This window comes from Odocoileus virginianus, chromosome 32 (assembly GCF_023699985.2).
Source record: "Odocoileus virginianus isolate 20LAN1187 ecotype Illinois chromosome 32, Ovbor_1.2, whole genome shotgun sequence".
Lineage (NCBI taxonomy): Eukaryota > Metazoa > Chordata > Mammalia > Artiodactyla > Cervidae > Odocoileus > Odocoileus virginianus.
In genome coordinates, this window is record NC_069705.1 from 2,088,816 (window position 1) to 2,158,790 (window position 69,975).

A 69,975-nucleotide genomic window follows, 5' to 3' on the forward strand; every position below is an offset into this window, starting at 1 on the left:
GCAAGGGTTTGTTATTTTTCCTCTGAGAATCATTTTTATCTAAATAGCTACCTAGAAAATAATAAGTATGTTGCTCTGAAAACTTTTCTGTACCCTCCAAGCTCCTTCCTCCTGCCCCCCAACATTGCTGAATAAATTTTGGAAGAAATTCAATCAGATTTTCAGTGAGAGTTGATGCCTATTTCCCCATGATTTCAAATGAGAGTCATGATAAAGTGTCACAATTTGAAACTCTGGTTATTTAATTTCATGGGCTTTAGAACATGTTCAAGATTGTTATTAACAAATGAAAACAATTTTCCTACGGTTATATCTGCTGTCTGCTTTATACCAATAAACACATCATATTATGAAAGTTACACATGGAACTATGTAGAGACGTGCTCTTTGGGGCTCAGGGGCCGCCAAGGGATTAAAACTGAGGCCAAGTAGAGAAAACTCCAGGGTTCCCCATCCCTATGTCATTCAGAGCAGCTCCGACTTATCAGTTTGCTATGTCAGCTTTCATTTGTCTGAAAGATTTCACTGCTTAAAAGAAAAAAGACCGCTGTTATAAAAGAAGTTTAGAGTTGGAAAAGATCTTTGAGATAAGTTAGTCCAGTCCTCCCATTTTACAGATCAGGACATTGACAGCCAAGGAGTTTATCTAGGTGACTTGCCAAGGTCAGGCCCTCTGCTTGTGCCTATTTATGACCCTGTGACCACTTGCCGTTCCTGACCAGTCCTTTCAGACCAGAGCTGGACCCACTACCCTTCCCTGGCCATTGCTTACCGAATCTTCTTGTTCCTATGGCCATGTTTTTTGTCTTCTGATTTTAGTCTATCTTGTGGAGATTAAGTCAAAGCTGTCTTGTGGAGCTTTCCTGTTTTCTAGGCCTTCCCAAAGGCCTTCGATTCCACACTTGATTTAAAATATCCAGTCTATCCATTAACTGTAGCCGCTCTATTCACTCCCAGTGGCTGTGGACAGGCTGTTAGTTGCCTATCCACTATCCAGTCTCTTATCTTCCTTGTAAACAGAATCCCCTTTTGGGGATGAAGGTAGTAATGTGCCCAGAAGAAAACATTCCCAGGACTAGGGGGCCAAGGGGAAAGATATGTTAGGAGTTTAGGATTAACAGAAACACATTTGTTGTTCAGACACTCAGTCATGTCCAACTCCTTGCAATCTCATGGACTGCAACATGCCCGGCTTCCCTGTCCTTCACTGTCTTCCAGAGTTTGCTCAAATTCATGTCCACTGAGTCAGTGATACTATTTAACCATCTCAACCTCTGCCGCCTTCTCCTTTTGCCTTCAGTCTTTTCCAGCATCAGCTCTTTCGCATCAGGTGACCAAAGTATTGGAGCTTCAGCATCAGTCCTTCCAGTGAATATTCAAGGTTGATTTCCTTTAAGATTGACTGTTTGGATCTCTTTATAGTCCAAGGGACTCTCAAGAGTCTTCCCCAGCACCACAATTCAAAAGCATCAATTCTTGGCAATGTTCAGTCTTTTTTATGGTCCAACTCTCACATCTGTACATGACTACTGGAAAAACCATAGCTGTGTGGATCCTTGCTGGCAAAGTGATGTCTCTGCTTTCCAAAACACTGTCGAGGTTTGCCATAGCTTACCTTGCAGGGAGCAAGTGTTTATAATTTCACGGCTGCAGTCACCATCCACAGTGATATTGGAGCCCAGGAAAATAAAATCTGTCACTGCTTCCACTTTTTACCCTTCTATTTGCCATGAAGTGATGGGACTGGATGGCATGATCTTGGTTTTTTTGAATGTTGAATTTTAAGCCAGGTTTTTAAGCTTTTTAAAGCCAGATACACACTACTATATATTAAATAGATAAGAAAACGAGACCTACTGTATAGCACAGGGAATTATATTCAATATCTTATAATAACCTATAATGAAAAAGAATCTGAAAAAGAATGTATACATGTAAATATAATTTAATCAGTTTACTCAGGAAACACTGCAAAATCAACTATACTTCAATTTTTAAAAATCACAAAAAACTAAAACACACACGTGAATTAAAAAAAAACAAGCACAACAGAACACTCCCAGGACTTCCTTTAAAAAAAAATATTTATTTGGCTGTACCAGGTCTTAGTTGTGGTGTGTGAGATCTAGTTCCCTGACTGGGGATTGAACCCTGCATTGGGAGCATGGAGTCTTAGCCACTGGACCATCAGGAAAGTCCCTCCCTGGACTTCTTTTAGCTTACTTCTGAGCAGTAGCCCACATGTGGGACTTCAGGAAAAGCTCAGTAAAGGAAATTAACTCCAGTGGCTCATGCCACTTGTTCTTTGTCTTTCCTTCTTTCTGCCTGGAGTATAGTTTGATGGCTGGATCCACAGCAACAATGTTGTGAACATGAAGGTGAAAGCTCAGCCCTAGTGGAATTCGACAAGCTAAGAGAAGCCTGAGTCTTGATGTGGAGTTGCCATTCTAGCCCTGGATCTTGAACCTCTTGTCTTCCCATAATGAGAGAAAAATAAACCCCAATCTTGTTTTAGTATTATTTGAGTGTTCGGTTATATGAAGTTGAACATAATCTCACTGGCTCCCATTTAGAATGAGAACAAAGTAGAAATTCAGTTTTATTGAATGATCCTTAACACTTACTTTTTGCTCATATAGTACTTACTTATACCATCACAGCATAATAATATTGATAATTCATTCACTTACTCATGTAATGAAACAATCTCCCTCCCCACCTCCCCCCCCCTCACCAACACTCCACCCACAGGTACTGTATGTGCATGTCTTTTGAACAGATGTTACATCCATGTGCTGTAAGACCTCAAAGTTCAAGTGCTGCCTTGACATCTTTGAGCATCATCAGACCCAAAGGCCTTGCCAGATTTGCTGCCACCAGAAGCAAATCTGCTGGCAGCAAATCTGCTGCCAGCAGGAGAGGCCGGTTCATGAAGGCCACATGCTCACGGCTTATTGGCTCCCGAAGGCCCTACATCCAAATACCATTCCACTGGGCATTAGGGTTTTACACATGAATTTCGAGGGGATGCAAATGTCTAGCCTGTAGCAAGGTGGTAAAGGCATTTGGATTGAAAGCCTCTGGGAGGCATTGATGAAGAAGGTAATGGCAACCCACTCCAGTATTCTTCCCTAGTGAATCCTGTGGACAGAGGAGCCTGGTGGGCTGCCGTCTATGGGGTCACAGAGTTAGACACAACTGAAGGGACTTAGCAGCAGCAGCAGCAGGGAAGCATTGAAGGGATCTGAGATGCAAGTAATTATTTGCAGTTTGAAGATCTCACTTTTGCTGCTACATAAAAACATGGATTAAAGAGATGAGTGTGGAACAGTCTGGAGGGGGTTTAGAGTCATCCAGTCCATGGCGGCCTGGACGAGGGTGGAGAGAAAATGGATTCCTGATATACTTTAGAGATAGAATCTTTGTGGCTTGCTTCTGGTCCAATGAGGATGAGGGTAATGGAAGAATTAAGGGGAATTCGTGTATATTGGTTTGAGTAGTTGAATGGACACTGATGTCATTTACTAAGATGATGAAAACAGGAGGTGAAGTAGAGCTGCAGGAAGGAACAGATATGGGAGGGAAACTCCAGAGTTCCTTTTTGCCCTAGTAAGATGTCTGTGAGGCCAGCCCCTAAGTGGAGAAGTCAAGTGGGCAATGGGATATGTGTGTCTGAAAGTCTGTCTGTACCTACAGTCAAGCAAGCATATGTCATTCAGGACTTCCCTGGTGGTCCAGTGGTTGAGAATCCACCTCCTAATGCGGGGACATGGGTTGGATCCCTGATCTGGGAAGATTCCACATGCCAAGGGGCAACTAAGCCTGTGAGCCACAACTACTGACCCCAAGCCCTAGAACCCATGCTCTTCAACAAGAGAAGCCACTCCAACGAGAAGCCCATGTGTGCGTGCTGGATCGCTGCAGTTGTGTCCGACTCTTTGTGACCCTATGGACTGTAGCCTGCTGGGCTCCTCTGTCCACGAGATTCTCCAGGCAAGAATGCTGGTCACTGCAACTAGTGAGTAGCACCGCCCCCCACCCCGCCCCAACTCGTTGCACCTTGAGAAAGCCCAGGTGCAGCAGCAAAGACCCAGGGCAGCCAAAAATTTAAAAAAAAAAAAAAAAAAAATTTAAGAGTGCATCATTCAGAGACTTCCCTGGTGGTCCAGTGGTTGAGATTTTGCTTCCCAGGGCAGGGGTTGCAGGTTCAATCCCCGGTCGGGAAGATAAGATCCCACATGCCTCGTGGCCAAAAAACCAAAACATAAAACAGCAACAATACTGTAATAAATTTCAATAAAGACTTAAAAAGTGGTCCACATCAATAAAAGGAAAATAAATCTCAAAAAAAAAAGTGTATCATTCAAAGTTGACTTACACTTACAACATCATCTAGACCAAGGGTAGGCAGAGAGCAGAGGAAGGGCTCTAACAAGCCATAGGATGCCCAGGCCCCAGAGGTGTGACTGTGGCCTCACGGATGGGTGTTCTGGGGGTAGTTATGTAGGGAAGGCATTTTCTGGTGCCACGATTCCTTGCCCCTGGGGAGGGGAATGAGTGGGCCTGCCTGGGGCTGCTGCGAGAGGGATGCTGCTTGCTGTCTTCTTGACACGCAGGGTTTGGGTTTCAGGAACGGGAGAGGGCTTTGCTGGGGCTTCTGAATACGAGGAGTGACAGAGAGCCTCTGCCCCCTGCAAGAGGTGCACATCTTGAGACACCCTGATGACATCACAAGATGTGATGTGGCCTGTTACTCTCTCTGCCCATTTCCCCTTATCCTTCCCAAGTCTTAATTTTTATTTATTTAGCTGCACCGGGTCTTAGCTGTGACAGTGGGATCTTTTTATTTTAGTTGCAGCATGTGAGATCTTCAGTTGCGGCATTCGAACTCTTAGTTGGGGCAAGCGGGATCTACTTCCCTGCCCAGGGATCAAACCTGGGCCCCCTGCACTGGGAGCACAGAATCTTAGCCACTGGACCACCAGGCAAGTCCCTATTATCCCCAAGTCTTTAAGTGAGCTTTCTCTGTGTCCACCTGGTCTCAGCTCTGCTGTGGGAAATTAAACAAAAACCAGTGTCTACCCTGAGGAGCCAGGGACACGGAGCCTCCCAAGCGCAGCATGGTGGGGACAACAGCCAGCAGTCGGAGCTCCTTAAGGCAGAAATGGGCCTTTTGTTCCAGAGCAGGGGTGTCCGGCTCAAGCTCTCCTCTCCACAAGACGGGCTCCTTCCACAGCCAGCCTTAAAGAAGCTGGTTTTGATTCGTTCTTTTTTTAAAGGGAGCTGGTCTTTTCTTTGGAGTATTTGCCCATACTTGATTGTAAGGTCCAAGAAACCATCCTTTAATTGTCTTTGCACCCTTAGTGTCTAGGCGGTAGTAGACCCTCCATAACTTTGGGGGTCTTAGGTGAATGCATGTACATAAAGCATTGAGATATATACCTTGTGGTTCTCAAAGAGTCTACAGTTCAGTGATGGGGAAAAGATTCATACCCGATGCACAGCTGAGTGTCACAAGCCTTGTAGGTTACAGGTCAGAGCTGTGAAACGCTATTTGATCACAGAGGTGTCACGTGTGGACGGGAGGAGGAAGAGATGAGTGCCAGGGCACGTACAAACGTCTTTTTCTGTAAACAAGGCCTTTGAGATCTTAAAAATTAGTTAACTAATCACTCCCAGAGAGCCCTGACAGCTGGGACTGACTTTTTTCAACTTCACTTTATTGTTATTAAAAAATTTATTGGAGTATAATTGATTTACAATGTTCTGTTCATTTCAGGTATACAACAAAGTGAGTCCATTCTTTTTTCCAAAAAATCATTTATCTATTTGGCTGCATCAGGGCTTAGTTGCAGCATGCAGGCTCAGTTCCCCAACCAGGGATCAAACTCACATCCTCTGCATTTCGAGGCAGACTCCTGACTACTGGACCACCAGGGAAGTCCCTGAATCCATTTTTTTCAGTCTTTTCCCCACATGGGTCATTACAGAGTGCTGAGTAGATTTCCCTGTGTTGCACAGTAAGTTCTTATCCGTTATCTGGGCTTATCTGAGAGCTCAGTTGGTACAGAATCCATCTGCAGTGCAAGAGACCCTGGTTCACTTCCTGGTTCGGAAAGATCCCTTGGAGAAGGGAAAGGCTACCCACTCCAGTATTCTGGTCTGGAGAATTCCATGGACTGTATAGTCCATGGAGTCGCAGAGTCGGACATCAATGAGTGACCTTCACTATCAATTATCTATTTTATATACAGTAGTATGTGTATGTTAGGATATGGTTCACAAGATGGCAGAGTTGTACTTGCCCTGACACTTGTCTCTTCCTCCTACCATCCACACGTGCCACCACCAATATGCCAGCAAATTTGGAAAACTCATCAGTGGCCACAGGACTGGAAAAGGTCAGTTTTCATTCCAGTCCCAAAGAAAGGCAATGCCAAAGAATGTTCAAACTACCGCCTGATTGCACTCATCTCACACACTAGCAAAATAATGCTCAAAATTCTTCAAGTGAGGCTTCAACAGTATGTGAACCAAGAAATCCCAGATGTTCAAGCTGGATTTAGAAAAGGCAGAGGAACCAGAGTTCAAATTGCCAACATCTGTTGGATCATCGAAAAAGCAAGAGAGTTCCAGAAAAACATCTATTTCTGCTTTATTGACTACGCGAAAGCCTTTGACTATATGGATCACAACAAACTATGGAAAATCCTTAAAGAGATGGGAACACCAGACCACCTTATCTGTCTCCTGAGAAATCTGTATGCAGGTCAAGAAGCAATAGTTAGAACTGACATGGAAAAACAGACTGGTTCCAAATTGGGAAAGGCTGTATACTGTCACTCTGCTTATCTAACTTTTATGTGGAGTACATAATGAGAAACACTGGGCTGGATGAAGCACATGCTGGAATCATGATTTCCAGGAGAAATATCAGTAACCTCAGATAGGCAGATGACACTACCCTTATAGCAGAAAAGTGAAAATCTCTCAGTTGTGTCTGATTCTTTGCGACCCCATGGACTATACAGTCCATGGAATTCTCCAGGCCAGAATACTGGAGTGGGTAGCCTTTCCCTTCTCCAGGGGATCTTCCCAACCCAGGGATCAGATACAGGTCTCCCGCACTGCAGGTGGATTCTTTACCAGCTGAGCCACAGGGGAAGCCCAAGAATACTGGAGTGGGATCTTCCCAACCCAGGAATTAAACTGCATTGCAAGCGGATTCTTTACCAACTGAGCTACCAGGGAAACTCTTATGGCATAAAGCAAAGAGTAAGTGCCTCTTGATGCAAATGAAAGAGGAGAGTGAAAAAGCTGGCCTCAAGCTCAACATTCAAAAAACAAAGATCATGGCATCCGGTCCCATCACTTCAAGGCAAATAGATGGGGGAAACAATGAAAACAGTGACAGACTTTATTTTCTTGGGCTCCAAAATCACTGCAGATGGTTACTGCAGCCATGAAATTCAAAGACTCTTGCTCCTTGGAAGAAAATCTATGTCCAACCTAGACATCATATTAAAAAGCAGGGACAAGCTCTTTGCCGCATCTACTGCGAGACGGAAGACCATTCTCAGCAATCAGACTGTTGACATCCCAGAAAATGTCGACATTACCTTGAAGGGATGGACAGTTATCGTGAAGGGCCCCAGAGGCACCCTGCAGAGGGACTTCAATCACATCAATGTAGACCTCAGTCTCCTTGGAAAGAAAAAGAAGAGGCTCCGTGTTGACAAATGGCAGGGAAACAGAAAGGAACTGGCCACTGTTAGCACAATCTGTAGTCACATACAGAACATGATCAAGGGTGTTACACTGGGCTTCCATTACAAGATGAGGTCGGTGTATGCCCACTTCCCCATCAACGTTGTTATTCAAGAGAATGGTTCTCTTGTGGAAATCCGAAATTTTGGGGGTGAAAAATACATATGCAGGGTTCGAATGAGGCCAGGGGTTGCCTGTTCAGTATCTCAAGCCCAGAAACATGAGTTGATTCTTGAAGGAAATGACATTGAACTTGTGTCAAATTCAGCTGTTTTGATTCAGCAAGCCACCACAGTTAATAACAAGGATATCAGAAAATTTTTGGATGGTATCTATGTTTCTGAAAAAGGAACAGTTCAGCAGGCTGATGAATAAGATCTCAGTGATCCTGCTGCAGAAACAAGATAGCAGATGGTTCTATGGACTCAGTTGTGATATTTTAAAGAGACAATAAAAACTCTTGATTTGAAAAAAAAATAAAATAAAAAGCAGAGACAATACTTTGCTGACAAAGGTTCATCTAGTCAAAGCTATGGTTTTTCCAGTAGTCATGTATGGATGTGAGAGTTGGACCATAAAGAAAGCTAAGCATTGAAGAGTTGATGCTTTTGAACTGCAGTGTTGGAGAAGACTCTTGAGAGTCCCTTGGACTGCAAGGAGATCAAACCAGTCCATCCTAAAGAAAATCAGTCCTGAATATGCTTTGGAAGAACTGATACTGAAGCTCCAAACTCCAATACTTTGGCCACCTGATGCAAAGAACTGACTCATTGGGAAAAACCCTGATGCTGGGAAAGACTGAAGGCAGGAGGAGAAGGGGACAACAGAGGGTGAGAGATGGTTGTATGGCATCACTGACTCAATGGACATGAATGTGAGCAAGCTACAGGAGCTGGTGATGGACAGGGAATCCTGGCATCCTGCAGTCCATGGGGTTGCAAAGACTCGGACATGACTGAGCGACTGAACTGAAGTGATCTGTATGTCATTCCCAGTCACCTAATTTATCGCTTCCACTCACATTCTGCCTTTGGAAACCGTAAGTTTGATTTCAAGATCTGTGAGTCTATTTCTGTTTTCTAAATAAATTCATTTGTATCTTTTAAAATTATATTCCACATATAAGTGATATCACCTGATATTTGTCTTTGACTTACTCCATTTAGTACAATAATCTCTAGATCCATTCCTGTTGCTGCAAACAGCATTATTTCATTCTTTTTAATGGCCGAGTAATATTCCATTGTATATATGTGCGACATCTTTATTCATCTGTTGATGGACATTTAGGTTGCTTCCATATCTTAGCCATTGTAAACTGTGCTGCAATGAACATTAGGGTGCATGTATCTTTTTGAATTATGCTTTTTCTCTGAGTATAGGATTGCTGGATCATACGGTAGTTCTATATTTAGTTTTTTTAAGGAACCTACATACTGTTCTCCATAATGGTTGTATCTCCATAATGGTTGTATCAATTTACATTCTCACCAACAGTGTAGGAGGGTTGGCATTGGTTTTTATGGTATTCATAGAAAATTTCTCAGCAGTGAGAGCCGTTAAACACTAGAATGGTTAATCAGTGGCAGCTTTAGAAAATCTTTTCCTGGAGATTTTTTTTTAAAATCATGAAATAGATTCACTATTTGCCTAGGATTTCCTGTGGTCTCTCTTAAAACCATTGGAATGTATTATGCAAGCATCCGAAGTCTGCGTTGTTTGATTTGACTCAACAAATATTTAGTGTTGGCTTATTTGTGACCCTGGGCATCACTATGACTGAATTCACACCAACTGTTCCTGCCCTCAGGGTGCCTTTCTTGCAAGGATTCCCCATCTCAACTAATGACACTTCCATCAGCATGGCTGCCCAGATCAGAAACCTATGAATCATCTTTGATGCCTACTGTCCACTACTCACTCCCAGTTAGTTTCAACCAGGATCTCTGTCCTTCTAGCTGTCACTGGGATTTGCTCACTTCTCCACCTCCCCACCACGGCTGCAGTCACAAATATCTCTCCTGTGGATTCCTGCAGTGTCTAAGTGACCTCCCTCCCCCAAGCTCGGCCTTGCCTAAATTCATCTGTAAGCACGGTATCTCTGAAATGAAAGTCGAAGGCCTTTCACTCTCCCACCTAACCCCCCACAGTGGGCTCTCCGGCTCCTGAGAGAGACAGGAGGCGGGCACCTTGAGGCACATGGCCTAGACCTCCCTGTGCGTTTGAATCCCAGCTCTGCAACTCATCTCCTTACATGACTTTCAGCAAGTCACTTACACGCTCCCTGAAGCTTTCTCAGCTGTAGAAAGGGGATCAGAGCCATGATTCATCTTAGGGTAGTTGGGAGGATCAGAGGAACCTGGGTCTTCCTCTCCTCCATGAGCCCTTAACTTCGGAGTCCCCTGACTCTGGGCCTCTCCTCTCTCTGTGCTCACTCCGAGTCATCTCAATGGTCCCATGACCGACTATCCACATCCTGACAACTCCAAATTTATGTCTCCAGCTCAGACCTCTCTCCCAGACCTGAAACTCATTTATTCTTTCCAACATCTCCACTTGGATGGCTACTAAAGGTGCAATGTTTTAAAACTTAACAATTATGACACGCAAACTATTCTCTACAGAATAGGTAGATAACAAGGTCCTACTATATGGAACAGGGAACTATACTCAATATTCTGTGATGAACCATAATGGAAACGACTGTGAAAATGAATGTCTATATATGTATGTTGCGAAGTTGCTTCAGTCGCATCTGACTCTGTACGACCCCATGGACTGCAGTCGCCAGGCTCCTCTGTCTATGTGATTCTCCAGGCAAGAATACTGGAGTGGGTTGCCATTTCCTTCTCCAAGCTATATATGTATAACTGAATCATTTTGCTGTCCAGAGGGGATTTACACAACACTGTAAATCAACTGTACTTCAATAAACTAAATAAAAGCAAACAATTATTATAAAACTCACAACCACTTGGCTCTTACTTACCCACTAATCTCATTTAAGAAAAAAAAAAATCTGCACTTTATCCCATTCCAAGTCAGCTAGTTAACTCTCTTGTGTCTAGAGCTTTCCACATGTACTCTTCTCTGCTCTTCCACCTCGATGGAATCCGTCAGTATTTATTTTTCAAGTGTTAGTTTAGATGGACTTCCCTGGCTCTAAGTCGACTCCTCCACCAGCAATGCCTGCTCCCACGTGCTCCTTGCTCATCACACCGTGTTTTTTTTTTTTCATTTGTTTAAATCTTTCATTTGTTTTTCAATATCTATTTATTTGGCTGTATTGGATCTTAGTTGCAGCACATGACATCATCACACTGGCTCTTTAGTTGTGGTTTACAGGCTCAGGAGCATGCGTCATTAGTTGCTTCTTGAGGGCTTAATTGCTCTGTGGCATGTGGGATCCTTGTTCTCAGGGATCAAACCCGCGTCCCCTGCATTGCATGGCAGATTCTTAACCACTGGACCAGCAGGGAAGTCCCACAGCCTTTTGTAATTGCTTCTCTTTTGTTTTTCCAGCTAGGCTCTCTGACAAGAGACTTGGCCTGTGATGTTACTCATTGCACCATCCCAGGCATGGGGCTTGGTACAAGGGAGGCTCTTAGTAAACATTAGTTCAGTGAAAGAGTAAAATACACCTGCAGCGGTGACAGCATCTCTGCACATTAAACACACACACTGCTTAACAACTGTGTGTAACGGCTTCCTAGCTAGTAACCATTGCTAACACTTTTCTAATTTAATCCCCACAACAACCTACGTAAGTAGGTGCTATTACTGTCTTTATTTGAGAAGTAAGGAAGTTGAAGTTTGGAGAAGTTAAGCTACCTTCTCAAGGACATAGCTGATAAGTGTTGGAGCAGGATTCAAATCCAGGCAGTCTGGCAGCAGATCCCAAACCTAATAGGATTCCGTATCATGCAGCCATTCTGAGTTGGGATTGTCTCTCCTGTTTAGCTCAAAATTAGCCAAATATCTGCCCTTAGCAAGTATGGCAAAGAACAACCCACGTCACCTTCAATAAATATTTATCATCGTCCCGCGTCAGAAGCTGCCACTCAAAGTGGAGACCAAAGCACAGGCAGGGAACGGCCTCCTCGTTCAGGTCACAACCGTCATCACCACAGCTGACCATCTTATTGAATATATCCAATGTTCAGGCGCCACCGCAAACCCTTTCCACATCCCATCCCGCGTAACAAGTAAGTTTTCGTTTAACAGATCTTGAATCTTTTGACTTCTATCGCATGTTTTTCTGGGTAAGCCAAACTTAAATCGTCAGCGATCCAGTGCAATTTGGAGAAATAACTGCCCAACCCTCTCATTTTCAGATCTGGGAACTGGGACTCTGAAAGGTGAAGGGCCTTGCCCAAGGTCGAGCAGGTGGCGGTCCAACTAGGGCTGGAAGAGGCCTTTTGGATTCAGCTCCAGAGCTCTGGACTCGGCGCTGCACAACCAACCACATTTCCTCTACTCAAGGTACGTAAGTGAAACGGCACCGCGTCTCTTTTTAAACGCACTTGTTTAACGGACAGCAGTTACTGCTAGGTAGAGAGCAGTTACTGCAGCTCACGGCTCATCATCTATGATATGCTGTTCCGTACATCGTGCCCTGGAAGTCACACTTTCTCCGCATCCTTTTCCTGGCGTATCCCTCGGTTACGCAGGTGGCTTCGCAGCGCGCCGGGGCCTTTTGTGACTGGGTGATCAAGAGGAGCCAGGAGGGCGGCAGGCGGTTCGCGACAGCCAATCAGGACTCAGAGACCCGGAGCTGCACCAATCAGAGGTAACCGGGGCCTGAGCCAGGGCGAATCGGGAGCTCGAGCCCGAGAACAGGGCGCGCGGCGGCCCGCGGTCAATCAGAGCGGAGGACGAGGCCCAATCGGCGGCCTCCGGACCTGGGTAGCGGGCGTGGGGAGGCGGGGCCTGTCCGCGCGGCCGCAAGGTGGGCTCCGCGAAGAGCGAGCGGGGTAAGGAGCGCGGACCGCCCGGGCCGGGGTGGGGCTGGGCGCGCGGCGGGGGCGTGGGGTCACGGGATGCGGCCGGAGCGACCCTCGGAGCTGTATGATGCCGCGGGGAGAGGCGAGGGGCCGAGTCCCGGGCTGGGGAGGTGGCCACTCTGGCCGGAGGGGTCGGAGGAGGAACCCTGTTGCCATGACGACGCAGGTGCGCGGACTGGCGACCCTTCTCAATCTCGGATCGTGCAGCCGGTGGACACCCGGCTCCAAGCGGCCTCCATCCTCCCAAGCGAAAATAACCCGCTTTGGCCAGCCGCCTCTGCGCCCCCACAGCCTGGCTTTCCGCCGCCCCCTCCCTCTCGCCGGCTGGTCGCGGGCAGAGGGATTAAGCTCGCCCTGCGGGGCTCTTGGTTAACAGCAGGCCTTTGCCGTTTGACCACCTGGACCAGCTGGGGTCCAGCGCGGCCGCCTTGTTCCGGGGACTGGCATTAGAGATGCCGCCGCCTGAGGGACCTGGGGGATCCCCTAGAGGGATTTTTTTTTTATTTTAAAGGCATCTAATATAGAACCGTGTGCATAACAAGGACTTAAGAGAATGGGGTCTGACCGAGTAAATAAAGACCACAGTGACAGCTCCATTCCGTGGATCAGAGCTGTCCAGTAGAAACAGGCAGTGACCCACATACTATGTAATGTTACATGTTCTACTAACCACATTAGAATGTTATATCTTGTATTTATCCAGTATATCTAAAGCATCAATATTAAATAAATCAATAAGTTAATATTAATAATTGATTTAATTAATTGATGTTAAATTATTGGTAAACAGCCTTGAATTTAAAAAATTTTTTATTTTGTATTGGGTGTAGCTAGTTAACAGTGTTGTGACAGTTTCACATGTTTCCATTCTCCCCCAAACTCCCTTCCCAACCAGGCTGCCACATAACATTGAGCAGAGTTCCATGTACTGTACAGTAGGTCCTTGTTACCCGTTTTAAATATAGCAGTGTGTACATGTCCATCCCAAACTCCCTGTTCTTCCCCCTACCTGTTCCCGCCGGCAACCCTAAGTTTATTGTCTCAGTGAGTCAGTCTTTAAACACAATGCTTTTCCATAGAAAGCCTTCAAAATCTGCTGCATGTCTTCTATTCACATCTCAGTTTGGACCAGCCACATTTCAAATGCTCAATGGCCCCGTTTGGCCAGTGGCTACCAAATATGATGATGCAAACGTAACCATTTCTTATATGTGAGTTGTCGCCACATACAGGGCACCTCCGTGTTCTTTGAAGCCTTTTTGTATACAAGAAGACAACGTTGTGCAAGGAGGCAGCAGAAACATGAGGCAAGGTCTCTTTTTCTCCAGGAGCTCCCAGTTCGCTTGAGAAAGTAGACACTCAAAAATTAAGTCGATTTTTAAATGAATATGATTCAGACAGTATTAAAGATAACTGTACAGTATATAATCAACTGACAAATGAGATGGCTGTTAATTACCCTTGGGCATCCTAGGGAGGGACACTTCTGGCTCCTGCAGTGGTGGAAGATTGAATCTAGTCTTAAAAGATGGGCAGGAAAGCTTGGGCTGCTGGACCGATGCGGAGGGGGCTTTGGTTGACTGCAACTGACCATACCTTCTCTTATTTTTCAGAGCTGAGCATTTGCAGAGGCTTTCAGACTGGAAAAGACTCTCCTCGCTCACTGACGGCCTCCACCATGATTCACAGTCTTTTCTTGATCAACTCCTCTGGAGATATTTTCCTGGAGAAACACTGGAAGAGTGTGGTCAGCCGTTCTGTTTGCGATTACTTTTTCGAGGCACAAGAGCGAGCGACAGAGGCTGAAAATGTCCCTCCGGTTATCCCCACCCCGCATCACTATCTCTTAAGTGTTTACCGTCACAAGATCTTTTTCGTGGCTGTGATCCAGACGGAGGTGCCGCCTCTGTTTGTCATTGAGTTCCTCCACAGGGTAGTGGACACGTTTCAGGTGCGTGAATGTGAGGAGGTTCATCCATGGACCTTATAAAGTGTCTTTGTAGTTTTGTTTCCATGGTTTTCAGCCTCAGTTAAGGAGCTAAAAGGGCTTCCTTGATAGCTCAGTTGGTAAAGAATCTGCCTGTAACACAGGAGACCCCGGTTTGATTCCTGGGTCGGGAAGATCCCCTGGAGAAGGGATAGGCTACCCACTCCAGTATTCTTGGGCTTCCATTGTGGCTCAGCTGGTAAAGAATCCACCTGCAATGCGGGAGACCTGGCTTTGATCCCTGGGTCAGGAAGATCCCCTGGAGAAGGCAGAGGCTCCCCACTCCAGTATTCTTGGGCTTCCCTTGTGGCTCAGCTGGTAAAGAATCCACCTGCAATGCGGGAGACCTGGGTTTGATCCCTGGGTCGGGAAGATCCCCTAGAGAAGGGAGAGGCTCCCCACTCCAGTATTCTGGCCTGGAGAATTCCATGGACCATATAGTCCATGGGGTCGCAAAGAGTCGGCATGACTGAGCAACCTTCACTTTGACTTTAAGGAACTAAAAAAGAAATCACAGCTCTGACATTGCTCACTTCCTCTCCCATCTTATAAGATTCTTGTTTCTGTTTATTGAATGGGTTGTATCTTGAATGACAGACTGTACAGTTTTGAACCTGTGGCCTGAGAAAGTCACTCTACTTAGTATGATTGTATGAACTTATTTCAGTTCTAGAGACTGGAATTGTCCTACGTTTTGTTCACAAAGCTAAGGAGTTTCAATTTTTTTTTAAGGCTTTTGTCAGGTTGGTTTATTTACCCCCCTTGGTTCTTGTATCATCATAACAAAGATTTGGAATGGTGGGTTAATTATAGCTCAAGCAGGCAGGATTTCTCACCTCTTGTCTTGTCATAGCAAGGATTTGAAACAACAGACTAGTTTCAGCTCAGTGACAGCTCAAGAAGACAGAACTTTTATTAAACCGACAGCAGAGATAGTCTGCTCCCAAGATGTGGGAACAGACCAACCCCAAAGGAGAGGCTCAATTTTTTTATTTTTATGGAAAACTTGATGTTAACCACTGTGAACAGCATTGCTTTGAGTTGCATCAAAAACTGATGCCTGTGGAAAGATATTTTTAAACTAGAAGAACCTAAATAATGCTTGTTTCATTCTCGCTGGCAGGGGTAATTTGGGAACCCACCCTTCAGCTTGAGTTTGTGCTCACCCACAGCATATGAGTACTAAAGATGGGCCTCGTCGCAAGCTTAGCACTTCTGTAAAATTTAAGGGATATATTTTCCAAGACGCAGTTTTCCCTTGGAGAGTTTTTCCTTCAGGAATAGATTTGGAGATCTTGGGGGCACTGGGGGGCTGGTCGTGCCAGGATGTCAGCACCTGTTACAGGACAGGATTTCAGGCAGCCTAGACTCTGGATTCAGACAGTGGCATCCTCTCCCTAAAAGAATTGCTCAACCTCTCATGGTTGTGGTTATTTGCATAACTCAATGATACATGAGAATCAAGGGTCCTCTGGTTTAACTTTCGTGTCATGTGAAGTCCGGAATTAGTCACATGAATACAGACATTGTGGTATTGGAGAGGAGAAGGAGGATCCAGACCTTCTGACAAACATTAAAAAGCAAATCAAAGAGTCCTTTCATTTGCGCTTATAAATATGTGATCACATGTTTGGAACAGCTTTCATCCAAAGAATGAGCATATATTTAATTCCCGCCCCTGCCAGTCTTTCTGGTAGTATTCTTCTGGGATTCCAGTAGCATATTAGTTCCTTCACACGGTGAGAACCTGAGAATTATAAACCCCAGTACGTGGAAGAAGCAGACAAGCCCAGAAGTTATGATCTTCAGCTGCTCAAGCAGGGCCTTGTTAGGATTTCCACACAGGATATTTCACCCCGTTAACGGTCGCTCCATATCTCTATAGAGATGTTATGTAACTTGTTGCAAGAGAGGAAGTGAAGAAAGTTGTTTAATCTACTTGGAACCACAGAGGAATCGGGGTAAACAGTGAAGTGGCTGCTTTAGAAGGCTGGGACTTCACAGCTTGCCAGTTTGGAAGGATTTGTTAGAAGTCCTTAAATGGACGCAACCTGATTTGAATGTCTTATGTGATGTGTGTTCTCTGGCTTCTGTTCTTTCTCTGGCGCTGGGCTGTGACCGAGGAGCCCCCGCCGTGGAAGTGCACACGTGTTGCTGTAGCACTGTCCCCTTCCAGCTGCTGATTGATGAAATCACATTCTCCCTGATTTAGAAAATCAAGGGAGGTGTTTTTAAAAATTTATTTTATTGACGTATAGTTGATTTGCAGCATGTTAATTTCTGCTGTATAGCAAAGTGAATTCAGTTTTATATATGTGTGTGTGTGTGTGTGCGTGTGTGTATGCACATTTTTTCATAGTTTTCCACTATGGTTTATCACAAGATATTGAATATATTAATAGTTCCCTGGGCTATACAGTAGGACCGTGTTGTTTATCCATTCTCTATGTAGTAGTTTGTATCTGCTGATCCCAACCCCCAAATCCACCTCTCTCACAGCTCACCTCCCCTCTAGTCTGTTCTCTATGTCTGTGAATCTGTTTTTGTTTTATAGATAAGTTCATTTGTGTTGTATTTAAGATTCCACATATAAGTGATGGTTTAGTCACTAATAAGTTGTGTCCGACTCTTGCAACCCCATGGACTGTAACCTACCAGGCTCCTCTGTCCATGGGATTCTCCAGGCAAGAACACTGGGGTGGGTTGCCATTTCCTTCTCCAGTATAAGTGACATCATGTGATATTTGTCTTTCTCTGTCTGACTTATTTCACTTAGTATGATAAGGTCTGGGTCTATCCATGTGGCTGCAAATGGCCTTATTCAGTTCTTTTTTCTATGGCTCAGTGGTATTCCATTGTATAGATGTACCACATCTTTATCCAGTCACCTGTTGATGGATACTTAGGTTGCTTCCATGTGGCGACCGTTGTGAATAGTGCTACTATAAACATAGGGGTGCATGTGTCTTTTTTGAATTACAGTTCTGTTTGGGTATATGCCCAGGCATGGGATTGCTGGATCATATGGTAGTTCTAGTTTTACTTTTTAAGGTCCTGCCATTCTGTTCTCTGTAGTGGCTGTACCAATTTTACATTCTCACTGACAATTTTAGAGGATTCCATTTTCTCAAGTGAGGAGTTTTATTTTTCAAAATGAAATCACTCATGAGAAGGACATGTGTAGCTTTTTTCCCCCCTTCAATCTTCATTTTTTAAAGAAAAAAATATTTTTGTTGTAGAAACACATTGCTGACTCCTAAGTGCTCTTGGTTATTGGAATGTGTCTGATAGTTGACATCATTCTGATGTAATTTAGGTCACCTCTGGAGTCTGTGTTCAGTTTTGGATGTCATCATTTGAGGAGACTATTAGAAAATTAGGACAAATTCAAAGAAATGGCAAGAAAGTGAAACAGTCTAGAAACCTTATGGTAGCATGAACAGGAGCAGGACCAGACGGGGAGTCTGGCCCTGAGAAGAAAAACTGAAGGCAAATGTCCTGGCCCTCTGATCACTGAGGGGCTGTTACGTAAACTTGTTCTGTAAGGCACATCTAGGAAGCAGGGTTCAGTTTAGCCAAAGAAAGGACTTTCTAAGGATCAGCACTGCCCATGAACAGAATGGACATGCTTAAAAAGGGTGCATTTCCCATCAGAGGATGAATTCTTAGAGGACTGTCTGACCGTCTGAGAGGCCCAGCAGCAGAAGCACTGACCTTGTCGAGAAGGGCACGCCGAGTGCCTACAGGCCTTCCTCTCTGCATCATTTCATCAGGTGCACCACAGTTTATATGGTGCTTTATAGTTTACAAAGCACTTTCACACATGTTCTCATTTAATCCATCATGCTTCGTTGTTAGAACCCTGTGCGTCCACGCATGGTATTATCCAGATTATACTACTAGAGATCTCAAGTCCTAATTAGTTAGCATGAATTAATCTAGTAGGTGACAATTAAGACTATTACCCAGGCCTTCTGATTTGGAATTCAGTGCTTTTCCCACAACCCAGACAATTTAGTGTCTAAGTTTAGCCTTTCTTAATAAAGGGACAAAGTGTTATTAGAATCCTAGCATCTTAGAAAAAGGGTGATCCAAAGAGATTTTCTGGTGTGCTAGCTCACACCCCTCATTTCATTTCTCTCTCAGTTCTTACTTGCTCCATGAATGTTGAGCACAACATTAAGAGTTAATAGCACAACAGTAAGAGTTAAAAAATTTTGGGGCCCAGTGAACACTGTATCAGGTATTATCATTTCACATGGTTCTTTCAAATTCATGTTCAAAACCACGTAATAGTCTAGACTCAGTTTTGTATTCTTCATATTAGTTAAAGAAACTAACCCAAAGGGATTAAATGACTCACTTTAGTATATGAAAGAAGTTATTAGTGATACTTGTGTTATAATCCAGTCTAGTTTTCTTTCCACCAAACTGGGCTGCCTAAGAGAACCAGGGTTATGCTTCATCCCCTTATTGTGGAAGAAGGTCCCAGAAACGCTGCGTAAACACACGTGGACAGGACTCGATAATCTCTGAGTGCGTTCCTTCACCCATCGCAGTCTCTGAGTGATAAATGTATCCATGTACTGTGTTTGCATCAGGATTATTTTGGAGTCTGTTCAGAACCAGTGATAAAAGACAACGTGGTCGTGGTTTATGAGGTGCTGGAAGAGATGCTTGACAATGGCTTTCCATTGGCTACTGAGTCCAACATCCTCAAAGAGCTGATAAAGCCGCCCACTATCCTTCGGACCGTTGTCAACACCATCACAGGTACTAGAGGGGCCCCACGGGTGGTGGCCGCCATCCTGGGTGTGGCTTGGTCCTGGGTTGTGCCCGTTTCGAGTGCTTGTTTTGGGGGATCTCAAATGTCCAGGTGCTTTTCATTTTGTTCTTTGTAGTCTTTAGTATAACCTGAAATAAAATTTTTTTGTGTGTGTAGAAAATATTCTGATTTCAATGACACAATAAACTCTTCTCCTTTTAAAAGGAATTTCCCCTGGGCTCCCCTTATGGTCCAGTGGTTTAAAATGTGCCTTGCAATGCAAGGGACACCGGTTAGACCCCTGGGCTGGGAAGATTCCACATGCCCCGGAACAACTAAGACCATGCCCCAGAACTGCTGAGCCTGCGTGCCCTAGAGCCTGTGCTCTGCAGCAAGAAGCCATTGCAATGAGAAGCCCATGCACTGCAGGGAAGACCCAGCACAGCCAAAAAATAAAATAACCGAATCTTTAATAATAATAATCTTGTTTCTTCCTGATTACAGAAGAAGCACATGATTATTGTAGAAGGTCAGAAATACAGAAAAGCACAAAGAACATGAAATAAGCTCATAAACATTTTTAACATACAGTGTATATATATCTTTTTATCTTCTTTGGTGAGATGGATAATGTATGGACAGGTGGAATTTTTTAAAATGAGTTATAATGCTGTTTTTACCCATGAAATTTTTATATCAATGTGTAGATTAATGTCCCTACTGAAAGCCAATGCATTATTTAAGCTGCAAGCTATTGGGCAATTTGAGAGACCAAGTTCAGGTTACTTTCAAAACCAAAATGATATGATATCTGTTTCTCGGGTAACTTTTTAACCTGTATTCTGCCTGAGCAGACACACCAACTGGGGACAGGCTTTTTAAATGGACTAGGTTACCAAGATAGAAGTTGGGAAAACTATAATCACTATTTTGGAAAAATTCTTCAAGCAAGCATGTAAATAGTGGATGAATAGAAACTTTTAGGGATATGTTCTCTGGTTATTAGGTAATTGGTTACATCTAATTACAATATTGTCTCAGGAAGCACCAACGTGGGCGACCAGCTTCCCACTGGGCAGCTGTCCGTGGTACCTTGGCGACGAACGGGGGTGAAATACACCAACAATGAGGCCTATTTTGATGTGATTGAAGAGATTGATGCCATCATTGACAAATCAGGTTGGTGCTTTCAGCCAGTTTACAGAACTGTGAAAATAGAGGCCCCTTTCAGACAGTGCTCACTAGTTATCAGAATTATCCCCCATTTAAGGTCATTCATTTAACTTAGTGTCTGCTTTGTCAAGCATTGTGTATTAGGACTGGACTGAAATATCATGATGTAGATGATGTGATCATACATGTAGAAACTCTAAAGACTCCAGCCTAACACTGTGAGAACTAATAAATGTAATACAGTTGCAGGATACAAAATCAACATATAAAAATCAGTGATGTTTCTATACACAGACAATGAACTATCTGAAAAGGGAACTGAGAAAACAATCCCATTTACAATAGCAACAAAAGGAATAAAATACTTAGGAATAAACTTAACCAAAGATACTTATACCCTGAAAATTACAAAGTGTTGATGGAGGAAATTAAGAACAGATAAATGGAAAGATGATATATTTTCATGGATTGGGAGAATTAGTATTGTTAAAATGTTTGAAATATGCAAAGACATCCTCATCAAAATCCCAAATGCTGTCCACACCAGTATCTCAATGGCATTCTTTATAGAAATAGAAAAAAACAAAACTCATATGGAACCACAAAGACCTCAACTAGCCAAAGCGGTCTTGAGCAAGAAAGAAGCTGGAGATGTCACAATTCTAGATTTCACAATATATTATAACATTTGGTAATCAAAACTGTAAGGTGGACTTCCCTAGTGGTCCAGCAGTTAAGAATCCACCTGCCAGTGCAGGGGACATGGGTTCGATCCTCAGTCCCGGAAGGTCCCACCTGCTGAGGGGCAACTAAGCCCTCAGGCCAAAACTGCTGAGCCCATGTGCTGCAACTACTGAAGCCTGCACGCCTGGAGCCTGCGCTCCACAACAAGAGAAGCTGTGTGATGAGAAGCCCATGCATCGTGACTGGAGAGTAGCCCCTGCTCGCCACAGCTGGAGACAAGTCTGCATGCAGCAGTGAAGACCCAGTGCAGCCAAAACTAACAAACAAATATGAAAAACAACTTATGGTGAGGTCATAAAAATAGACATATACACCAGTGAAGCAGAATAGAAGGCTCCGCAATAAATCTGTCAACGGGTCTTCAACAGGCGTGCCAAGAACACGCGATGGGGAAAGGCTAGTCTCTGCAGGGGCTGGTGTTGGGAAAACTGGATGTTCACATGTAGAAGAATAAAATCACCCTTAATCTCACGCCACACACAAAAGTCAACTCACAGCATATTAAGGGCCTAAATGTAAGACCTGGAACCATAAACCTACTAGTAGAAAACATAGGAACAGACCTTCTTGACGCTGGTCTGGGCAATAGTTTTTTTTTTTTTTTTTTCAAGATATGGTCCCAAAAGCAAAGGCTTCAAAAGGAAAAATAGACCAATAGGATTGTATCAAAATAAAATCCTCCATACAAGAAAGGAACCAGTCAGAGGAGAAAGACAGCTTACGGATGAGAGGAAATATACGCAAACCATATGTCAGGTAAGAGGTTAATATCCAAAATACACGAGGAACTTATACAATTCAATAGCAAAAAAAAAACCAGATAATCTGACTAAAAAAGTGGGCAAAGGATCTGAAAGCAGCACTAGTGGTAAAGAACCCGGCTGCCAATGCAGGAGACTTAAGAGACATGGGTTCAATCCCTGGGTCAGGAAGATCCCCTGGAGAAGGACGTGGCAACCCACTCCAGTGTTCTTGCCTGGAGAATCCCATGGACAGAGGAGCCTGGTGGGCTACAGTCCATGGGGTCGCAAAGAGCCAGATGACTGAAGCGACTTAGCACGCAAAGGATCCGAAGAGACATACTTCAGAAAAGCCATACGAATGGCCAGCAGGTAAATGAAAAGGTGCTCAGTGTCACCAGTCATCGGGGAAAAGCAAGTCAGAACCACTTCATATCAAAAAGACAAAAGACACAGCAAGTGTCAGCAATGATGTGGAGAAAGGGGAACCCTGTGCACTTGCTGGGAGAAATGTAAATTGGTGCAGCCACTGTGGAAGCTGTAAGGTAAGGGAGGTGGAGAAGCCGAGGTTCAGAAAAAGAACAAGACCAGCACTTTACAGGAACAGATCACCTTTAATGAGGTGAGAAGGGGCAGCAGTCAGATTAGCAATCTGTCGCGCTAATCCAAGAAAAGAGTAAGTATATATAGGCATGTATGTAGAAAGTTACCGTCTCAAGGGGGCCTGTTCTTCTCCAAGGTTGTTCAGAGTAGTTATGTCTTAAACGACTGGGGCAAGGAATTTTGGAGATCAGCCAGAGGCTGGACCAGCTGGGAGCTGGGCGTAAGGTCCATTTTTTCCTTTGGGTGAGAATTCTTTTATTTTGAGAGTTCTATTCTTTTGCATAGAATGGTGGGGAGGACCTGGAGGGGAGTTTTAACTCCAGGCTATTTTGAGCCATGTAACTTTCCTTCAGAAAGAGTATGGAGGTGCCTGAAAAAACTGAAACTCCCTAATAATCCAGCAGTCCCACTCCTGGGTCTAGATCCAAAGGAAATGAAATTAGTATCTCGGAGAGATGTGTGCACCCCCCGTGTTCACAGCGCATTGTTGGCAGTAGCCAAGACTCGGAAACAAAGTGTCTGTTGATGGCTGATGGATGAAGATGTGAGGCAGATATCCTCACACACAGGAATATCACTCGGCCATGTGAAGAAGTAAATCCTGCCATCTGTGAAAACACAAGTGAACCTGGGGGATGTGATGCTGGGTGAAGGAAGCTGAATGCAGAAAGACAAACGTGGCGTGATCTCATGTAGAAAAACCTGCGGACCAGTGGCCGGGCTCACTTTATATGTGGAATCTTCAACAGTCAGGTCCATAGAAGCAGACAGTAGAAGGTGGCTAGACCTGGGTTCAATCCCTGGGTTGGGAAGATCCCCTGGAGAAGGGAAAGGCTACCCACTCCAGTATTCTGGCCTGGAGAATTCCATGGACAGAGGAGCCTGGTGGGCTACAGTCCATGGGGTCGCAGAGTCGGACACGAGTGAGCAACTTCCACTTCACCAGGAGTGGGGAGGATGGGAATGGGGAGAGGTTGGTGAAAGGTGCCAAGCTTCAGTTCTGCATGATGAAGAAGTTCTGGAGATTTAGTGCACAGCATGGTGACTACCGCCATGTACTTTCTTTTCCATGTTATTGAGTGTAACTGACAAAATTGTAAGGCATTCGGAATGTTCATTATGCTGATTTGATTTACACATACATTGTGAAAGGATTACCCCCCCAGCTAGTTAAATTATCACAATTTATTTATTTATTAAATTATCTGTCACCTCACAAGTATATTGTCTACTTGAAATTTACTCAAAGGGAAAGTTTTAAGGGCTGTCACCACAAAAACCCAATGAACTGTGTGAGGTGATGGACGTGTTAGCTTCATCATGGTGATCACTTCACAGGGTGTATGTGTATTAACACATCAAGTCATTCACCTTAACTGTGTACAGTTTTTTATATTTGTTGACTGTACCTCAACAGCGCTGAAAAAAAGCCATAGAAAAGCATGATGCAGACCCGTGCTGGGCTCACATTTTCAGTGGTTTTACCCTCTCAAGTGGAAAGGTAACAAACTGATCTCTTGTTGATGAGATTTCCTTTTGGAAGTATTTGACTCTCAGTTGTCGGGGCAGAACTGAAGTTTAATCACAAAATTCAGAGAGTCGTCTTCTTTTCTGTCCATTCAGAGAGGTTAACACAACTACAAGTCCTTAGAGTGTGGAAATTTACAGAAAGTTCTCTTCACATGAGCAAACTCATTTATCCAGCAAGTGCTTACGGAGAATCCATGATGCTGTAGCTGAGCACCAGGTGGTGGGCATGTGATGGTGACTAAGACGGAGCCTGTGGCTGCAGGAAGCTTCTGAAAGTCTAGTGAGGGGGCGAGAAAGGGAAAAAGAGAGGTCCCCTCCCACCCTTACCTAGTATAAAGCTCACGAATGCTTCATCAGTAGATTGAGTAGGAGTTAGTACAGGCTGCATGGATCTGGGAGCAAAGCAGGTGCAAACACTTTTAAGAAGAGTGAAATATTGTTGGGAAATTAAGTATCTCAGGATGACTGGACTGAGACACATAAAGAAAGAAAAGTAACTGATGAGGCTTTAAAACCAAGTAGGCACAGCAGCTTTTCATATTATCCTCTAACTGGAAAGGCCCCCAAATGTCCATCAGTAATAGAAAAGATGAACAAATTTCAGTGTGATTATACCAGGAGAAGAAGAGCAAGAAAACCAGAAAATAGGAGGGGTTAAGAGAAAGGAACACTTAAAAGAAAGAAGTGGTTGCAGGGGCTGCAGTAGAGAGAGCCTGTGAACTGAAGACCAAAGTGTCAGTTCCATTTGGCATCAGAGCTCCTTGGGGGCCCGTGAAGTGAATATACTGTCCATGGAATTCTCCAGGCCAGAATACCGGAGTGGGTAGCCTTTCCCTTCTCCAGGGGATCTTCCCAACCCAGGGATCGAACCCAGACCTCCTGCATTGCAGGCGGACTCCTTACCAGCTAAGCCACAAGGGAAGCCCTTGGTTCCTGCAGGGAGAGCAGTTTCTGATGTGAATTCAGTGTTCTGAACCATTGGTCAGGATAGCAGTGTTGTGTTTGATTCTGGCACTAGACTGAAGGCTCCTCCGGGCTAACAGTCTCACCAGTCTTTATCCCCGCTGCTTCATCAGAGTGCCCTGTATTTGCTGCGCAGTGGATAAAGGTCTGCGAGGACAGATGGATTGGGTAGATGATTCGGATGGATGGATGGACAGAAGGAAGAATGGGGGAGGGGGAGGAAGGAAGGAAGGAAATGGGATGGGAGGGGAAGAGAGAGCTAAGGAGGGAGGGAGAAGTTAAGTTAGTTGGGAAGGACACAGAGGGTCTCACTTTCTTCCTGTCTCATCCCGTCTCAGGGTCTACCATCACTGCCGAGATCCAGGGGGTGATCGACGCCTGCGTCAAGCTGACCGGAATGCCCGACCTGACCCTTTCCTTCATGGTAAAATCCTGGGCCGGAGAACTAGTCCCTGGGAAATTAGATGCTTCTGGAAAGACAGAGCGGCAGGAGAGGAGGGAACCGGAAGGGATGGTCAGGGCCAGCAGCAAAGCTCACGGGCGGCCTTGGATTGCCCTGAGTAACAGCAGAATGTGTGCATGTGTTTTCGTGAAAGCAGCGCCTAAGTTACTTTCCTGAAAGACGCGTGGTTCTAATTCCCACCTGTGGCTGTTGCTTGGTGTTGCCCAGAACCCCAGGCTGCTGGACGACGTCAGCTTCCACCCCTGCGTCCGCTTCAAGCGCTGGGAGTCGGAGCGCATCCTCTCTTTCATCCCCCCGGACGGCAACTTCCGCCTGCTCTCCTACCACGTCAGCGCGCAGAAGTAAGCGGCTCACGTACCTGAGGGTGGAGTGCGTGCATGCGTGCGTGTGTGCGTGCGTGTGTGCGTGCGTGCGTGGTTTGGAAACAGTATCCACAGCGATGGAGATCTCAGGCTCTGGAGTTACCTGGGCTCCAGGTAACTAATAAGGTAACGTCAGGTGAGTTGTTTTTCCTTTCCATGTCTGTTCCCTTATCTAGGAAAGCTGAAGTAATGAAAGTAACACGTAATGAAGTAAGGGGCTTCCGTGGTGGCTCAATGGAAAAGAATCTACCTGCCAATGCAGGAGACGCAGGTTCAATCCCTGGGTCCGGAAGACCCCCTGGAGAAGGAAATGGCCACCCACTCCAGCATTCTTGCCTGGGAAATCCCATGGACAGAGAAGCCTGGCGGGCTACAGCCCACGGGGTCACAAAAGAGTCGGACACGACTGACTAAACATCAACAGTAAAGTAATAAGTAACTTGAAAATAGTAAAGGTGCCTTGTTATGAGGGTTACATAAGAAACTCTAAATAGTGGCTTCCGCACAAAATAAGTGCTCATTACGTTTGCTGCTGTTTGTTTTGTTATTACTGTGTGCCTAAACAGGAATGTTTTTTTCCTCAGATTGGAATCTGAGAACACCCGTATTTCAATCCCTTTCACTGGCCCAAAAAGCAGTGAATGGTACTGTGAAGAACCATACGATTCAGTCATTTGGGGTCGTGAGCATTCTCTTTACTGTGGGCTCTTGAGTCCTTTTGGGGGAAGGCGTAGAGCAGATGTGTAGACTGAAGAGAGCTTTGGACCTCTCAGCCACTGAGGCCTTCCTGTGGGATTCGGAATAAATAATTTGGGGAAACGTCTGAGTGCTTGAGAGCAAAGGCTCTGGAATCAGACTGCCCGTACTTAAGCCCCACCTGCAGTACTGATGATACGTGACCTTGGCAAGTTACTGAATAGTTAACCTCGGTTAAGTATAAGGACATCAGTATTAATGACATCAGGACAGAAGCAATGCCTGCCTCATACTCACAGTGAGGATTAAATGAGTCATCAAGGGAAAACCTGTAGGGTCGTGCTGGCCCCAGGAAGTAGTACTTCACAGACGCCAAGGATGGTTGCAAGTTTAGTATCACCCTGTAGTTTCTCTGTTCTGACAGAGATGCCGACCCCATCCCTTAGGGGTTTTTGTAAGGATCAAGTCAAGTTAAAAGCGCTGTCATGAATTTGTAAAAGCCCCATGAGGTATGAATGTTAGTCTCCCAAGTGCAAGTAATTATCAGTCACATGCAAAACGTTAAAACAGGGAAATGTGATTTCTGTTTGCCGTGCCTTTTTCTCAGAGTCTTTGGTTTTGTTGCTATCATTCTAAGAGTCATTAGATGGGTTAGTTGACTCACTAGTCGACATCTTGGATTCACAGAAAGAAAACGATCCAAGGCGTCCAGAGGGTTTTTCTCTGCATGCTCTGTAAGACTAGGGAGGAGGTGAGGGAGAAAAAGCTGCTGGCAGAGCAGGAAAGGGAAAAGTGGCGTCTTTCCAAACGTTGACGATGTGGGCTTTTCGTCTCCTCTCTTTTCCAGCCTGGTGGCGATTCCAGTGTACGTTAAACATAACATCAGCTTCCGGGACAGTAGCTCGCTCGGCCGCTTTGAAATAACCGTGGGGCCTAAGCAGACCATGGGGAAGACCATAGAGGGGGTGACCGTCGCCAGCCAGATGCCCAGAGGCGTCCTGAACATGAGCCTCACGCCGTCTCAGGGGACACACACGTTTGACCCAGTCACCAAGGTAGGAGAATACGCAGGGGGCTCAAGTTGCCCATGTTCAAAACAGCAAGAGCTCTGCAGTACCCCTTTCTGGCTTGTGGAAAGGCGAGCTTGACCAAAGGGACGTGGTTGAGGGCACTGAGATAATTCACAGTAACAAGTAGCATTCTCTTCTGGGAAACCCCCAGGAGGTCATAAGAACACAGTGAAACAGGTCTCTGAGCTCAGGCATCTCAGATGCAGTTTCCACCATAACTTCCTTCTTTTTTCTCTCTTTGGAGATGCTATCTTGGGATGTAGGAAAAATAAATCCCCAGAAGCTCCCAAGTTTGAAGGGAACCATGAGTCTCCAGGCCGGAGCTTCCAAACCGGATGAGAACCCCACGATCAACCTGCAGTTTAAGATCCAGCAGCTGGCCATTTCTGGTGAGTGACGCCCAGCTCAGGGATGGGGAGGTGGGGGCCCAAGGCGGCGATGTCACAAAGCCCCCTGGCCACTCCCTGTCCAGAGAGTTGGGTTTCATTAGCTGATATGTGATCTTTAGTCAGGTCTTTCCCAGCACGTTCCTGGAGGAAGTCTGTGACCCTCCATCAGTATTGGAGATGGAAGTGCTTATGAGCCGTTGAGTCACCCTGGGGGCGCTGGTTGGGGGGGGGGGGGGTCCCAGGGTCTTCAGTACGGGGATGTATCTGCATTCTCAGCTGGTGAGTGAAAAGAATTCCCCTCCTTTCTGCAAATTTCAGAAGATTTCACGTGTGCTGTGATCATTTGGAATGCTCGGCTGACCTGAGTTATCAACTATAGTTTACACCCCACTACCCAGGGTGATATCAAGACTTAAGTTACCTCTCTGCAGGTGTCTACTACGTGCCAGGCACTAGTTTAAGCTCTTTTCATCTATTTTCTTATTTAATTCTTAGACTGACCCTTGCAGATGGTTAGGAGATGACTTCAGCTTTATATGAAGTTTACTAATGGACCATGTCTAGTTTAAGTGATTAGAATTCATTTAAAGGATAAGCTCTTTTCATCTTAAAATGCTTAATAAACTTTAAAGCTCTGAGTAGTATAAAATGTTCTTTTCTTAGTCCAGTGAGACTGTTTAAAAGGCACTGAAGAATTAATTCATCACTTTTCATCATTAGTTTATTCATTCAGTTATACCTTTATTTGATTATGAATTTCTTTTGTGTGTGTAATAAAGTTTTATTAAAGTATAAAGGGGATAGAGAAAGCTTCTGACATAGGCATCAGAAGTGGGCAAAAAAGTACCCCCTTTGCTAGTGTTAGCAATGGAGTTATATACTCTCCAATGAATCCAAAGAATGTCTGGAGGTTGTAAAGACCTCATCAGACCTACTCCCATAATTTACATTTTAAGATAACAGAGTTGGCCAGAAGGTTTAATCCAAAGATTGTCCTCAGGCAGGATACATCCTTGTAAAGACCAGACCTACTCCCATAATTTATGTTTTAAAATAACAGAATTAGCCAGAGGGTTTAATCCAAAGACTGTCCTCAGGCAGGATACATTATTGTTATATAATCCTAAGGAATGTAGAGGAAAAAAAGTAAAAAAGTTTGTCCTTTCTTTCTCCTTGAATATCCCAGACCTCTCTCTCCTTGGGGACCCCTAGACTTCTTATCAACCTGCCTAGAAAATGGCTCTCTCATTCCCCCCTTTTCTTTTAGGAGAATTATGTTGCCTAGGGAAAAGGGGTGTCGTTCTCATTCCATAACTTCTTCCGAGCTGACAGGGGCGTTGTCCCTGAATTCGTGAGGCAACATATTCTCCTAATCCTCATAGTGAGGATGTCTGATCCAGGGGCCCCAAGTAATAGTTGGAGGAGGCTGTGGCACTCATAGGAGCTTGGTCAACCATTTGTAACTTAAAAGCTTTTAGACTTTTAGAAAACCCCATTATACAGTTACAGATGTAAGGCAAAATAGTCATTAAACCAAGTTAAAATCAAAATGAAAAGTCACATTATGCCCATAGTTACATCAGTCCATCTTAGTGTTCTTTAGATGTCATCAGTTTAAGAAGAGGCATCACATGTGATTGTTGAAGGTATTTGCAGACTTGGAGAAAGTCCTTTCCTTGAAGTGGAGATGTCCACCATGGGACGCCTTTCACTGATGAAGAGGGGAGTGCTCCACAGACCCAGCAGTTAGACCGATTGTGGAATGCAGCATAGGAGTGAGCCCAGGACAGGAAGGCATTGTCTTGAGGATCAAACATCAGACTCAGGATTTCTGGAGTCAGCAGAAGTAGGCTCTCATAGATTATCAGACCCGTCTGAAACATATTTTGCTTCTAAAACCTGTTCAGCAGTCTCCACAGGATAACGCTTTCCATCCCGAACAAAAGAACTGCCATCTGCAAATATTTCCATGTCGGGATTGCCTAATGGGGTATCCATTAGATCCTCCCGAGCTGCATAGTTTAAAGTTAGGAATTGGGAACAATCGTGATCAGGTGTTTCATTTTCCTTCTCAGGAAGGAAAGTAGCAGGATTTAAATTTCCACAAACTTTAAGCTTAGTTACTGGTCCTTCTAACAACAGTGACTGATATTTAAGAAGCCTACTGTCTGTCATCCAAATATTAACCTTAGAATTCAAGATTCCACTCACATCATGAGAAGTCAGTACAGTAAGGTTTCATCCACTATTTTTAAAGCTTCAGGTGCTAATAAAGCCGTGGCTCCAATTACTGTTAGGCAGTGGGGCCACCCACGTGCAATTACATCTAATTCTTTGCTTAGATAAGCAATAGGTTGCTGGTGAGGCCCTCGGGGTTGTGTCAAAACTCCCAAGGCCCTACCTTTTCTTTCAGTGACAAACAAGTTAAATTCTGACCCTGTGGGCAAACTCAAAGCCGGAGCTTGCAGGAGAGCAGTCTGAAGAACCTTAAAAGCCTTTTGAGTATCTGGAGACCAAACCAGTTTGTCAGTTTGGGCATGCTGAGTTTCAGCTATAAGTTTATATAAAGGCCGGGCAAGTTCCCCATAGCCCAGACACTAGCCTGTGATTCCCAAAAATCCCCTCAATTGTCTTAAAGTCATAGATAGGGGATGGTTTAGTGTAGGTTTAATTCTCTCAGGGCCTATGGCCCTAGTCCCTTCTGATATGATTAGGCCCAGATATCTAACAGATTGTTGACAAAGCTGAGCCTTTTCTCTTGATGCCTTGTAACCACAGCCTGCCAGAAAGTTTAAGAAATCTTCTGAGGCTCGTGAAAAAGCTTCCTCTGTCTCAGCACAGAGCAAAATATCATCTACTATGAATTTCTTAATTTTGTTATTATGAATTTACATGTTCAACTCCATAACTTTGAGAAAAATCTGGAGTGGTCTTATTTTTCCTTACCTTCATCTCAGCCTGCATATAACTTTCTGCCCTTTCTACCACAGGGACAGATCTTTTCATTGGCCAGCTTTTTATTGGAGCAGGTTTTTATTTTCAGCCTATGTTCCAGGGGTGAAGAATCTGTCGGCTGTGTTTATGTGACATAATTAAGTGTAGGTTCCCAGGTGGAGGAATGGTAAAGAATCAGCATGCAATACAGGAGATGCAGGAGACTCGGGTTCAATCCCTGGGTTGGAAAGATCTCTTGGACAAGGAAATGGAAACCCACTCCAGTATTCTTGCCTGGAGAATCCCATGGACAGAGGAGCCTGGTGGGCTATTGTCCAAAGGATCCATAGCATCCCAAAGAGTTGGACACAACTGAACGACTGAACACACACACTTTTTCCAGCCCTCGGAGCTCTTTGAGTTGACGTGAATTAACCAGTTATGCAACCTGCTTCTTTGGAATAATGCTCACCTTCCTTCCTTGCAGGCCTCAAAGTGAATCGTCTGGATATGTATGGAGAGAAGTACAAACCCTTCAAGGGCATAAAGTACATGACCAAAGCTGGAAAGTTTCAAGTTCGAACCTGAAGCGAGAATTTCGCAAAGCGGACCGTCATGAACACTTTTTCATTTCTTAACCTGTCTAGAAGTAAAACCCATCAGCCTGTCTCGTAGGTCCATGTCCACTCTGGACCCACCGGTTCCCGTTTTCCTTAGCCGTCCGTGCTGTGGAGCGAATCCAGGGAGACAGGGTCGCCGGGGGGGCTGGGGCAGGACCCACCCACCAGCATCTCCAACCCAGTTCTCAGAGCAGAGGCATGGGTCGCAGGGGGAGGTACCTGATGGTGTGTTGAACTGTTTGTAACTTTGTAATGGGGTTACCCCAGGAAAACACCAGCGTTTGTTACTTGTTTGGCTGTAATTTTCTTCAGCCAAGGGAAGACTTCTTTGTTTTTGTTTTTTAAGCTGGGGGAAAAAAGAATTAGAGCGCGCACTTGGAAGGAAACGAATGTTAGTGGAGGAAGGCATGGAGAAGGCATGGAGTGTGTGCACCCCCATTAAAGTGAAGAGAGAGGGGCACCCATCTCCACCCCAGGAGGGGCTGGGAGGAACGGAGTGGAGTGAGTTTCCTTCTGAGCCCTCTGTTTGTATACAAGCATAAAGATCTGTACTTCTAGAAGTGAACTGGAAGCTTCTCTAATTGGAGCCCGCCGCGGCCACGGAAGTCCCAGCGGAGGGAGACTTTTCCCTCAGAGGCTAGGACGCCTGCCCGCTGCACCGGCCGCCCTCTCCCGTGAGAGGGCTCCCTGCCCACTCCCTGGGGTGGGGGGTGGTCTCAGATACCTCTTTCCTTGACCTCCTGCAAATAGCTCCACTCCTTCACAGAATTGCCGCTCCCAGAGGAGAGTCTCAGAGAAGCCAGCCCCGTTGGCCCCAGGGCGGCCCCACGAGCCGCCCCCAAGGCCCAGCGGCTCCTTGTCCACGTCCATTCGGGGGCTCCCTGGGGGCTGGAGCCTGACCCTCCCATCGACACGCTTTCCCGCGGTCACTCTCAGCCAGACGCTGACCGGAGCGGCCAGTCCTGGGGGCTGACCAGTAAGGACATTTACTCAGTCTCTTCTGTTCTGTACCCCCACTGCATAATCTATTAGCAATGTATATTTAGCAATATATATCGCCATGTTTGTTTTTAAGACCCCCCCACCCCAGATCCCTTCAGTCACTGAATAAAACCGATGTTGTAGGAAGAGGGTCACGTTGGGTCTGTGCAGCCCGGTCCAGGAAACACGGCAGCTGAAGGTGGTCCGCAGGCCTCCCCAGCGGGAAACTTTCCGTCTAGTTCAGTATGCCCATCACCCATTCAAATGTTCATAGATCAGACAGGTATTTAAAATTATAGTTTATGATGCGATACTGTCTTCTGCCCTGTGCATGGAGAGAAATGAAGACCTTGTGCTCTCCAAACCCTACAATTTTTCTCTAATGCCCTGTTTTCCAAGTACTTAGGTAGTGTGTTTTTCTTCTATAGTTTTCTCTTCCTCCTTCCTGGATTTGTTTTTGCTGCAGAATAATGCTGCTTTGTGGTTTTGCTCTGGGGTCTGTTGTGCTGTGTCTCATAGCCCATCGCTCCAAAATTCGTCCTGGATCCCAGATCCCATTCCTACACCTGCCATGGCAGGGAAATGCCTCTGCCTGTAGGTTCCAGAACAACGGAACTACTACTCCTGACGGCTCTGGAGGATTTCAGGGTTTCCTTGGTCACAGGAGACAACCCTTCTTGGTTCCTGAATACCCTTAGGTTTATAAGTCTGGCTGTCTTATTCTCTCCAGGGCAGCTCATCCTAATTTCAAGGGAAGAATTTAAGGAGAAGTAAAGTGCTGGGGAAGTGGGGCCCTCAGACCATAGCAGGGGACCCCCCCCCAAGCTGCAGACCCTTGGACACCCCCTCACCCTGGTGGTATGTTAGCATAGCTGGTGCCGGGTGCCCCCAGTGAGCCGCTCGGTTCCACGTGTGTTTAACGTGCAGAAGCATCTTCTCTGTTTAAATCTTAATAAAGTTGAGTGTTGCCAGTCCTGAGTGTCCTGAGTGTCTTATTACTAGGAGCATGGGTGATGCTCTGCACACATGCCCAGCAGAAGCAGGAAGAAAGACATGAATTCAGGGGATCTCACTGCATCCACACTTTCCAACCAGCAGACCCGAAGCTGTATATAGAGTTTGGGTATGTCGTCTTGCAGGTCGTGAGAACAAAGGTCCAGATCAACCCAGTTACGTTCCCCAGGGTACAAAGGACAAAACCACTGAAGCTGCTGGTGTCTGTTCCAGCGCTTTCCCTGTCCTGGCCTCCCGTGCTTCTTAGGTTGATTAATTCAGACGTGAAGCAGGGTGCAGGGGTCCTGGTTATCCTAATTGCAGTGATGACTTTCTGGAGTCTCCTGGGGTGTGTAGACGAGGGTCCTGCTCCCATATCTGACCTGTCTCTCGTGGCCAGGGGAGACTAAGACGACGCCTTCTTTCTGCCTTCCAACCACAGGTGTTGTCAGGGTGTCCTGCTATCCCATCCTATCTGTTTCAGCAACACCTCTCTCTGCCTTGGGTCTGGCTGTTTCCTTAGCCTCACGGTGTGACCAGGCATGTTTTCTAACACTTGTACTTTCCTCTGTGGCCAGTAGGTGGTGACTCAGTGCCAGCAATGGCATTATTATTATTATTTGTTTAATTGTTAGGAAAAAAAATTTTTTTGAAGGAAATTGAAACTCTTAAACTTTGCCTGAAGATCCCAAGTTTGTGAGTCTTTGACATTCAAGGTTAGATGTGGAACCAAAGTTTATGATCCTCTTTCAACAACCTGACCTAAGATGGGAGCTCCAGGGGGAATGGTAGTTTCAATCGTTTGAGGTTCTCTAGGTCTTTACCCATTAAAGCTATTTGCACAATAACATGAGGATCTTCTTTGTTCTTTGGGTTTCTATTTGCGTCTGTTTTATTAACCAGGCAGAGAGAGTCACTTCCCCTAATCGCCCTCTCCTTCCCCCGACAGTCCCAGACGTTTTATCCTGACTCCCCTAACCCACGCCGGGTAGTGACACGTTGCGCTCTGAGTGTGTTTTGCCTCATCCACATGCATCCGTCCTGCGGGGCTGGGGGCTCTCCCTGGAGCTCTGTTAGTGGCCTCTGCCGAGCACCTGTCTTCAAGTAGCCTGTGGTTTCCAGGGCTTCACTCAGAGGAATGTGGGGGCCTTTTAACTTTGCATTTCCATCAAAGGAGCCCTCCACTGCTTCAGTTCATTTCAATAATACAGCTGTCCGGAGAAAAGCTTGTTCTGCAAGGGGGGAGGGGATGAAACCAGCAGAACTCCGACCAGAGCTGCAGTTACAGGGGTCTTCCTTACCACTGTCTTCCAGCTGCCTTCTCCCCCAGAGGGCTAAGGTGCACATCTACCTAAGACAAAACCTGCCCCTTTCACAGGCTGAAATCAGGAAATCTGTGACTTAACATTTCTGTGATCTGAGTTTATTGAACTGGTCCAGGGACCAGACATTGTCAAAGAAATCAGTGCCCCCCTCCCCACCACTACCCCTACCGCTGGAATCAAGCTTCTGGGCTTTAGATTCTCTTTCTTTTGTGAGTTGAAACTATTCCTTTAAGAACTAAGTTGAGCAGTTCTGACCGCCTCTCTAGAGAGAGAGAGAACTACGACCACATTTGCTTCAAGGAACTGTCAGCACATAACCCAACAGCAAGCCTTGCATCATCAGGTTTATTCTTAGATTTGGGGTGTCAGTGATAAGAACTGTCAGGCAGTAGCCAGGGATATGAGTTACATCTCAGGAGCAGTAAGAAAGTCTAAGAGAAGCGGAAAGCGGCATTGCTTAAGTAACATACTTGTGTGAACTGGTCTGGGAGTGAACTCTTAAAAAAATTTTTTTTATTGGAATATAGTTGATTTACAATGTTGTGTTAGTTCCAGGTATACGGCAAAGTGAATCAGTTATATATTTACATATATTCACTCTTATTTTTTTAGAGTCTTTCCCCATGTAAGTCACTAGAGTTTTAGTAGAGCTCCATGTACTATACAGCAGGTCCTTATCAGGTATCTATTTTACACATAGCGGTGTGTATATGTCAGTCCCAATCTGTGTCAGCATCTTCTTGACCCTCATTCCTCTTTTACCTTGGAGTTCCTGTCCGGGGTGTCTCCCCACCCACTCCCCTCCCGTGAAGATCTTCCCCCAGCCTCGCTTGGTCCATCACTTGCCTAACCCCACGTGTCTGCGGCTCCCTGCTGCCAAGAGAATTAAGTCCAAAGTTCAGTTTAGCATTCAGAGTGCTGTCATTAATTCCAACCTACGTTTTTCTTCATGAACGTCACTTTGGACAAAATATAACTCGATTCCTCCCCACACTCCCCTGCCTTTCTTGCCCTCTAGATCTGTAGATTTTCATGCAGTGGTAGCTCCTTGCCTCAGGAACTACAGTCAATATCCTGTAATAAACCATCATGGAGAAGAATACGAAAAAGAATGTATATATGTGTATAACCAGATCACTTTGTTATGCAGTACAAATTAACTCGACTTTGTAAATCAACTATTCTTCAATAAAGTTTTAAGAAAAACTCTAAAAAGAGTGCCTTTCTCATTCCACCAGCCCAAATCTTGCTCAATTTTTGAAAAGCCTACCCAATTCTATTTTTTCCTTAAGTTTCATTCTTTTTTGGTCTTGGGTACAGCACAGGAGATCTTCATTGCTGCGTGCAGGATCTTTAGTTGTGGCATGTGGGATCTAGTTCCCTGGCCTGGGACTGAACCCAGGCCCCCTGCATTGGGAGCACAGAGTCTTAAACCACTGGACCACCAGGGAAGTTCTTTTCTTAAGATTCTTAAATCCTTCCTGAGCTGAATTTCAGCAAAACTTTCTGGCAAACCATTTTGTGGTTCATCTCCACCCTGCCTTGTTATTTCTCTGAATCCCCATTTCCCTGTCAAACCAAGAGTTCCTTTCTTTCCTTTTACCTCTTATAGCACTTTGAATGTGTGCATGCTAAGTCACTTCAGTTGTGTCCGACTCTTTGTGACCTTACTGACTGTAGCCCGCCAGTCTCCTCTGTCCATGGGATTTTCTAGGCAAGAATACTGGAGTGGGTTGCCCTTTCCTACTCCAGGGGATCTTCCCAACCCAGGGAACCAACTCTCCTCTCATGTCTCCTGCATTGGCAGGTGGGTTCTTTACCAAGAGCACCACCTGGGGAGCCAATGAAAGGAAATATTCCCAATGATTCAAAGAATGTGGACGAGAGTAAGGAATAAAGGCTGTGAAGGTACTGTGTGTAACAGAAAGATACCACTCTCATTCAGGAAAATATGTGAAAAATATATCAGAATTTATTATTCCAATACAGTATCATACAGGTAGTGGCGACAGAGTATAAACAAAAATGAACTGATATAAATATGCTAGAGCCTAGTTTATCAGTTATTAAAATGATACGCGTCTCCTGGGTCTATGATGAAACTTATAAAGAAAAAGAATTACACTGTACACAAATAGGATTCCCTCCAAGACCTGCAGTGGGAGAAAAGGAAAGCCCAACACTTGACTTAAGGGCTGGAGTCGAGGAACATGATCTGGCCAGCTAGCCCATCCCTTGGTAGGAGGTTCCTGCTAGGCTTCCTTGTGACTATAAATAGACATTCTATTTCTAGTAGAATACATCTAACCCTTCTTTCCTGAAGGCTTGAGTTATCTTTGCCTACTGAGACATGCTTTCATCTTTGTGGTCCCCTTTCCAAAGATGCTCTCGTGCATAGAGGAAGAAGCGGGCTTCCACCCTGGGGAGTGGTCTTCCACGAGGGACTGGCGTTAATCCACCTTCCCGTCTGACAGTACGTTTCAGCCCTTAAGCCCTGAAAACTTCCAAAATGGAAAAGTACCTGTGAAACTACATCCTCCCTCCACTTCCGCTGTGTGAAGAAGCCCCCGCCGTGGTGAGTCTTCAGAGATGGGAGAAGCGGGGTCTCTGTGACGTAGGGGAAAACGGGGTGCCCCTGGTCACGGTCGCGTGTTGTCTCGAATCCAGTCCAGGTAGTTAGTCACCTTGGTGTACACCCCCGGGATGTCCTTCTGCCCGCAGCCCAGGCCCCAGCTGATGATGCCGACCAAGGTCATGTGGCTGTCCTTCATACACACCAGGGGGCCGCCCGAGTCACCCTGCAGAAGGGGGAAAGAGGTCAGCTGCGTGCAAAAATGCAGACTCTTTGGGGGGATGTTAGGGTGAATATTTGTAGTGCTATATGTATTTTACATACAGCTAATATGTGGCACTAATATGTATCCTTCAACGTGCTCAGTTTCAGGGAGGGAAATTTTACCTCCTCAATCTTGGACCATTAGGGAATTAGGTTGTCGTTTTTTTGTAAAGTGGACTTGAGCTCAGACATTGCTGACAAGTGCTCAGTTGTGTCCAACTCTTCGCAATCACATGGACTGTAGCCCGCCAGGCTCCTCTGTCCATGGGCTTTTTCCAGGCAAGAATACTGGAGTGGGTTGCCATTTCTTTCTCCAGGGGATCTTCCCAACCCAGGGATTGAGCCCTGGTGTCCTGTGTCTGCTGCACTGGCAGGCAAATTCTTTATCACTAGCGATACCTGGTCCCCACTGGATTGTAAAGTCACCACTAACTGCGCGGCCCTAGGCAATTGGACTTCAGTATTCTTACCTGAATGATACTAAATAATAATGATCTAAAATAGAAATCATAGTACTTCCCTTATGAGGTTATGGGAGTTAACTGGAAGAAAGCTTGAAAAGCTCTTGAGAACAATGTAAGGCTCTTAGTAGAACTCTTGGCAATTGTTAGCTGTTATTGTCTTATTGAATCAAAATGACTTGTTTTTAACTTGACGCTAGCTGATAGATAGATCATGGTTTCACTTTGCACACAACCTTTTATGACTGTCGAGCTAGGTGGTGGAGGTGTTTGAGAAAACCCTGCAAAAAGAGACCAGAGGCTGTCATGGAGGCAAGAGGGGGAGATGGGGGTGTGATCCCCGCATCAGAACTGAGCCCACGGCCCTCAGTGCAAGACCCCAGCCCTACTGCCTCCAGCCATGCCCCCGTCTCCCAGCCTCAGTGAGAGCACAGTGGACGTGCAAACAGCCCCGAGTTGAGGGTTCCTTTGCTCCATTAGGTCCTACCTTACACTGGTCCATGTCTCACACTCAGAGTTATCATGAGATACAAGTACGTACCAGCTCTGATGGGGACGCCAACCCAGAGACCCTGTAATAGTGTGCTTTCCCGGGGGAAACCTCATCAGAGGGCTGAATGCAAGTTCCTAAAATTTCTTTCTCACAGATCATCTCTCTCCTATTTCCAGGAAGCTGCTGTTCCTCCACTGCTACCCAAGAGACCCTGATTCCCCAGCACCCACAGAAGCCAAAGCTGTCTTAACTTGTGTGGCTTTGTCCATCACTTTGATAGCCATTTAATTTTCTAGGCTTACAGGAAATCCTGTACCAGGTGGGGGTTCCGGTGCAGACACTGGGGAAATTTACTGCTGTTTAGATGTCTTCAGTTTGGGTGACTTTGATCTTGGCTCCAGCTGCTTTATTCTCTGAGGCTTTCATCTAGATCCCATCCCCCGCACCCAGATGAATCACTGCTTGGCTATAACCTTTTTTTCCCTTGGTTAAGAACCAGTTGGCCGAGGAACACTTTTGCCCCTGGATAGGGGAGGCTCAGGAGAGGAGGGCCGCCCTCGCGTACCTGGCAGGCATCGTGCAGGTTTGTGTGGTCCCCACCGCTCCGTGTGTCTCCGGCACACAACATGTTGTTGGTCACGGTCTTATTAAACAAGTGGCGGGAAGTGCAGCGGCTGGCTGGGTAGAGCCGGACATGAGCCTCCTTTAGCCGCTCCGAAAAGAAAGGAGACCCTGGAAGAGGGCAGGGAAGACAGCTTGTGGCTCTACGGGAAGTTATCTAGAAACCTGTTGGAAGGAGAAACCTGAACTTTTCAATGATAGCTAACGTTGATTAATCTTTTACATGTATTAAATTGAATCCCACGGAATTGCCCATATTTTAACCTTTTGACCTAGAGAAATGGCAGTTTCACAGAGTTTCAACCAGGTGTTTCTCAAGAGCAGCAGAAGTGACATACATTTGGGGCCAGGTAATAGTTTTTGCAGGGGGCTGCACTGTGTATTGCAGATGTCTGCCAGCACCCCTGGCTTCTGTGTGCATGCGTGCTTAGAGTCATGTCTGACTCTTTGCGACTGCATGGACTGTAGCCCACCAGGCTCTGCTGTCCAAGGGATTCTCCAGGCAAGAATACTGGAGTGGGTTGCCATGCCCGTCTCCTGGGGATCTTCCCGACCTAGGGATCAAACCAGGGTCTTCTGCAATGCAGGCAGATTCTTTATGATCTGAGCCACCAGGAAGCTTCACTGGCTTCGATCCACTAAACGTGGGTATAAACCTTCATCCTGAGTCGTCACAATAACTGACATTGCCACATGTTGCCTAGCGGGCAAGAGCACCCTAGCTGAGAACCACTGGTTTAACCTAATATCTCATTTAAGCCTCAATCTATTCACTTCTTACCAATGAGGAAACTGAGGCTTGGAGCAGCATGAAATGAAAAATCCACGCCTGGATCACAGGGCTCACCAGGTGCAGAGCGAGGGCTACCGGGTGGCAGGCAGAGCTCAGGAACCACACCCTTAACTAAGCTTGCTCCACGTCTTACCAAAACCTCATTGAAATCTTCAGCCCTTAAAGCCCTCCTGCCACTTAGACCTCTTTCTCGACCGACCGGGCCATTGGATGGGAAGGTGGATGGCGGGGCTTCACTTAGCAGGAATCTGCCCAGGCTATCATAGCGGCAGAGCCTGCCCCAGGGCTGGCCTGGACACTCTCAGGACGGCTGTTTCCTCTCTCCGTCAGCACCCGCCCCCCACACTGCCCCCAGACAGACAGGACGGCACAGCGACTTCCTCCCACTCACAGGCCTCGTGTTTCCCATAGCCGGACAGCTCGCACTCCGTCCAGTCGGGCAGCTGCAGGCTGGCGTCTGGGAGGCAGATGGTGCGGACGGAGCTGCTCTCCCGGGCGCAGGTCAGTGAGTCCGATTTCAGGTGCAGCAGCGCTGGGAGAGAGGGATTGAGGAAGAAAGTGGGGATTTCCGGGGAGAGGAGGGAGGGGCCAGGGGCCTGGGAGGAGGAGGTGGGCGGTGTGGGTCTGGGGGAGTCTAACTGGAGCCAGGGAGAGCCGGACATCTTACCGATGTCATTGTCGTAAGTGTCATCATCAAATTCCTTGTGGATGATGTATTTTTCTACTTCAAACATCTGCTCCTCCTCTCCAGGGACCAGCCGGTATGTCCTGCCCAGGACCACCTTGAGATGGTGAGTCAGGTACCTGATGGAGAAACAGACGTGAGGATGCTCTTCTGTATCCGGCCTGGTCTGAGGCCTTAGTGGGAAGGCCGGCCCCCTGGGCACACATCCCTACCTCTCCTGGAAGCAGTGGGCGGCCGACAGCACCCAGCAGGAGCTGATCAGGATCCCCCCACACAGAAACCGCTCTCCCGGGGACCGCCTGTTCTTGACGAAGATCGCGGCCTGCCAGGGGTGGGAGGTGATGTCGGCGAAGAGGCCTCCCTTGATGCGGAACTGGGGCCGCTTGTACTCTCTCAGGCCACAGGTGACTGCGGAGGGCAGGGCGGAGTGGGGGGTCAGACCTGCAGGCGTGGGCGAGGTCCCCAAGCCCCAGCCCAGTGTCCCGTCTGGGAACCCGGGTTTCCACCCACGGCTGTGCTTCTGTGGCGTCTGTACAGAGTGACTGGAGCCTCTGCTTCCCTCCTCCTCACATCCCGGCCGCCATCACTACTACATCACTACTACAAGGCATCTCCAGAGAGCAGCCAGGAGCCCGATGCCATCCATGAGAAACGGCTGCATCCTTTCCTTCTCTCTTGCCCCTCCCATCACCTGCCCAACAGCGTCGCCATCTACCATGGCTTCAGCCGGGCAAGCCCCTCCCCACCCAGGTCCGGCCTTCCTGAAAAGCAGACCGCTGCGTAGCCTGAACCAGACAGCTTCCCAGACGTGGGAAGCGGCGGAGGACACAGGCAAGAATAATGCTGGGTGAGAGGAGCCAGTCTTACCGCACTGGGGCACGTCACAGTACTCCCAGGTCAGCTGGCGGTCCTTCCACACGTGGCACCAGGGCTGGGCGTCCCCATCGGGATTCCTGGGTGTGAGGAGGGACGGTTTTCAATCACATCACAAGTCAGGGAAGAGGGGAAGGCTGCCCAACTGGGGGGCGGGGCGGGGGGGGGGGGGACGACCCTGAGCCCTGAGCTGGGCTCTGCCATAGATCCCCCACCACCACCTAGGAAATCATTCCTATCTTCTGCATTTTGTTGTCATCTCCCAGCACAACTGGGAGAAAACCCCCAGGATGGAATAAAGGGGCCTCCGGAGGACGGAGCAGGTGAGGGCAGCCCCTCTTAACGTGGGATACGGGTCAGACCGTAGAAGCGGGTCCCTCCCACCCATGTGACCTTCACGTGTGAGTTTCCGAGTCGGCCCCGCCCCACCCTCCGCGCGGACACGCCCCCGGGGTACACGCGGCCCACCTGCAGTGGTTGTGCTTCCCCAGGCCCAGGGCCCGCGCGTTGCTCTTCCAGGCGGTGTAAATCTTGCTCGTTAGGAACATGGAATTCCACGGGAGGCAGGAGGCCCCAGACTTGGTGCGGCTGCGGGTGCCGCGGTATGCCAGCCCGTTTCCAGTGTAGCAGTCCCCATCTTCTTCTGCAACTGGAACGCAGGAAATCCAAACTGAAACACAGCTGCTGAAGCGAGGGAAGGGGGGAGGGGGGAGGGGGGGAGGGGGGAGGGCAGCCCTCCCACCTCGCCCTTTTCTCTCCTTCTGGTGCATTCACTGCGGGTGGCCAGCGGCTTCCACCTGGTGCCAGCTTCCCCATCACTGGGCTGTCTTAAGGGAGACCGTGAGGGATATTCAGGGTCAGGAAAGGCTGCCCAGTTCAGCTAGTGGGGATTGATTATTCCTGGAGCCGCTTGGAAGGCTGTTAGGGGTTTCCTTGTTTCTACCTGATAGGCTGCTGTCAGTCTGGGGGCTTCTGTGGGGGGCCATGTGTGCAGGCCCAGTTTTCTAGGATTTTGTCTGCCAGGGCCTTGAAGGATTTACTGGACTTGGGAGGGAAGCAAGAGTATGAACCTTCAAATGCTGAGTATTTGCCCCCATTTTACCCTCTTTTCTACCCATTTGAAACTGACACAGTACCCTAGCACGCACCAGTAACCTATTGAGAAGGGGCCTTTGAGATCATCAGTCCCAGTGAATCCCAGTTTATACCAGATCTAGGGGGTGGACAGGATGCTTTAGAGTCACTCTGTGCTGTGTTCTGCTTAGCGGCTCAGTCCTGTCTGACTGTGCGACCCCACGGACTGTGGCCCGCCAGGCTCCTCTGTCCACAGCGATTCTCCAGGCAAGAATACTGGAGTGGGTTGCCGTGCCCTCCTCCAGCGTTGGAGTTACTCTAAAGAGCCCTCAAAATCACGTCTATCAGTGTCACTTGTAGGCTGAATGTGCATTTTTATACATATATATTTAGAACTTTGAAACATATTTTTACATGATTGTGATAAATAGCATCATTATTTGGGAAAGCACCACTGAACTCATAGTGCCTTTTTGTAGCTGAGTACTTTTTAAATCTGGGAAGTTTTCTCACATTAGAAGTCTTTAGAGACAGAGCGTGATCTTGAGAAATAGGCCCACTAATCAAAAAAGAGAGAACTTGCGTGTATTCTCAAAAGGACTGGAAACCACCGGTAGAGCCCCATCTTTTCTGTCCACGAGGAAACTGGGGGTCAGCAGGGTGCAGAGATCGGCTCGAGGTCAGACAGCTAGTTAGAGGCCAAGCCTGATGAGGACCTAAGCCTCTTGACTTCCTTCCTCTGATGCCAAAGTGACTGACCGCTTCACTCCTTTGTCTCCTCATTTGCAGAAGGACCATCAGCCTTGTCCTCCAGATCTCCCTAGATCTCCCTTCCCCACCCCACCCCCTTGGGACTCTGTGAGGCCGCAGGGCCCTGGGGAGGCTGCACTTACCCTTAGCACAGGCTGGAGTGCTGCAGAACTCAGAGATGTATTTCCCTGCCTTGAAGATGTAGCACCAGGGCTTTGAGTCTTGGTCCGGGTTTCTGAAAAATCAGCCGGGAAGGCCAGGGTAAGTGAAGTTAAGCCTGTTTCTCAGGCCAAGGACTCTTTACTCTCTTCTGGGGAGAGAGTTATTTATGTTTGTTGTACCCAGGAGAGTCAGATCATGTTGGGTGGAGGTATGACCTTGTAATCGCCTTTGTTGGGAGATTAAACATGGTTTACAGAGATGCACATGGCTGCCACGTTGACAAGGGGTAGACCATCCTGGCGGGCTTTATGTGTTAACTTGGCTGAGCTATTGTGCCCAGTTGTTCGATCAAACACCAGCCTTGGTGGTGCTGGGAAGGGATGTGTCGATGTGGTTCACGTAGGTCAGCTGACTTCATCCAGTCAGTCGAAGGCATATGAAGAGCAAAAGCTGAGAAATTCTGTCTCACATTGCAGTATCAACTTGGGTCTGAGTTTCCAGCTTGGGGAGGGGGCTGCCTACAGATTCCAGACCTGCCAGCCCCACCACGGTCATGTGAGCCAATTCCTTAAAATGCATCTCTTTATGTAGATAGAAATATATTTACATCTCTCTCTCTCTCTCTATATATATATATATATATGTATCTATAGCTATATAAATAGATATATCTTTCTGGAGAAGAAATGGCAGCCCACTCCAGCATTCTTGCCTGGAGAATCCCATGGATACAGGAGCCTGATGGGCACCATCCAAGGTGTCACGAGAGTCAGATGTGACTTAGCAACCGAACCACCACCACCATGCATATCTTTGTTTCCGTATCCGTGTACCTCCTATGGGTTCTGCTCCTCTGGAAGCCCTGGCACAGGTCTTTGTGTGACTGCCCCAGCTTCTCACCAGAGGAAACCCTCCTGGGGGGGAGGCAGCCATCTCACCTGCAGTAGTTGTGGTTCCCAAGGCCCAGCCTGACGGCGTCGGGCCTGCGCCCGCTGTAAGGCTTCATGGCCAGGCCGCTGCTGTTCCAGTTGGCGCACTCAGCCCCGCTCTCTGCTGTGCTCCACGTGCCTCTGTAGGCGACACCCTGGTCCTTGTAGCACGTGGCGGTGGTGTCTGATGGGAAGCGGGACACACGACACGTCCCGTGTGAGTCCCCTTTTCATCTAGTTTTCCACGGGGGGCTCAGCGCCGCCTCCGTCACCCCTGCAGACCGCTGAGGTGGGAGCTGCTGCGGGGGGCTGGGTCTCCCCGTGGCCCGGGACAGCACCAGGCTCCAGACTCAATCCTGGGACTCTAACCACCCCCGGGTGACCCCACCCCACCCCGACCCTTCCCTCATCACCCCACACTGTGCTCTCCTTTCTGGATCATTTTGCAGGTGGGATTTCCTGGTAGGTTCTCATCTCATAGAAGCGCACCACGCACCTATTTCACAGCGCTTCCCCATGAACCCTTCTGGGCACTGGCAGACAAAGTCTGAAGAATAGACGGCCTGCCGACACGTCCCCCCGTTGAAACACCAAGGTTCGCTGCAACCTGTCAAGTAGAAGAAAGGGGACCCCGAATTACTTTCCAGGCACCCCGAGAACACGAGGCAGAGTTGAAGAGGGCACCCTCCCCGCAGGCGCAACTCTGAACACTTCACCAAAACCAAACTCGTTGACTCCTCGCAGCTGACCCCAGAGTCTATGCAACTGTTCTCCCATTTTACAGATGAGCAAAGTGAGGCCCATGGCCTCGCACCTTCACCTCGGCCTAAGGCAGAGTGTGCCTGAGGCCCTGTTGGAGGGTTGGGCGGGCTGGGGATCGTGATGGACAGGGCTCGGGCCGGGGGGCCGTGGGAATGGGCCCGAGGCTCACGGCCCGGTTTGGGTGGACACGTACTTCTGACGGGCACCGAGTGGCACTGGGCCCGGCCGCCGTTGCACCAGCAGTGCTCCACCTGATTGCTCCTGAGCAGGGGTCGCAGCCAGGACTCGTGTTGGAGGTACGTCATCTGCATTTTTTCATCTCTGCAGGTCACTGTAACCACAGACAGGCCAGCCTCTTTAGGGCCCGACTCACCCCACACTGATGCCTCCCCTCTTCCATCCTGCTCACTCTCAGGAAAATCCATCCTTTATTCCTTCCTTGCTCTCAGCAGAAGACAACAAATACCCCATTTTTGTCACCAAAGACCCCTTTCATTATATAAAAAAAAAACTTTCAAATCCAGCTTATTAGGGGGATGTGCCAATATTATTTTCCATATGACTGTGTGACCTTACATTTAATTTCCCATGGAAATCAGTTATTTTCTTGAAATAAATAATAAAATGGTGTATTTCTACTGTGTCCTTATGTTAGTTTCAGTGGACCATGGAACCCACTTGAGAAAAACAATTAACAAAGACCTCTCTAATTGTTTTTCCTCTGATGGGACCTTATTTTGAAAGGGTTTATTTATCAAGACACATTTATAAGGTAATACTCTGATTTTTCATTTTAATTCATCAAAAAAGAGGCACATGTTTGCAATTGCAAACTTTTGATTCACCTGAGTATTATCACACTAAGATGATGCACTTCTGGCCCCAACAAAGAAGAGTAATATTTTAGTCTGTGCAGAAAATGTGCTACTTCCGTTAGTATTTCTGGTATAGTGAAAATAGTTGAAAGAGTCCCATTAATAGGTGTTCCCCTTTTCTCTCTCTGTTTGCAAATCAGAATGCCAGCTCAAAGAATCTGTAACTTTTAGTGGATTGGAGAAGTGACATGAGCTCACTGTCAGTGGTACTGCTGTTCTTTTAGCAGCCCGTTGGCGCCAAGACACACTGGCAGGAAAGGCCGAGCTGTCTGACAGCGAAGGCGGTGAGAGTTAAGCCGTGACTCACTCTGGGGAAGCTTCCACCTTAAATCGGTGTTACAGAGCCTTCCAGACCCAAAGGAAGTAGGTCCTGAGGGAAGAGGGGTGATTTGGGATCTGCAGTTCTTCCTATCAGATTCAAGACACTCGGGCCTAAGCATCAGTTATTCTTGGGATCCTAGTGGAAATGGTGCATGCATTTTTAGCCTCAACTCTAGACACGGCCTTACAAAAAAGGTCTTCCCACAGCACTGCTGTGAAATAAAGTATAACCCAGGTTGGTCATCTCTGAATTACCAACCGAAGCAACGGAGGCACAGAGAAATTAGTTAACAGAGTGGAGTCCGGGGGGAAGGGGCTCACAGTCCAGGGAAAGGCCCTGGAGGACCCTGCGGCCTGGTGGCTGTGTGACCCTGGGCAAGTCACTCAGGCTCTCTGGGCTCTGTTCTCATCTGTATAACTGCTCTTTGGGCCACTGGGCTCCCAGCAGTGAGTGACTGCCTGGCGTCCTGACACCTTGCCAGCACACCTGTTCCTATGTGAGTGATGAGAGGGCACAGGCATGTCTACAGACTCTGGCTTTCACGGAGCTTAAGTAAGCAGGTCACGTGGAAGAAAATCCCCGCTGGAGCTTCAGGCACCCTGACCCTGACCCTCACCCTGCCTCCGTGGACCGCCCTCTACCCCAGCAGCGTCTCACCTCTGTACGATCTGGCGCCTCTCCTGAGTCGTCTGTAGGTTTCCTGCAAAAAAAAGAAACCAGGGGTGGAAGAAGAGTCAGCACACACAGGTGTCTGAAGAATAAAGATGGTCAAACCAGAAGACTGCCATCAACCCACCTGTCCAGAGCACTCCTCTCAAGTAACTGGCCCAGGTGCAATGTCCACACCTGTCTTCCCCTCTGATCCTTCTTCTCTTTCTAGCCTAGTCCTGTCCAGAAGGACTTTCTGAGTGGTGAAATGTTTAATACCTGTGCTGTGCGATATGGCAGCCTCTGGTCACACGTGACGACGGAGCACTCATATGTCATGTGACTGAAGTGAATTTAAGTTTCATTTCATTTTAATTGTAGATGAAAACAGCCACCCGTGGGTTAGTGGGGATGTGTGCCCTCACCCCACCTCCTCCGTGTGACCATCCACACTCTCCCCTCTCTAAAATCCTGCTGTGTTGGGCATTGCTCACTTGGCCTGAATCATGCCCTTGGCCTGAATGATGCTCTTAGCTGCTGGGGATCTTCGGAGACCACGTCCTAACTAGATGGTACTCAATACATGGGCAGCTTGCTCACAGTGCCTGCACTTTAATAAAAACTTCACAGATTCTGACTTCCCCGGTGGCATAGTGGATAAGAATCCACCTGCCAACGCAGGTTCGATCCCTGGTCTGGGAAGATCCCCTGTGCTTCGGAGAAACCAAGCCCATGCGCCACTACTACTGAGCCCGTGCTCTGGAGCTGGGAGCTGCAGCTGCTGAAGGCTGCATGCTCTAGGGCCTGAGACCCACAACTTATGAGCATCTCTGTTGCACCTACTGAAGCTGGTGCACCTAGAGCCCATGCTTTGCAGCAAGAGATGCCACCCCACTGAGAAGCCTGTGCACTGCAGCTAGAGAGAAGCCCCCGCTCTCCAAAACTGGAGAAAGGAGAAAGCCCCAGTGCAGCAACGAAGACCCAGCACAGCCAAAAAAACTTGTAAAAAAAAAAAAAAAACTTCATGGATTCATTCAAGCAAATCCTTTAAAAACAGCTCCAAAGAAGTCACGAAGCAGTGGGGCGTACTCAAGTCAGAATGGTGCACGGGGTTCCCGCCGGAAGCCTGGACCTCAAGCCTCGTCCAGCAAGGGGAGCGTGTCTCGCTGTGTCCCAGCAGACACGAGCACACACCTACCTGGCTGGGCGACGTGAAGACGGCTCCGCAGAGCAGCAGCGTGCACAGGAACTCTGTCTTCATGGCGTTCATCATTTCCTCGGGGTGTCCCTTAAAGTCTGGAAGAAGAGGGGGAAATAAGCGGGAGATGTGAGAGATCCAAGCGGGCAGCAGAGTCCAGGAGCCAGGCGGTCCTCCCAGCATTGGGTCCCGGGGCAGGAGAGGCCGCGGCCAGCGTCTGGGAGATGGGGTTTTTGTTCTCACGTATACATTCATTATTGTGGCTAAATACACAGAACACAAATATTTCCCATTTTAACCACTTCTGAGAGTAAGTTCAGCGGCATTAAGTTCACTCACATTGTTGCGCAACCATCACCACCATCCAACTCCAAATGTTCATCTTCCCAGGCTGAAGCTCTGTACCCTGAAAACCTCAAATCCTTGTTGCCCTGGCAACCACCATCCTACCTACTTTTTCCATGAATCCGACTACTCCAGGTGCCTCATGTAAATGAACTTACATGATATTTGTCCTTTTGTCTCTGACTTATTTTACTGGGCATGATGTTCTCAGGTCCATCCATGCTGTAACATGGGTCAGACTTTCCTTTGTTTTTAAGGCTGGATAATATCCCACTGAGTAAATGGACCACATCTTGCTTATCCATGCATCTAGCGATGGACACAGGTTGCCAGAAGACAGCTTTGTTCAGACATCTCTGTGGGCTGAAGGCTGACACCACCTCTGGCCCTGGCTGCAGCCCAGGCCGTCAGGGCACTAGCTTGGTTTCCCTTGAAGTGAGCGCCTGCACTGGGGTTGACTAGATGGACCCACGGCAATGTCCGCTCTCTGACTTTTTTAGAGGAAATCATAGGAGATCTGGGGTTGGCACATCTCAGAGCCGGCTCTCCTCAGATGGCCTGAGCCCAGTCCCGGAGGACTTCCACGTCTCCTTGTCCAACAAAGGGAAGTCTCCTCCACCACCGCCTCCCTGCTCCACTGGGAAGCCGGCCTCCTTTAATATTCAGGCCCTGTGAAGTGCAGTTTTGCAGAGAGGAGGGGCGGCATCTGGTTTGGGTTTTCGGACTCAAATCTCCCTGACCCCACATCCCTGGCTCCATCTGCCTGGTCCTGGCTAGGGCTCCGGCCCTCAGCCTCTCACAGTGGGTTAGTCGGTTGGGGTGTTATTTTGTGGTCTGGCAGCCTCACTTGCTCCCTCGTCGGCAAGGATTAAACCAGGGCTCTTCTTCCCTTGACTCATTTCCCCTCAGTCACAACAACTCTGCTCCCATCCCTGCCCCCCACCTTCATCCCAAGCATCGGAAGGGCCCCGCTTGGTTCGGAGCGCCCAGGACTTGGACCCCAGCGCTGGCTCGGGCTCCTTTGCCGTTAGAGATGCTGTCCTCTCACATGGCCACAAGCCCCCTTCAGAGCAACGGTGAGAAAACAAGGAGCCAGAGGCGGGGGGAGCCGCTCTGCCCCAGTGAACTTCTGGGCCACTGGTGACAGGCAAGGCGCGCGGAGCTGTGGGAGAAGGAGGCGGGGACCGGACCATCCGGGCAGATTCCTCGGGCTCAGAGGGCATCTTGCCAACCAGCACACCCCTCCCGCTCCACACAAGAAACAGAAAGAAGCCAGGATCTGGGTCTTTGTTCCAGTTTGGTCTGCCCCCCAGGGGAGGCCCTTCCCGGGCAGGGCAGCGTGTTCTGCAGGGGCTGGGGGGTGGGGTGGGACCTTTTCTCACCCAGAGCAGGAAGCCTGCTGGCATTTGCTGCTTCCAGGCAGCTTCAGAAGGAAGACCTAGGAGTCGAGGGCATCCGAACAGGACCCGGAGTGGGGAGTCTTCAGATCACAGGCCATCACTCCTGATTTTGGTGCTTAGCAGTCCTCCAATTTCCCCTTTCTCAAAATTTCCCCAATTATCCTGGTACTTTGAATCTTCAAAAATAGCTCTTCATAAACAATCCCCCCTCTCTCTTCCTGCTACTAATAATGTTTCACATATTTGTAGGTGTCCCAGCTTTTATTATCTCAGCCAAGCCTTGGGATGGGGAGAGGTCCGCCTGCCCAGGGCTCTTGGCAGAAATTCTGGATGAAGCAATGAACCAGCCCGAGACTGGGGAAACTGGCTCCTCTTCCTCTTGCCTGATAATCAGCCAGGCCTTCCAGCAAGTTTGTTTCCTTCAGACAGGGGGCTTGTCTTTTCTCTGGATGCCCATCATCAAGCGACTGTGTCGTTTCAAGAATTTAAGGTCCTCCTTGAATGGGGCACATTCAAGGGGCTCGTGAAGGGGCCCTACAAGGAGCAGAAGTCTAGATGCTGGAAAATTGCCAAGTGATAAGAGGAGCATTAAGGTCTTTGCATTCATTGGACAGATGGGGGGAGGGGGCCCCGTGGGGGGAAGGAGGCCTGACGGGGGTGGGGAGGGATGCACTTAGGGCTGAGGGTAAAGGATCCAACAGCTGCAGCGCCTCAGACCCTTTTGCAACTGAAGACTCAGCAGAAGGGGCGTCTTTTTGTCTTCTGCTCTGGGACAGTCGGAGCCTGTCTCTTTTCTGTCAGTCCTTATCTTCCTCCACTTTTTCTGGCCTTGCAAGGCCTGGAGCTGACCCAGGGCCAAAGAGCCTGACACAAACCATGGGACGTTCCATCCTCGCTGCACCGAAGCGATGGGAACAGCTGGATGGGCCGAGAAGGGCGAGAGGATGACAAAGAAATGAGTCATCCTGCCTACAGTCAGCACCTTCCCGAGACAAGGAGGCAAATCTCGTCCTGGCGTTGCCTTTGTGGGGAGGGAGGTGCAGAGGTCTGGGGGCAGTGTCTGGGCGAAGAGCGAGTGACCCCGGAGATTCAGGAAGCACTCAGGACACTGGGGAGTTGTGGACCTCAACCCTGGACCACAAGTTCCCACCAAAGGGAGAGCCGCCCATGTGAGACTGGTAGGAGGGGAGATTTGAGAAATAAAGCACCAGAAGTCTCTTGCAGGCTCATTTTGTAAATCCAAAACTTGTCATCTTTTTGGTCTGTTCCTTTTCTCTTACTGTATTTAATAGTTTCCCAGAATCAAAAAACTAAAAGAGCAAAAAAAGGACTTCCCTGCGAGGGTGGGCGATGGGGTGGGGGGGTCCAGTGGTTAAGACTTTGCCTTCCAATGCCAGAGGTGCGAGTTCGATCCCTGGTCGGGGAACTAAGATCCCACAGGCCTTGTAGCCAAAAAACCAAAGCATATTGTGACAAATTCAGTAAAGACCTTAAAAAAGGTCCACATCAAAAAAACAAAAAACAAAAAACCAAAAGCAAGGCAGGAAAGAGGGAGGGAGGGAGGGAGGGAGGAAAGACAAGAAAAAGAAAACCACAGGGATGGGGATGGCTGGCTTTTGTGGGACTAGAATCCCTGAGTCACCAGCAGCATATGGAATGATTCTAAGATCGCTGGTCCCCAAGGTCCCAAGGCCCCAGCCCTGGCAGGCCCACCTAGGCACATAAAGTCAATTTTTGCAGATTTGCAAAAGGCTACGTGGACAGACCTCTGGAGACCCAGAGCTCAGCAAGTTGACAGAGAATCTGTGCAGATTAAGCGTGGCCTGGATTCGCAGGCTGTACCCGCGGGCATCCTTGTAGAGGACCAGCCTGCGATCTCCGCCTCCAGGGCGCCCCCTCCCCCCACCCCGCCATCTGCGTAGAGGCCACGCAGGGCCCTGCTGGGCTGCAGAAAAAAGTGACTCTGTTCTCCGGCCTCTGAATAGCCGTGAGTGATGACGTGACTCTGTTCTCTGGCCTCTGAATAGCCGTGAGTGATGACTGCTCGCGGGAGAACAATGGTCTGCTCCCCAGGGAGGGGGGGTGGTCTCCAGGAGCCAAAGGTGCCTTTGTGGCTGGGAAACCAATCTCGCCAGCCAGAAGCGCAGGACTCCTTTCTGTGGTGGTGGCAGGGGGAATGCTGATTGATGGGCCCTGGAGTCTGGCTGGGGCGAGGCCATGGGAACCGCAGCAGGACAGCCGGGGGAAGGGCCTGGGGGGGGGTGCAGTGGAGGGCTGTCCACAGGGTCTTTCACTGCCCTTCGCATGACCCATTCCCACCACCTGCTCCAGAAAGGCCTGCTCTCAGCAAAAGCACCGACACCCTCCTTCACATATGGTTTGACTGTATCAAAAGGAGTGTGTTGGCACTTCCCTGGGAGTCCAATGGTTAGGGTTCTGGGCTTCCCCTGCAGGGGGCATGGATTCCATCTCTGGTGGGGGAACTAAGATCTCACATGCTATTCGCCGTGGCCAAAAAAAAAAAATAATTAATGTGCTGCCCTTCCAAAAAGCATCTTTGATTTGAGACATCAAATCTGCTCCCAGGGATGCAAAACCAAGTGGGCTAGACTCTCAAGGCTTCCTCCAGGGCTGACGCCTTGTGATTTCTGCTGTTCTGTGTGTGCACGTGCTGTGTGGTCTGTGAAACACCTACATGTGGGGAGGAGAGCTTTCATGTAAACACTCCACCACATCCCATAACGTGACCTACAGTAAAGATCCGGGACCAACCAGTCAAGTTCTCTGATTCTAGGTACAAACAGCACATTTGCCGGGATGTTAAAGCTGCTTCTACTCTTGGCAGCAAAAACAAGGCAGGAAGCACTGAGCCAGCTGGAGGACCATGGAAATTGCAAGGGAAAGATAAAGTTCAGTTGATACGGCTATTCCATTTTTGCAAGCATGCAAGGCTTGCTCACTGAATCTTTGGCAAAGAGGAGCCTTGGTTTGTTATTACTTCACAAAGTCTCTCTCTGGAAATCTGAGTGAGAGAAAATCAGTCTCCAAGAACACCAGTACTCCAAAATGACTCACAGCTTTAAGACAAACATCACCCTCCCTCCCCCCACCCAGCCACTATGCCCTGGACGGATGCCAACAAATTAGAAAAGAGATGCTCAGAACTCCCTGAAACAGCAAAGGCCCGTCACTGAGTCAGGAGAAGAGATGTGGTGAGATGGGATGAGGAAACAGGCTTTGGAAATTGGGGCTGAACTCCCACAGAAAAGTGCACCTGTGTCTGCACCGGCGTCAGAGCCCAGGGCTGGAACCGTTAGCTCTATGGGTCACGGCTGCATACCCATCTTCCACCTATATGGGTCCCCCTTTTTAGAGGGTTTCCCTGGTGGCTCAGAGGGTAAAGAATCCACCTGCAGTGTGGGAGACCCAGGTTCAACCCCTGGGTCGGGAAGATCTCCTGGAGAGGGGAATGGCAACCCACTCCAGTATTCTTGCCTGGAGAATTTCATGGACAGTGGAGCCTGGTGGGCTATGGTCCATGGGGTCCCAAAGAGCCAGACACAACTGAGAGACTAACACTTTTTTTTTAGAGTTTATGCTCTCAGAATAGAAACCATTTCTAAAACTGCCATCACAGAAGCCATTCTTAGCTCTTCCCTAGAGATTATAATACTAAGTGAAGTCAAAGACCAATATCACTCATATGTAGAATCTAATTTTTTAAATTATATAAATGAACTTATTTATAAAATAGAAATGCACTCACAGATTTTGAAAGCCAACTTCTTTCCCGAAAGGGACATGGGAGGTGGAGGGGAGTGGTAAATTGGAAGCTTGGGATTAGCATATACACTCTACTATATATAAAATAAATAACTAATAAGGACCTATGGTACAGCATAGGGAACTGTACTCAATATTCTATAATAACCTATATGTGAAAAGACTATGAAAAAGAACGAAGGTATGTATAACTGAATCACTGTAACTATAGTTACAGTTATAACTATATTGAACACAACATTGTAAATCCACTGTACGCCAATTAAAAAACAATTTTAAAGGTAATTTCCTGTGTGTTAAAGCTTATTTTCTCTCTTCCTGGACATAATTCTTTATACCTAAGGAACAAGAGAGGTGTCTTTCTTATCTAATTGGATCAGTTCCAATGAGGTAAATGGAATAAAATCCTCTCCTGGCACCTCCCGCCCACTCCCACATCTCTGCTTCATTACTCAGGATGGAATTCTCTGCAAGGCATCTTTAAAATACAGGTGTATGTCTACATGTGTGCTAAGCCGTTTCAGTCGTGTCTGACTCTGCAACCCCATGGACTGTGGCCCACCAGGCTCCTCTGTCCATGGGGTTCTCCAGGCAAGAACACTGGAGTGGGTTGCCATGCCCTCCTCCAGGGGATCTTCACGACTCAGGAATCGAACCCATGTTTCATGTCTCTTGCCTTGGCAGGTGGATTCTTTACCACTAGCACCACCTGGGAAGCCCCCATAGGCACATGACCTGTGTCTAAGTTTTATACAACATTGACCTACTCAAAACAATCTATCCTGAGCATTGTCATCACCAAACTTCTCCACCCTCTGCCAGGTAACCCTGCTTATCTGGAGGGACTCAGGGAGTGTGGCTGTGGGTCTGGGAAAAAAGAAGCCCATCCTGCCTCCTCCTCTGATAAAAGAAGAGAAACTTAGATCCTTGTGAAGAAAATGCAAAGTGCAGCTGGCAAAGCTAACCCCGTGAGTCAGGGCAAGGAGGTATGATCCCTGAGTTTGAATCTCAGCAAACAGCAATCGATGTTAATCTAAGAGTCTTGTTCTTCATTGAGGCAGTTTCTGGTGTTCCCTCCACGCCCTAAAGCAAACGTCACCACGAGTAATGAAATACGCCATCACCCAGTAATTCTGCAGTCTCCCCTCCAGATTTCAACACACTTGAATCAGGAAAAGACGATCGGAGACCTTCATCGTTATCACCCTATGCGGAAACTGTCCACCTTTTATGAGACTCACTTCAAAGTGACGTGATAGCATAGTTTTGAGAAATGCGTCTGAATGAATGCCATTTACTCATCAGGTCCTAGAGTGCTGACGCTTGTCAGGCATCCACTAAATCATTTAAGTCAATATTATCTCTTGTTTAACAGATGAGAGAATCGAACTTCAAAAAAAATGTAATGAACCTGCTCTCACGCCACACACCTAAGGGAGGCGTCGGGACTCAGGACAACCGGCGCTATAGAAAACCCCCCCAAGTCGCTCTTTCCACGACTCTTACTGGGTCCTGATGCTGGCCTGTCGTGTTCTGAATGTGCACAGAGTTGTTGATGGAGAGCAGTGGCAATCGGAATGCAAGGAGCGTAGTCCCTCCAACCTCCTCTTACGGGCTGTGTGTGTTCCCGGTTTTCTAGTGGTCCCGTCCTTTCCACCAGCTGGACAGTGCTGGCAATTAGGACAGAAGCAGGTAAAGCCCCTTTGAACAGTTGGTGCCCAGCACAGTTAACTGTACTTACTGCCAGGAGTGCCCTTAGAAGGAGGGCCAAAGTTTACAGCCTCTCCCTGGAACATGGACTAGAAAGGAAGCCAAGTTCTATGGGGTCATCATCGAGTTCAAGTGTTAATACCAAATCCCGCCTCCTAGATCATCCGAACATCTTGCAGTGACCTGTACCCAGATTCCTGATGACTGAAATCAAGTTTCCTGCCCTTCGTCTGTACGCGCAGATCAGTATTAACAGGAGCCCGTACTTCCTGGATCACGGGGTAGTGTCTTTTATCCTATTTTCAATCTTTTTCTTCTGTTTGCCTTTCCCAGGCCTATTTATACCACACACGCCAGGGCTATTCAGGACTCTCAGAGGAAGCTGGAGTTCGCGGCCAAGGCAGCTGGAAGGTGAGGCCCTTGATGCTGATAAGGGCCGTCTGATGCAGACCACGCATGTGTTTGAAAACCAGACACACGAGGCAAGATAAAGGAGGAAACCAGAGCTTCTCAGAAAACAAAGCCAAAGCCCCCTCTTTCCCCCCAGCTCGTGTGGCAGGCCCAGGCTCTTGCTGCCAAATAAAGCGAGTTCCTCTTTTCTGTGAATAGGACGACCTGTGAACAGCCAGCAAAGGCCAGAGTCTGGTGGGCTTTCTGTTTCAGATTATTCCTAGTTAGTTGCTGGGTTCAGTTTCCTCCCAAGCCCACTCCCCACACCTTCAACGAACTGCCCCTGCAAAGATCTCTAACCAGAGGGCTTGGGGGCCACCCTCCTGGTAGCCATCAGATCTCTCATCCCATCCACCTTGACTGGAAGCCCCAGCTCTCTGGTCTGCTCCTTCCTGAATTCACAGGCGATGACTTACTCTGTGGCACCACCAAGCAAGGGCGCCAACCATGCCCCAGGCACGAGTTTTCTGTATAAAGACACAGGAGCTCCAAGCTCAACACGGCAAAGCCTAGGACATCCCCGGTGGCGCAGTGGATAAGAATCCGCCTGCCAACGCAGCGGACGTGAAGTTTGATCCCTAGTCCGGAAACTAAGATCCAACATGCCCTGGAGCTAAGGCCCTGCGTCACAACTACTAAGCCCATGCTCTAGAGCCCATGAGCTGCAACTATTGATGCCTGCATGCCCGGGAGCCCATGCTCCATAACAAGAGAAGCCACCACAGTGAAAAACCCATGCCCTGCAACAAGGAGGAGCCCTCGCTCACCTAGAGAAAGCCCGAGTGAGGCAATGAAGACCCAGTGCAACCAAAAATAAATAAATAAAATTATAAAAACCTCAGAGCCTCAGTAGGGGACAGACAAATAGCTAGCCAACCCTAGTTCGGTGCCACTAGCACTGTGCTGTGCGGAGGTGGGGTCGGAGGTGGAGGCGAGTGGGCAGAGGAAGAAGGGGTCCTACCGGGATGTGAAGGAGGGCATAGAGCTCACTCTTGATGAGGTGGGGGCTGGTCGGCTTTCTGGAATGGATGCTATGCAGTCTGTTTATCAAACCAAAGGGGAAGTGAGCCAAGCTCTGGAGGCGTGTCACTGACAAAGCTCTAAAATGGGACCATTGTTTGGGGTCCCACAGCAGCTAGCAGCCAGAGCCCCTTAACCATCAGCACAAACACCTTTCCTTGTGCAAAGGAGTGCGAGTCACACACCCCAGGCTCTCCCTTTGAGGAGGGTGTCCCTAGGAGTGCGTCCCTAGGAGGAAGTGTGGTTTGAAAAGCCCAAGAGTTCTAAGGATGTAGGTGCCTCGAAGGAGAAGTCCACCTTGGATTCCCTAATGTCTAGCTGAAACTCCAATACTTTGGCCACCTGATGTGAAGAGCTGACTCATTTGAAAAGACCCTGATGCTGGGAAAGACTGAGGGCAGGAGGAGAAGGGGACGACAGAGGATGAGATGGTTGGATGGCATCACCGCCTCAATGGACATGGGTTTGGGTGAACTCTGGGAGTTGGTGATGGACAGGGAGGCCTGGTGTGCTGTGGTTTATGGGGTCGAAAAGAGTCGGACACGATTGAGTGACTGAACTGAACTGACCTGAAGCTAAAGGAATATTTACCGTCGTGTAATAAGCAGAATAAGGCTTACCTGGTGGCTCAGACAGTAAAGCGTCTGCCTGCAATGCGGGAGACCCGGGTTTGATCCCTGGGTACGGAAGATCCCCTGGAGAAGGAAATGGCACCCCACTCCAGTATTCTTGCCTGGAAAATCCCATGGACGGAGGAGCCTAGCAGGCTACTATTCATGTCATGAGCCACGCTGTCCCCTCGGCCTCTGATCCAAGATAGCCTGCCCATCCTCTGAAAGATTTGGAAGTTTAAAGCCAACTCTGCTCCTCTCAAATGACAGTCTAGCCCAAGGGCCCCTCACGCTTCTGTAAAACCCCAGGCGGGACCAGAATACCTGGAGGTGAAGTAGAGACAGGCCCCACCTGGGCAGTGACTCTGGCCAGGTGACCATCTGGCCACAGATCATCTGGCCTGTGGTCCTGGCCACCCACTCACAAAAAACCTTTCAGGTGATGACGGCTTCAAGTCACCCTGCCAGGGGTCTGGCTGGGTTGCTCTTTGCAATCGTTTGAAATGTACTGATCACCAGCTCTGCTCACCAACATGCTAGGTCCCCAGATCCCTGAGTCCTGCCTCCATGAGCGAAAACTAATCACGGGATCATTTCTGTTCCTCCGGAAGCAGGAACTGTCCCAGGCCAGTGCAGAAGCCACAGAGAGCAGCGTTGTTGGGAGACTCTGATCTGATGGTTTCTAAAATAAACCGAGATGGTCTCGGAGCATCCGCACAGAGCTTGGACCATTTGACAAGAGCCAGCAATTGCAGACTGGCGTCTCTGAGAACGTTTTAGGTGCAATAAGTTGATGGGCAAGATGGAGCTCTTCCTATTTCAGTATTTACGGCGTCTCTGCTGGCGCCAGGTCTGACTTTGCTCTCACGAGAAGCTCTTACCGGGCAGTTCCTCTGACCGTCATCTATTGATTCTGGGCCAGTCAGCGTCCAGATCCTGGGATGTCTCCTGCCCCCCGGGCAAGACTTGCTAGGAAGCCCTTCTGAGGAAACTCCACTTAGCGACTGTATTTCAGAATTTCTTCATGGGCTTGCACACTCATGCATGCACATGCACACACACACACACACACACGTAATGTTTTTTCTGTCATCCACCAGCTGCGGGAGGCCACCACTGCCGTCCACATCAGTCACCGCCACCACACGGCTTTGGGCTTGGGCTTGTCATCAGTTACCTGAGAGTGCCTTGCTTCCTTCCCTCCCTCCCTGGGAGGTTAAGAAAATAAAGATAATAACAGTGAAAGCCTAGAAAGCCCGATACAGTCCCTGCAGAGAGCTTGGGGGAGAGAAGACTCTGCTATTTCCCTCTGTAATTGGAAAAGTCCTCAAAGAGCCCTCCCCTCGCATCCTGGGCAAAAATCCAGAGGACAAAACCAGGAGGCTTCGCTCTGACGCTTTCCCCCCTTCCCCTCACCCAGCACTTCCCACCCGGTGAATCCTCAGTGGGCAAGCCGCTCCCTGCCCAGCCCCACCTCAGTTTCCCCGTGGGCTCAGACCGCCCCCGGGACTCTCTGGGCTCTGACCCCATCAGCCCATCTCGCGTTTCTTGCCTGTGAATCACGAGTGGTGCCCACCGTCTACTCAGAGCGTGTCTGGATCACCCTTTTCACTTTCCCCTGTGTGAGCAGAGATTTCTGCTTCAGGAGACACATCCCTAGTGCCCTCCCTCTTGCCCTGATCGCCCGCCGCCCCCGCGAACTCAAACGCTTCAGCCCACCCCAGTGGGATGCCCTCTCAAAAAGAAACCTCCCTCCGGACGCGGATTCTAGCGAACCCCACTTTTGGCCCGAGTGACGGAGTCAGCCCCCTTCGGTGGCTCAGAAAGACTTTTAAGAGAGAGGAGAGGAGCCTGGGACAGAGTGGCACGGAGTCCAACCTACCGCGCTGGAGTCTTCTCCCTCCTCCAGAGGCGTTGTCTTAGGCACCGGCTCTGCAGGGCCTTGGCTGTCTCTCCCTGCAGGGCTCCGGCCTCCTTTAAATTTCAAGGCAGGGGGTGGGGTCGCTGGCCCCGGGTAGGCGGGCTTCTCTGCGGCAGGAGGATGCCTAGTGGACACTGGGCCCCGCAGGAGCCAAGCTGGGGCGGGCCTCTTTTCATAAAGAGGGGGAGGAATTTCCCCCATGGAAGCAGCCCAGCCCATCCTGGCTTGGGGCCAGGCTGATTATTCATGGTCCTGATGTCATCAACGAATCACAGGAATTTGGGAGTCGGATGTTGGAGGGGAACCCAAAGAACCAACTGTCTTCCTGTCAAACCGTAGTCTCAACCTCATTAAAGGGACCCTGAGGATCCCTTTAGCTCTAAGCCCCAGGGGGAGAGAGAGGCATTTACAATTCTAAACAAAGACACAGGGAGTAAATGGGGTTCTTCTGGAATCTTCAGCAGTCACTCTGCCCCTCTGGACACAGTAGATTGAACAGCAGGCCAGGCGGGCCAGGCGGGCCAGCCGCCCTGTGGGCTGGAGCACCTGGGGCTGGGGTGAGAACAGGTTAGCAGAGGCAGGCAGGTCCCACCTTCACACCTGCCGTGCAAAGTGCCCCAGCCTGGAGTGAGCCACTCCTAGCTCCACTGCCCCGGTGGGGGAAATCATTTCACTTCTTTATAAAGTGAACCCTTGCTTACTGAGATCTTCTCAGCTCCAGAGATCCCTGGTTGGGCTGGGGGACACAGGTGGGGGTGCTGAGTCGATGCTCTGACCCCACAGGGCTGCCTATGCTAGAAACTCCATCCCTCCCCACCCACCCTGACACTGGGAAGTGTTTCAGTGTTCTGGAGCTTGCTCTTAATCGTAAATGCCCCGTCAGATTTGGTAACCCCCCGCAGAGGACACATAAGCCAGGGCTGAGCCATGTAGGGAAAGGCAGACGTTTGAATCAGCTCTACCGGGCATGAGGCATGTGATCTCAGGCAAGTTTTTCAGTGATGCTGAGCTTTCACATCTGAGGTCACATATGGGTTAGAGAGAGACAAAGCTCGCGAGGTCCCTGGCACCTCGCAGGGCGCAGCCGGTGGCATCTGTTATGTTGATGTCTAGTGGAGACCAGGCAGCGTGAGGGTGTCCGAGGAGGATGAGAAAGGATGTTGGAGAGGATGCCGTGGAGAGTGTGTGGGATGACCGGCCAGGTGTCCTGTATTCTGATCCTAAACGTGCACGTGTTTATTAAGTGGTGAGAGCTGATTCAGGGTTTGGAAAATAAGGCTAGCATGGCCAAGGTCGAGCAGTTTTCTACATTTTAATCAAACCAGAGCCCTGCCAATGGCAGAGGGGCAGTGGGGGACCAAGTCAGGCACATCCTGGTGCGTCGGAGCCAGGAGAGCTGCAGACCAGCCTCAGACAAGCGACAGCGGGCAGGGGTGGGGGTGGGGGGTGCCTCGAGATAGTCTACTTTGCCAGAATGAGGCTTGGAGGGTTTTGGGGTTTTTTTTTGGCATTTTGGTTCAGCAGGGGTGGGGGCGGTAGTAATAGGAATTTAATTTGGGCTCCCGTAGAGGATGAACAATCACATAGAGACTGCAGTCTGGGTACGTGCACTGAAAGCTTAGGCAGAGACCCTACCGTTGAGGGGGTGAGGGCCAGCACGTGACTAAACAGGAGGGCAGAGAGATTCTCCCCCCACCCCACACCAGCCCCCTTCCTCGTCAGGGTGCCTACAATTCCACCCATAGAAACGTGATCCCTTGGTACATATATACAATGGAATATTACTTGGCCATTAAAAAGAATGAAGTCATGCCATTTGCAGCAACATGGGTAGACCTAGAGATGGTCTTATTAAGTGAAATAAGTCAGATTGAGAGAGAAAAATACCCATATGATAGCACTTATATGTGGAATCTAAAAAAAAAAAAGAATACAAATGAACTTATTTATAAAACAGAAATAGACTCACAGATTTTGAAACAAACCTGTGGTTACCAAGGGGGAAATGTGGTGGGGGGAGAGATGAGGAACTTGGGCTTGACATGCACACACGACTGTATATAAAATAGATAAAACAAGGACCTACTGTACAGGGACCTCTACTCAACAGTCTATAATGACCCATATGGGAAAACAGGCTGAAGAAGAATGGATATATGCATGTGTACAACTGACTCACTTTGCTGGACTCCTGAAACTAACACAACGTTGTAAATCAGCTATGCACGTTGGTGAGTCGCTTCAGTCATGTCCGACTCTCTGTTACCCTACAGACTGCAGCCCACCAGGCTCCTCTGTCCGTGGGATTTCCCAGGCAAGAATACTAGAGCGGGTTGCCATGCCCTCCTCCAGGGGATCTTCCCCATCCAGGCGTCAAACCCGCATCTCTTAATCTCCTGCACTGGCGGGTGGGTTCTTTACCACTAGCACCACCTGGGGGAAGCCCAAATACTCTAAAATAAAATAAAAATTTAAAAAGAGAAACATGATCCCTTAGGTTTTTAGGCCCCAGTTAAAATGCATATTTGATCAGTTAAACTTCAAAGTGGTCTCCAGTGGGGAGGAGCTGTCTGCCGGACCCGGGCTGGACTGGTGTCTTGAGGCAGACTTAGCTCCAGGGATTGACAGGGGAGAGTTTTCCAGTCGCCAGCAGGTGCCCCAAGCTTTGTGCCCCGAAACACAATACTATGACTCATACCCACAAATACCCGTGTCCTAAGAATGGGTCTTTGTGTTCCTACTAAATATGAGAGTGCCGTTCTCTTTCCTGAACTCTGGGAAAGGCTAAGAGTGAGAAGGTGGGAGTAGAGACTCCGCTCAGATGACAATGGGAGCCTTGAATTTTTAGTCACAAGATGACTGCTGGAAAAAAAAGGAAAAAAAAGGGAAATGAAAATTAATCTTGGTGAAATCACATCCTGGGAAAATTGTATCAAAGGGTTTTGCTTTCAAGGAAGAGAAATAAAACTCAGGCAGATAACACGGAGGCCAAGTGGGACCAGAGAACAGGATGGAAACATTCCTACAGAATTTCCTACAGGGCTGTCCAGCTGATGCTGTTTCTGCAGCGGCCCCTCCCCTGCAAATCGTGAGTCACCAGCCCCGACCCCTTATCACCCAAGATGGGCTTGAGAACAGGGACTTCGCTGAGACCCCAATCAGCTGAGTAAGAAATGACATGGTGTCTGAAAACTCAGAGAGAGAAATGGACGAGAGGTTTATGACAAGATGGCTTGGCACCAGAAAGCAGAAATGTTGTGTACATTCTAAGAGGGTTTAACTTGGGTAGCCATCTGGTTTTTCAGGGATGAGATAAAAATCACAGTGGATCTGACATGGTGTCATTAGACGGGTGCTCTCTATGCCTTTATCCCCACCACACTCTCCCACTGGCCTGCTGTCCCAGTGACTTGCCGGAACAGGACAGGCCCGGCGTCCAGGAAGTGCCCTGAAAAATGGCTATTCTTATACGAATCACACACCAGGATGTATTCGAGTGTTGTGACCTACCCTCACAACTTTTCTGCAAGTTGGAAATTATTTCAAAATAATACCGCATATTGCCACACTAAATGTAAGATAATAATACAGGAAGAGGCAGAGATATGGGTAAACTCCATTTTCTGCTTAATTTTTCTGCGAACAAAACTTTTCTAAAAATGTTGATTATTTCTAGAAATACTTACTTTAAAATTCAAAAGGTGGCCATTTCTGATACAGAATGGCACAACAATATTATATTTATGTATGTACATTTGACAAATTGTGAACAATAAATTCTACCTCTAATGTTATTTTCTAAATTGAATTTAAACATGGCAAGATTATATCTTATTTAAAGAGACAGACATAAGCTTGTTTTACATGTTGATTTCAGTTGATGTGTAATCATCTCTAACATTTGAATATTCTTTTCCAATGGCACCAAGAATCCAGTTTTTATGGGTTTTTTGGACAGAGATTAACTGGTCTGTGAAACCACCCACCACAATCTATTTATATGCATATTCCTCTTACCTATCTGTCTTCCCAGGTGGCACAGTGTTTAAGAATCCACCTGCCAATGCAGGAGACCAGGGTTGCATCCCTGGGTTGGGAAGATCTCCTGGAGAAGGAAATGTCAATCCACTCCAGTATTCTTGCCTGGAGAATCCCATGGACAGAGGAACCTGGTGGGCTACAGTCCATGGGGTCACGAAGAGTTGGACATGACAGAGTGACTGAGCATGCATGCCTATCCCTCAGTATCTATAAGGATTCTATCAGCATCTTGGGATTGTAAGGGTGTCCGTGGTCCATTAAGTTTGGGTACACGAGCCTCAGAAGTGGCGACTGGAGTCGCTGTCTGGATGATGCCGGGGTGGGGTGGGGGAGGTGAGGCTGGGGTGAGGGGTGACGTCGTACTGTATCCAGAGTCACCCAACCTGGCGGCCTCATCAGAAGCATATACTTGAGTTGTTTCCTTTCAGCCTTTCTGGTCATTTCCCTTTTGTTTTAAAATAACAACAGCAGTTATCACCAAATTAAGAGGCTACAGAACTACCCAAAGCTGACTTCGGGGTCAAGTCCTGGCTGTGCTGGGACAGGCGCTCAGAGAGCATCAAAGCTGGCTGCGTCTCCATGACTTCACCCCACACTGTTGGGTGGGCGAGGCTGCTCTGGGCGACCAGGTCACCGAGGGGGACCTACATGTGTCCAGGGTGACAGGAACACCCAGTTTCCACTTACCCCCTCCGGCTGCAGCATCCCAGGCTCCCTGCCCACGGCCTCTTCCTGAGTGGAGCATTTTTGCCTGGTGAATCTCCTCTGGTGTGGCCTCCACAGCGCCTGTCTCCTCCACCGCAGGGAAGTGATGTGTTTTCTAGGGGATGCGCTGTTAACTCATCCCAACTGATCGTGCATTTCTTTCCTCTCTGAGGGGTTTGCACCAATCTGAACAAATCTGACATCAGATTTTTTCCAGTTCTCTTTTATCTGAGGGGCACAGGGTTTCCTGTTTGACTCAAGATTGATGGCTTTAATCCCATCCCAAATGTCACTTGTCCTATCTCACTGTGTGATTCAGGAATGGCCCAGGCCACAGCTTTTATTAGAAATGGAGGGAAGCTGCCAGAACACAGAGCACTGAACACCCACTTGTTGACCTGAACAGTCTGACCCAACCTCCAACGTGAAAGAAAGACCTTTGTGGGCACGGCATCGCAACAGCAAGAGATCAAGGGCACAGACCCATGCATTCTCAGGGTCCTACTCGAGGTTTAGGGTAGAGAGAAACGACTTTGGAAAGTGAAGAAGTAACCGGGCTATAATTGTCCATCAGCAGCTGAACTGGGGCTTCTCAGGTGGCGTTTCCCTGATAGCTCAGTTGGTAAAGAATCCACCTGCAATGCAGGAGACCCCGGTTCTATTCCTGGGTCAGGAAGATGCCCTGGAGAAGGGATAGGCTACTCGCTCCAGTGTTCTTGGGCTTTTCCTGTGGCTCAGCCAGTAAAGAATCTGCCTGCAATGCAGGAGACCTGGATTTGATTCCTGGGTGGGGAAGATCCCTTGGAGAAGGGAAAGGCTATCCACTCCAGTATTCTGGCCTGGAGAATTTCATGGACTGGGTAGTCCATGGTGTCACAAAGAGTCATTCACAACTGACTGACTTTTTACAGTAGTAAAGAATCTTCCTGCCAATTCAGGAGACATAAGAGAGTCGAGGTTCAATCCCTGGGTCAGGAAGATCCCCTGGAGGAGGGCATAGCAGCCCACTCCAGTATTCTTGCTGGAGAACCCCATGGACAGAGGAGTCTGGAGGTCTACAGTCTACAGGGTCTCAGAGAGTCGGATGTGACTGAAGCAACTTAGCACACGAAAAGAATGAAATGATGCCATTTGCAGCAATGTGAATGGACCTAGAGATTATCATACTAAGTGAAGAAAGTCAGACAGAGAAAGACAAATGCCATACGTTATCACTTTTATGTGAAATCGAAAATATAACACAAATGAACTAATCTATGAAATATAACAGAACCAGACCTAACAGAAGCAGAAGATATTAAGAAGAGGTGGCAAGAATACACAGAAGAACTGTACAAAAAAGATCTTCATGACCCAGATAATCATGATGGGGTGATCACTCACCTAGAGCCAGACATCCTGGAATGCGAAGTCAAGTGGGCCTTAGGAAGCATCACTGCAAACAAAGCTAGTGGAAGTGATGGAATTCCAGTTGAGCTATTTCAAATCCTAAAAGATGATGCTGTGAAAGTGCTGCACTCAATAGGCCAGCAAATTTGGAAAACGCAGCAGTGACCACAGGACTGGAAAAGGTCGATTTTCATTCCAGTCCCTAAGGAAGGCAATGCCAAAAAATGTTCAAACTACCATGCAATTGCACTCATCTCACACGCTAGCAAAGTAATGCTCAAAATCCTCCAAGACAGGCTTCAACAACACATGAACCGTGAACTCCAGATGTTCAAGCTGGTTTTAGAAAAGGCAGAGGAACCAAAGATCAAATTGCCAACGTCTATTGGATCACCGAAAAAGCAAGAGAGTTCCAGAAAAACATCTATTTTTGCTTTATTGACTATGCCAAAGCCTTTGGCTGTGTGAATCACAATCAACTGTGGAAAATTCTGAAAGAGATGGGAATACCAGACCATCTGACCTGCCTCTTGAGAAATCTGTATGCAGGTCAGGAAGCAACAGTTAGAACTGTTGGAACAACACAGACTGGTTCCAGATAGGAAAAGGAGTACGTCAAGGCTGTATGTTGTCACCCTACTTATTTATTTTATATGCAGAGTACATCTTGAGAAACGCTGGGCTGGATGAAGCACAAGCTGGAATCAAGATTGCTGGGAGAAATATAAATAACCTCAGATAGGCAGATGACACCACCCTTATGGCAGAAAGTGAAGAAGAACTAAAGAGCCTCTTGATGAAAGTGAAAGAGGAGAGTGAAAAAGTTGGCTTAAAGATTAACATGCAGAAAACTAAGATCATGGCATCTGGTCCCATCACTTCATAGGAAATAGATGGGGAGACAGTGGAAACAGTGTCAGACTTTATTTTGGGGGGCTCCAAAATCACTGCAGATGGTGATTGCAGCCATGAAATTAAAAGACACTTACTCCTTGGAAGGAAAGTTATGACCAACCAAGACAGCATATTAAAAAGCAGAGACATTACTTTGCCAACAAAGGTCTGTCTAGTCAAAGCTGTGGTTTTTCCAGTTGTCATGTATGGATGTGAGAGTTGGACTGTAAAGAAAGCTGAGCACAGAAGAATTGATGCTTTTGAACTGTGGTATTGGAGAAGACTCTTGAGAGTCCCTTGGACTGCAAGGAGATCCAACCAGTCCATCCTAAAGGAAATCAGTCCTGGGTGTTCATTGGAAGGACTGATGTTGAAGCTGAAACTCCAATACTTTGGCCACCTGATGTGAAGAGCTGACTCATTTGAAAAGACCCTGATGCTGGGAAAGATTGAAGGCAGGAAAAGAAGGGGATGACAGAGGATGAGAAGGTTGGATGACATCAATGACTCAATGGACATGAGTTTGAGTAAACTCCGGGAGTTGTTGATGGACAGGGAGGCCTGGCGTGCTGCAGTCCATGGGGTCCCAAAGAGTCGGACATGACTGAGCGACTGAACTGAACTGATGAAATATAAAGACTCATAGACACAGAGAACAGACTGGTGGTTGCCAAGAGAAAGGAGGTAGGGAAGGGATGGGTTGAGAGTTTGGGATTAGTAGATGCAAACTGTTATGTAGAGAATGGATAAACAAGAGGGTCCTAGTGTACAGTCCAGGGAACCCTATTCAGTATCCTGTGATAAGCCATCATGGAAAATTAGATAGAAAAAGTGTACATATGTATATATAACTGAATTGCTTTACTGGATAGCAGAAATTAACACACCACTTTACATAAACTACATGTTTACCAAAAAAATAAAAATAAAGAATAAAAATTTTTAAGAGGGGAATAATTCAGGTTACAAAGCATTTTGATGCCAACTTTTAAAAAACACTCTCCCCATAGGGTTCCCAGCAGAGAAGAGGTTATACGCTGACGATCTGAGAGGTGACTGCTCTGAAATAATATTTGAAAGCAAGGGAGTCAGGGAATGCCTCTGGAGGGAGTGTTGAGGGGTCAGGTCCAAGCCTGGATTTAGAATAAAGAGTATTTCTGGCATATTCATGGCCACTGTAGTAATAGGACACTGGTCCCAGGCTGGCAGAGGGCAAAGGGGTCAGGGGTCGGGTGGGTGGTGCTGAAGGGCAGAGGCGATTGCAGATCTCTTGCTCCTTGAAGAGCAAGGGAGGCAGGGACCAGGGACAGCTCAGGGCAGCATGAGGCTGGGAGGAAAGACGCCTTCCCTGACCTTAACCTCGCTGGGGCATGAAAGGAGATCTGAATCTGAAGGCTGAAGCTCATTCTGCAGGGTGGTGCTGACTGTGTGGTCCCCATGGCACCATCCAAGGCTGTGGTACCCAAGGATGCTGAGAGCTTGGAGAGGAGATAGAGGGGAAGGGGGCTCGATCGGCTCGATCAGATGCTTCCAGGGTGAGCCCGCCTTGCAGACACCACGTGATTATGGCCATCACTAATTTCACGCAGTGCGTGGTGTCTCACGAAACTCTTTCAGGTGCTCGCTCCCTGCTGTTCACGAAGGCGGCCACTTAGGAGCAAGACGCAGATGCTGTTGGACCCAGTTCCCAGAGCAGCAGGCAGAGGCCCGGAGAGGACTCGCCTGTGACCACAGAACTGCTCACGGTACTGGAGGGGGCCGCCGAGGTCCCCTGAAATAGAAGCTGGGCTCAGCCACGACGGCACGGAGCAGAGGGCTCTGCTCACCTGTCAGCTGGCAGGCCGAGAGCCCACAGCGGCCGCTGGAAGGCGGCAAGTGCAAGGAGGATTAAGGTTGTTGATGTTTTTGTCTGTCCTGCTCCCAGCAGAACCCACATGGCATCAGAAGCCAACTGTCGTGGCATGCTGGCCAGAGGGGCGCCTTTGTGGTGGGCCACGTGGTCCCTGGAGCCAGTGCCACTGGGCATCCTCCGTGTCCTCAAGGCAGAGCCTCCTGGCCGGCCCCTGTCACCCCAGAAAGTTCCTGAAACTTGTGTGTCCTATTTCCTCCAGCTCTGGTCCCGTGGGCGTGGCAAGAGAAGACCCCGTCCCTGCATCCTGTGACCTCCCGCCCCTCCTCCTGGGCATCTCAGCTCCTGGGAACCACCCCCCCAACCCAGGTGGGGAGGAGGGCATGGGCAAAAAACAGCTGGGAGCTGCCACCCAGGCTGTGCCCTCCCCACCTGCCCCCACCCTGCTGGGCCTGGACCGGTCACTCTTTTTCCATCCCCAGAGATGCCAAAGGCGTGCCCTTGCCAGAGTCATTACACTTGGCCCTGTGGACTGACCTCCCATTTCGCTGGGAGTCCCGCTTTGATGGTGATGGCGGCAGGAATGGGCCCCTCCCAGTAACGCTCTGCCAGCCCAGGATGGGAGGTGGTCAGGAAGTTGTGCTTCTGTTGGAGGTGTGGGTGGGGGGTGGCAGTCCGGCCAGGGGCATTCCCCCCGAAAGAGGCAACAGGAGGCAGTTGGGACGGATGGGCACGTATCTGGATTATATACACCCACAGGCTGTCTGACTGCCTATATTAGCATGGACATAGTCCAGAGGTCAGATTAAGCCCCTTGTCATTCATCCTCAGACCACTTTTCTCATCCGCTAATTGGGAATGAAATCCAATCCTTCATAAAGGATACTGATGGGAACGGAGGGTGGGGGCGGGGCAGGGCTGCCTGTAGGTCCCCACCTGGCAGCCCAGCTCCTGGATCTTTCTCAGACCACCCTGGGGCCATCCAGCTGTGCGGGCAGGGTGCCGGAGGATGGTCCAGGGGGTGGAGGGTTGGAAAGGCTAACCCGCGCTGTTTCTCTTCAGCTCTCGGCGCATCCTAAACAGGAAGTGGCGCCCAAGTGCCGAATTCCGATAAGTGATTCAGGGTAAAACAATAAACAAAAAACGCACCTGAAGTGGTCCTATCCGGCCGGGGCTGGACAGAAAGCTAAACACAGCTGTTGATAGGTGCACTCATGCCCTGCCATGCCGAAGGGAGAGTGGGTTTTCATCGAGTCTAAACTTCCTG

General features: G+C 48.1%; 2 protein-coding genes, 1 long non-coding RNA gene and 1 pseudogene across 7 annotated transcripts; 2 read left to right on the forward strand and 2 right to left on the reverse strand.

Moving 5' to 3' along the window:
• The first annotated feature begins 7,500 nt into the window (after positions 1 to 7,500).
• On the forward strand, positions 7,501 to 8,250 carry LOC139032554 (large ribosomal subunit protein uL6 pseudogene; annotated as a pseudogene).
• A 4,357-nt stretch (positions 8,251 to 12,607) lies between these two features.
• AP3M2 (adaptor related protein complex 3 subunit mu 2) lies at positions 12,608 to 46,190 on the forward strand. Of its 5 annotated transcripts, none has more exons than XM_070459742.1 (14): positions 12,608 to 12,740; positions 14,384 to 14,721; positions 19,359 to 19,530; positions 20,564 to 20,701; positions 25,614 to 25,699; positions 25,946 to 26,079; positions 27,644 to 27,851; positions 28,111 to 28,255; positions 31,677 to 40,813; positions 41,064 to 41,401; positions 41,700 to 42,271; positions 43,734 to 43,955; positions 45,235 to 45,578; positions 45,875 to 46,190. In XM_070459742.1, the coding sequence occupies exons 2-9, from the start codon at positions 14,449 to 14,451 to the stop codon at positions 31,775 to 31,777; spliced, it is 1,257 nt and encodes a 418-aa protein (XP_070315843.1). In that variant the 5' UTR covers positions 12,608 to 12,740; positions 14,384 to 14,448; the 3' UTR covers positions 31,778 to 40,813; positions 41,064 to 41,401; positions 41,700 to 42,271; positions 43,734 to 43,955; positions 45,235 to 45,578; positions 45,875 to 46,190. The 5 variants fall into 5 exon arrangements, with proteins under 5 accessions (XP_070315843.1, XP_070315839.1, XP_070315840.1 ...); XM_070459738.1 differs by lacking the exon at positions 12,608 to 12,740 and adding an exon at positions 12,839 to 12,936; XM_070459739.1 differs by lacking the exon at positions 12,608 to 12,740 and adding an exon at positions 12,839 to 12,936 and having other exon boundaries at positions 41,700 to 42,193.
• LOC139032559 (uncharacterized) lies at positions 21,063 to 26,009 on the reverse strand. The gene is made up of 3 exons (XR_011485081.1): positions 25,919 to 26,009; positions 25,216 to 25,745; positions 21,063 to 24,589 (listed from the first exon to the last, which is right to left on the reverse strand). It is a non-coding gene; the product is annotated as an uncharacterized lncRNA (long non-coding RNA).
• PLAT (plasminogen activator, tissue type) lies at positions 37,049 to 59,920 on the reverse strand. Its single transcript, XM_070459737.1, has 14 exons — positions 59,792 to 59,920; positions 48,591 to 48,688; positions 47,402 to 47,444; positions 45,741 to 45,878; positions 45,282 to 45,392; positions 44,795 to 44,969; positions 43,838 to 43,929; positions 42,339 to 42,519; positions 41,865 to 41,950; positions 41,210 to 41,405; positions 40,980 to 41,116; positions 40,704 to 40,844; positions 39,464 to 39,630; positions 37,049 to 37,906 (listed from the first exon to the last, which is right to left on the reverse strand). The coding sequence occupies exons 2-14, from the start codon at positions 48,663 to 48,665 to the stop codon at positions 37,748 to 37,750; spliced, it is 1,701 nt and encodes a 566-aa protein (XP_070315838.1). The 5' UTR covers positions 48,666 to 48,688; positions 59,792 to 59,920; the 3' UTR covers positions 37,049 to 37,747.
• Positions 59,921 to 69,975: the final 10,055 nt, after the last annotated feature.

What these genes read in the sequence shown, in the direction of transcription:
- AP3M2 (XM_070459742.1), top strand. Translation starts at nt 14,449, where the DNA reads ATGATTCACAGTCTTTTCTTGATCAACTCCTCTGGAGATATTTTCCTG. An exon ending in GGGTAGTGGACACGTTTCAG is followed by an intron (nt 14,722 to 19,358) that starts GTGCGTGAATGT and finishes TGTTTGCATCAG; the next exon opens with GATTATTTTGGAGTCTGTTC. An exon ending in ACCTGACCCTTTCCTTCATG is followed by an intron (nt 25,700 to 25,945) that starts GTAAAATCCTGG and finishes GGTGTTGCCCAG; the next exon opens with AACCCCAGGCTGCTGGACGA.
- PLAT (XM_070459737.1), bottom strand. Translation starts at nt 48,665, where the DNA reads ATGATGAACGCCATGAAGACAGAGTTCCTGTGCACGCTGCTGCTCTGC. An exon ending in CCACTCGGTGCCCGTCAGAA is followed by an intron (nt 45,393 to 45,740) that starts GTACGTGTCCAC and finishes TCTACTTGACAG; the next exon opens with GTTGCAGCGAACCTTGGTGT. An exon ending in CACTTACGACAATGACATCG is followed by an intron (nt 40,845 to 40,979) that starts GTAAGATGTCCG and finishes CCTCTCTCCCAG; the next exon opens with CGCTGCTGCACCTGAAATCG.